The 72,089-nt window shown below is 40.1% G+C and overlaps 2 protein-coding genes across 6 annotated transcripts; both read right to left on the bottom strand.

Annotated features, from left to right (window-relative positions):
* Window positions 1-18,526: 18,526 nt before the first annotated feature.
* Window positions 18,527-50,245, bottom strand: LOC306884619 (NACHT, LRR and PYD domains-containing protein 3-like). Of its 5 annotated transcripts, none has more exons than XM_079440636.1 (10): window positions 49,982-50,207; window positions 47,021-47,102; window positions 46,829-46,930; window positions 46,448-46,540; window positions 44,455-46,260; window positions 35,979-36,149; window positions 29,281-29,451; window positions 26,412-26,582; window positions 21,088-21,266; window positions 18,527-20,743 (listed from the first exon to the last, which is right to left on the bottom strand). In XM_079440636.1, coding segments are annotated over exons 2-10 (2,736 nt in total). In that variant the 5' UTR covers window positions 47,062-47,102; window positions 49,982-50,207; the 3' UTR covers window positions 18,527-20,741. The 5 variants fall into 5 exon arrangements, with proteins under 5 accessions (XP_079296762.1, XP_079296764.1, XP_079296760.1 ...); XM_079440634.1 differs by having other exon boundaries at window positions 20,506-20,743; window positions 47,021-47,107; window positions 49,982-50,245; XM_079440638.1 differs by lacking the exon at window positions 46,448-46,540 and having other exon boundaries at window positions 49,982-50,241.
* Window positions 47,631-49,090, bottom strand: LOC306884776 (uncharacterized protein). Its single transcript, XM_079440966.1, has 2 exons — window positions 47,975-49,090; window positions 47,631-47,800 (listed from the first exon to the last, which is right to left on the bottom strand). Exon 1 carries the CDS (start codon window positions 48,586-48,588, stop codon window positions 48,031-48,033), a length of 558 nt encoding a protein of 185 aa, XP_079297092.1. The 5' UTR covers window positions 48,589-49,090; the 3' UTR covers window positions 47,631-47,800; window positions 47,975-48,030.
* Window positions 50,246-72,089: the final 21,844 nt, after the last annotated feature.

The following is a 72,089-nucleotide window of genomic DNA, read 5'->3' as shown; positions in this document are numbered from 1 at the left end:
ACGAAAAGAACTGACATAGTCTAGAACAGAGACTGATGCATCACTCTTACCTACTAACTGTTCTTTTAACAACTTTAAGGGGCCTCGAATAGTGTGAGCAAACACAAGCTCAGCAGGACTAAACCCTAGTGACTCTTGAACAGATTCCCTTGCAGCAAACATGAGGAGCGGTAAGCCATCTACCCAATCCCTTCCAGTTTCTACACAAAAGATACGGATCATAGACTTCAGGGTCTGGTGAAAGCGTTCTATCGCCCCCTGCGACTCGGGGTGATAAGCACTAGACATGTGATGCTTTATTCCCAACTCTTTCAACATCTGTCCAAAAACCTTTGAAGTGAAATTTGACCCCTGGTCAGTTTGAATTACTCTGGGCAAACCAAATGTGGTGCAAAACTTGACGACCTCCTTCAGCACCATCTGTGCTTTCAACGAACGCAACGGTACAGCTTCTGGGTCACGGGTTGCAGTACACATTATTGTCAAAATATACTGATGCCCATGTTTTGACTTCGGGAGAGGTCCTACACAGTCAATTAGACTGACTAGAACCATATCACACCAGTCCTCAGGTCCTTACGCTGGCTTCCAGTTACATTTAGGATTGATTTTAAAGTACTTTTACTTGTTTATAAGTCACTCAATGGCCTAGGACCTAAATATATTGCTGATATGATCACTGAATATAAACCGAACAGACAACTCAGATCATTACGATCGAAAAATAAAACACCACTATATAAGAAAAAAAAAAGTCAACAAATCCTTTAACTTTTATGGTATTCAGAACAGAGCAAAATATGAATCAGAAAATATAAGCAGCTGTAAAATTATTAGTTATAAAAAACAAACATCTAGAAAAACAAATTTATTTCAAGAGAAACATACATCTCTCTCATTCTGCATGAATACAAATGTTTGGGTCACATAAACTTAACCATTCCAATTTAATTAAATCCAATTTAACATTTTAATTTTGTCGGTTAATGGTCAATGATTGGTTAACGAGTGTTGGGAGTCTGTGATGATGAAGCAAGTACCACGACTCGCTTCAGGGGGAGGGGAAAAAGGGAACGTGAGTCAGTGAAAATACAAAACGATGGCTCACTCGCACAGCACTGTCATGCAGGGTGTAATTTATTTACAGTGCCAATAATCCAGACGGTCCATAGTGAAGAATATATACATATATACATATGTGCACAAAACTATACTAAAAAAGTAACAACAAATAGAAAAAAATAAAGATGAAAACTATATTTACAAACACACACACTGTAACCACAGTATACAAAAAATAAGGGTTTGCTTGAGCTAACCGACTTGGTTAACAAGCAACTATGTGTGAGTCTGGCCTCCCTTTTTATAGGCCAGACTCCGCCCCTTCTTTGGCATCACTCACCAACAGGTAAGTATTCAGGTATGTTTACACATTTGATATTCTCCACACTTCAAACATTAAATCATTAAGTCAATAAATCTTCACTTTTTACCGGTAATAATTCAAATGCACATATTCATCATCACTGAAACACATAAGCACATAAATAATTAACACATAATTTACACACAACCCTGTACAAACAGACGATGGTGACGGTGGAAACTGTGATGTGGAGAAATGTCCGTGGGCGATCGGTTCAGCGCGTGCACTCACTTCGCCGAACGCAGAAATAACAGGTGAGAGGGGGGGGGATGGAGAGTAAATTAAGTGTATGCGTGTGTGTGTGTGTGTAAGTGTGTGTTCAGGCCAGTGCCGCTCCCTCAGCGGTGACAAACAGGTGCTTTGTCACATTACCTTCCCCCTCTTCAAGCTGAGTACCGGCCGGGATCCTGGACAGGTAATCGGAAACTACATTCAGCCTGCCAGGTCTGTGCCGTACCTTAAAGTAGAAGGGCTGCAGTGACAGGTACCATCTCATGACTCTGGCGTTATGATCCTTCATTGAATGTAACCAGGTCAAGGCTCTGTGGTCCGTCTCCAGGCTGAACTCTCTTCCGAGGAGGTAATACCGTAAGCTTTCCAGGGACCACTTGATGGCGAGGCACTCCTTCTCCACTGCCGAATAACGAGTCTCCCTTGGCAACAGCTTGCGCCTGAGGTAAACGAGGGGCTTCTCATTCTCCTGGATTCCCTGGACCAAGACTGCCCTGAGTCCTGTAGCAGAGGCATCTACTTGTACCAGGAATCTTTGGGTAAAATCAGGACTTTGCAAGATCGGACTGGAGCAAATCTTCTCTTTCCGAGTCTTGAATGCTTCCTCACAGTCTTCGGTCCATGGGATAGGGTTTGCCACACCTTTATTCAGCAGGTTAGTCAGAGGTGCAGCTATCGAAGCGAAGTTCAGGACGAACCGTCTGTACCAGCCCACGAGTCCCAGGAATGACCTCACTTCCTTCTTGGTCTTCGGTCTGGGACTTTGACAGATTGCCTCCACCTTGTTGACTTGAGGATGTAGTTGTCCATTGCCCAGATGGTAACCCAGGTAATTAGCTTCTTGCTTTGCCCACTCACACTTTCCCACATTTAATGTTAATCCAGCCTTTGTGATCTTTTACAGAGTCTGTCTCAGATGCTGTAGGTGCTCTTGCCAGGAGTTGCTGTAGATAACAACGTCATCCAGATATGCTGCAAACCACTCCTCACATCCTTGCAGGACTCTGTCCATCAGTCTCTGGAACGTTGCTGGAGCTCCATGCAGCCCAAAAGGAAGGCCAGTAAACTGGTAGAGCCCTATCGGTGTCCGGAAAGCGGTGTAGGGTCTGGACGTTGGCTCTAGGGGTACCTGCCAGTACCCTTTGCAGAGGTCTAGTGTGGTGATGTATTTGGCCCGTCCTATCCTTTCCAACAGATCATCTACCCGCAGAATCGGGTAGGCATCGAACTGGGACTGGGCATTGAGATTGCGAAAGTCGATGCAGACACGTAGGGATCCATCTTTCTTTGGGACTATGACTACCGGACTGCACCACTCACTCATTGACGGCTCAATCACAACCAGCTCTCTCATCATCTCTATTTCTTTCTTTAAATTTTCCACCAGTCGCTCAGGTACCCGGTGAGGTCTCTGTCGTGATGGTGTAGTGTCGGTAAGGTGGATGGTGTGGTGAATTACCCCTGTTTGTCCAGGCCTCTGATGAAACAAAGCTGGGAACTGGTCTAGTAGGTGTTGTAACTCTTGGCGCTTGATGTCCTCTACAGAGGTGGGTAGTAACGAGTTACATTTACTTCGTTACATTTACTTGAGTAAATGTTTTGAGTAACTATACTTTTAGAGTATATTTAAAATTGGGTACTTTTACTCTTACTCAAGTACATTTTTTGTGAAAAAACGGTACCTTTACTTAGTTACTGTGGGCGACGCTCCTCTCGTTACTTTATCTTAATGCAATACGTAATAATAAAGACAAAAATGCTTCAATTTATTCCAAACGCGCCGTCTACCTTTCTCTGGGCAATGAGCGATGTCCGTTCGCGAATGATTCATTCTATTGAGTCAATTCTGTTCGAAGGCTCGATCAAACCAGTTGGCAAACCAGTGAATCGGTTCGCGAATCAGTTTGAATGATTCGTTCAGTTCCCTGCCGCACGCGCTCTGTCTCTCTCTGAAGCGGTTCTCACTCAGATAACAGAGAGTTTAAGAACATCAAGAGCGCTGAAGACGTGGCTTTGGATCTACAGTCAGTTGAAAGCAAATCTGCAAAGGCTATGGTTTGCTAGCTATGAAGATCTTCATTGGATGAACACCGCATGTGCTGTCGGTTCCACAGGTATAGATTTGTTTACAGTAGCTACACGAACCACTATGACATTACCATTTTGTAAATGTACCTTATATATTAAATACAATCCAGAATTTATTCATTAAATAAGCTGTCACAGAGTATGAAATGAACACCCGCCAAACCCCCGTTAGTTCCAGGAGGAATGCCTTTGCTTAGACACAATTAATATTGATATTTTCACAATATTTATGCTTGCAGAAATTAAAGCTACATTTGTTTACATTTTGCGGAACAGACGGAAGAAGATCCATCATATGCATTTATTTCGTTACGTTCAGATGTTCTGTAGCGGTCATGTGAGGAGATTTCTCTCTTCTCTGTGTCAGAGGTTATATACATATATAAATAATATATAATTAATAATTCATTAATAACAATTAATATACTTTAAAATATAATTTAATTCTGTGATGCAAATCTGAATTTTTATCAGCTGTTACTCCAGTTTTCAGAGTCATATGATCCTTCAGCAATCATTCTAATACTGGTTTATGCTGGTCCTTAGCTGGTCATGTGCTGGTCAGACCATTTTAGGACCAGCTTAAACCAGCCCAAACCAGCATCCCATGCTTCAAAACATACAGCATATGCTGTTTTTTTCAACAGGGTTTTGCTGCTTTTTTTGGAACCTGTGACATTTTGTTCACAATTCTTTTATGAATAGAAAGCTGAAAAGAACAGCATTGATAATAAATCAAGATATTGGAATGATTTCTGAAGGATTATGTGACACTGAAGACTGGTGTAAAGGCTGATAAAAATAAATTTGCATCACTGAAATAAATTACATTAAAAAAAACATATTTTGAACGGCAGTTGTGTGTGTGTGTGTGTGTGTGTGTATACATTTTATCTAAATATCTATACATCTAAATAAAAATAGACTATATTCAGTATATGATCCAAAGTAACTAGTAACTAACTACTTGAGTTGTTTTTTTATCCAATACTTTTTTACTCTTACTCAAGTAACTATTCAGACTATTACTTTTACTTTTACTTGAGTAAATATTTCTAGAAGTACTTTTACTTTTACTTGAGTACAGTTTTTGGCTACTCTACCCACCTCTGGTCCTCTAGGTGAGTCAGACTCACCACAGATGCGTGCCTTTCTGCAACCTCAGAACCATCTTCCTCCTCCACATCCTTCACCTTCCGTACCATCAATGCTGACTCCGGCTTCCTCTCTGGTGGTTCCTTCCACTCTTTTAGCAGATTGACGTGGTAAGTTTGCTTGTGGATCTTGTAAGTTACGGGTCCCATCTTCCGGACCACCGTATACGGACCTTGCCATTTTGCCAGGAGCTTGTTTGATGAGGTGGGTAGCAAGAGTAGCACTTTCTGTCCCAGTAGGAAGTCTTGCATGCTGGTCATACCATTGCTTCTGTGCTTGTTGTTTCATCTGCAGGTTTTCTCTTGCTTGTTCCCGGAACTGCTCTAGATGGTCTCTCATTTCCAGCACATACTGTACAATGCCTCTCTCCTCGGTTTTGGCTGCAGAACCTTCCTCCCAGCTCTTTCTTAGCAGGTCCAGCAGTCCTTGCACTTGCCACCCATAGAGGAGCTCAAATGGTGAGAAACCAGTTGAAGCTTGAGGCACTTCTATGTAAGCAAAGAGAACGAAAGGTAGCCACTTGTCCCAGTCTCGTCCCGTGTCTGCAACAAACTTTCGCAGTATATTCTTGAGGGTTTGATTGAACCTTTCCACCAGTCCGTCGGCCTGGGGGTAGTATGGGCTTGTCTTGATGGCTGTGATGCCCAACTGTCGGTTCAGTTGCCCCATGAGCCGCGACGTGAAGTTAGTTCCTTGGTCCGTCAAGATCTCCTCTGGTATTCCTACCGCAGTGGGAAAGCTTCTGGATACCGTGTTGCGTAGTCACTGATTACCAAGTTGTACCGATGACCTGCACTGCTTTTTTCCAGTGGCCCTACAACTACAATGTCCATGGCAATTCGCTTGAAAGGTTCAGAAATCACAGGGAGAGGTTGCAAGGGCGCTCTGCTCCGCTGGGGCACAGCACTGGTTTTCTGACATGTGGTGCATGTGTTGCAATGTGTCAGTACATCAGTGTATAATGTTGGCCAGTGAAAGCGTGAGCTAATGCGTGCATATGTCTTTTGCTGGCCCAAATGGCCAGCCCAAGGAACTGTGTGTGCTAGATGTAAGACAAGTGGACGACAACAAGTTGGCACAACAAGACGGGTCACTTCATTAGCTTGCACATACAACACATCATTCATTAGCACATATCTTTCATTACACAGGTTAGATGGATTAGCAAAAGCAGTTTTTTCAAACAATGGTTTCAAAGTCACATCATTTCTTTGCAGTTCAGCAATATTCCCTGGCACCTGCCAAACATTAACAGCAAGGCCCTCTACAGATGCCTCAGGGCCTGGTGTACCGAGGTACTTTTCAAGCCTTCTTTGTCGGCGTAACTTTCTTAGGCCCTTGGTTCCGCCCTGCAACAGACTACCATCAAGATCTGGCAGAGGCTGAAGACCTGCCCTGGCTTGTGACCGAGTAATGGCAGGACATGACAAATTCATAGGGGTTTCAGTGGCAGTGGCAACATTTACAGAATCTTTAGCTGTGGCTTGTAACAAGTCATTTAACACTGGTAAATCTTGTCCGAGAATAATGTCTGTAGGCAAACTGTCAACTATAGCAACATTCAGCAGGTACATTTGATCTTGTACTTCTACCGATACCTCAGCTCTGGGGTACCGCTTCACATCCCCGTGAACACATTGAACCGAGGCAGTATTCATATAGTCAACATTTGTCACATAACACGATTTTAACATTGACATAGAACAGCCAGTGTCCAACAATGTCTGAAGGGACTGTCCATTAACAGTTACATCACATGTAGTGAGGCTCTCCGTCACAGAGCCTAGTTCCAAGTCCCCCTCTCTTGGAAGCGGGACGAGCGGGACATACAGCTGCTTTGTGCCCTGGCTGCTGACAGTAAAAGCATAAGAGTTATTTTCCCCCTGTTGACTTTGGGCTTTGTCAAGTCAAGTCACCTTACTTATATAGCGCTTTTTACAATGCAAATTGTGTCAAAGCACTGCACAATATCAAAAAAAGGAAAATAAAGTGTCAATAAGTTTGAATAGTGTCTTTGCAATAAGGTCGGCGATATCGCTGGAAATGAAGCGTCCCCAACTAAGCAAGCCAGAGGCGACAGCGGCAAGGAACCAAAACTCCATCGGTGACAGAATAGAGAAAAAAACCTTGGGAGAAACCAGGCTCAGTCGGGGGGCCAATTCTCCTCTGGCCAAACAAACCAGCAGTTCAGTTCCAAACTGCAGCAAGTCAGGTTGAATGGGCTCAGCTGGTTCCAGTGGTCTTTTCCGATGGCTGTCTAAGTGGCGGGGTCCTCAATGGGGATCTGTCTCTGGCGTTCATCCAGGTGTTTGGCCTCTGCCTACGATCAGGGACACATACGTCATCTCCCGGCGCTGATCCTCCATCTCAGGTGTTCGGTCATCTCAGATCATGTAATGGTTAGATCCAGACGGAAGTTCTGTAATTCCTGGCTACCACGGGATGTTAATCCCGTGGCAGAAACGTAGAGACAAGCAGAGACATGATTAGCGTAGCTGCTGTTCCATCTAAGCAAAAATAAATTGTTCAACCCAAGCTAAAGAATAATAATAATGTACATTTGATCAGATATAACTGCAGTACAAGATTATAAAATGCATTATGTGTATGCTTGGCTAAAGAGATGTGTCTTTAATCTAGATTTAAACAGAGAGAGTGTGTCTGAACCCCGAATGTTATCAGGAAGGCTATTCCAGAGTTTGGGAGCCAAATGTGAAAAAGCTCTACCTCCTTTAGTGGACTTTGCTATCCTAGGTACTATCAAAAGTCCAGAGTTTTGCGACCTTAGAGAGCGGGTTGGATTATAGCGTGGTAGAAGACAAGTTAGATACGCAGGTGCTAAACCATTTAGGGCCTTATAGGCAAGTAATAATAATTTGTAAATGATACGGAATTTAATAGGTAGCCAATGCAGAGACTGTAAAATTGGAGTAATATGATCATATTATCTGGTAAGAACTCTAGCCGCTGCATTTTGGACTATCTGTAGCTTGTTTATTGAAGATGCAGGACAACCAGCTAACAGTGCATTACAATAGTCCAGTCTAGAGGTCATGAATGCATGAACTAGCTTTTCTGCATCAGAAACAGGTAGCATGCTTCGAAGCTTGGCGATGTTTCTAAGATGGAAGAATGCTGTTTTTGTAACATGGGAAATATGATTTTCAAAGGACAAGTTGCTGTCTAAAATAACACCCAGATTTTTGACTTTAGAGGACGTAACAGTACATCCGTCTAGTTGCAAATTATAATCCACGAGATTCTGTGTACGGTTTTTTGGTCCAATAAGTAATATCTCTGTCTTATCTGAATTTAGTAGGAGGAAATTATTGGTCATCCAATCTTTTACACTTTTTACACAATCTATTAGCTTAGATAGTTGAGAAGTTCCATCTGGTCTTGTTGAGATATATAATTGAGTATCATCAGCATAGCAATGAAAACTAATCCCGTGTTTTCTAATAATATTTCCAAGGGGCAACATGTAAATTGAAAATAGCAGAGGACCTAGGACAGATCCTTGTGGTACTCCATACTTTACTGGTGATAATTGAGATGACTCCCCATTTAAATGAACAAAGTGGTAGCGATCGGACAGGTAGGATCTAAACCATCTTAAAGCCTGTCCTTGAATACCAATATATTTTTGTAATCGATCTATGAGTATATTATGGTCTATAGTGTCAAACGCAGCACTAAGATCAAGTAATACTAGCAATGAGGTGCAGCCTTGATCTGAAGCAAGTAGTAAGTCATTCGTAATTTTAACAAGTGCAGTTTCTGTACTATGATTGGGCCTGAAACCTGATTGAAATTCTTCATAGAGATCATTTTTTTGCAAAAAGGAGCATAATTGAGTAGACAAAACTTTTTCTAAAATTTTTGACATAAACGGAAGATTTGAAATGGGTCTGTAATTTGCCAGTTCATTAGAATCTAGTTGTGGTTTCTTAATAAGAGGCTTAATAACCGCCACCTTGAATGGTTTTGGGACGTGGCCTAAACATAACGATGAGTTAATAATATTGAGAAGCGGTTTTTCTGCTACAGGTAACAACTCTTTCAGTAATTTAGTAGGTACAGGATCTAATAAACACGTTGTTGGTTTAGATGCACTGATAAGTTTATTTAGCTCTTCCTGTCCTATAGTTGTAAAGCACGGCAGTTTTTCTTTGGGTGCGATGAATGAAGCTGAAATACTAGACGCAGTAGAATCTACATTTGTTATTGTATTTCTGATGTTATCTATTTTATCAGTAAAGAAATTCATAAAGTCATTACTATTAAACTGTGAGGGAATGTTTAGATCGGGTGGCGTCTGTTTATTTGTTAATCTAGCCACTGTGCTAAATAATAACCTTGGATTGTTTTGGTTATTATCTATGAGTTTGCGGATATGCTCTACCCTGGCAGCTTTTAGAGCCTGTCTATAGCTGGACATACTGTTTTTCCACGCAATTCTAAAAACTTCTAATTTAGTTTTTCTCCATTTGCGCTCATGCTTTGTGCATGGTCTGACAGTTCAGCACGACCCCTCTCAGCCCCAAAGTGTGTGCGAACAGTACCTTTAGACGGTTGAGTGCGAGGACCTCCACGATGAGCGTTTAGGTATTGCTGAGCCACCTTAGCCGCCGCCAGTCCCGAAGTCGGCTCATGCTCTCGTGCCCAGGTGCGAGCATCATACAGTAACACCCTTAGTAGCTGCTGCAGAATTATGGCCTCGCCAATCTCCTCCTTGGAGTGCTCTCTTGGTCGAACCCATTGCTGATACAAGTTCTTAAGGCGATGGTAAGTCTCCGTTGGTGATTCTCCTGCTGGAACAGTAGGTGATAGGAACCGCTGATGGTAGGTTTCTGGTGAGATGTTGAATTTCTCCAGCAACGCCTCCTTCAGATCCTCGAACACCTCTGCCTGCTCCTCATCCATCGCCAGGTATGCCTCCAACACTTGCCCAGTCAGTACTGGAACCAGATGGTAGCCCCACTACTCCTCAGGCCACCTCCAGGTCCTGGCCAAACGCTCAAACCGCCTAAGATAGTTTTAGATGTCTTCACCCTATTGGAAGACCGGCATCTTTGGTTCAGTTCGCTGCATCAGCTCTCTCGGCACACTTGGGGATTCTCTGTCATGTGCTGATCTGCGTTGTGTAGAAACCCTCTTTACACGGTAGCTTCATTTGTGGACTTTCGCCATCAGACAACGTTTCAGCAGGTCAAGTCGACTGCAGGATGGAATCGCGTAGACCCCGGAGCTCTTGCAGACATCTCTCCTCTCTCTGCTGTTGTGCATCCAGGAACTGACGCATCAGTGAAACCATTCCCTCACCAGCTGTAGTGACTGGAGTGATTGGCTCGGTCCATGGTGATCTGGACTTTCTTGAGGTATCAGGAAGCCCTGCCGCCCCTTCCTCTTCCTCTGTAGTCTCTGCCGAACTCCAAGCCACATCCTCCATCGTAGCCTTCCTCATCTGTGACCGCAACCCAGGTCTGGGTTTTCTGCCTTTTGGCGCTGTTTTGCGAGTAGCCATCCCACCGCTGCCACCAAATGTGATGAAGCAAGTACCACGACTCGCTTCAGGGGGAGGGGGAAAAGGGAACGTGATGAATATAAAGTTTTGTTCATCTTTGATGCTCTGGATGAGTGTCGTCTGACTCACGGTTCCCCCACGGCGGCGGTGTCCGCTGATGTTTCCCACACTGATGTGCCCCCCGAAGCTGTGGAGCCCGCCATTGCCCGCTCCAAGGTGGCAGCTCCACACACACCGCTGTGGTGGATGCTGGTTCTGCCCTGGGTCTCCATCCCGCCGGCGCTGCCTCAGGCCCCAGGTCCCCCTCCAGCATACGGACCTGGTCCCCCCCATCCCACCATTTCCGCCCCCGCTCTGCCGTCCCTCTGGATAGGCGCTTGGGAATGTCTGGAAGCCGTTCCTTAGAGGAGGGGTCATGTCATGAGTCAGGGCCCGGCAGTTCTTCCTTTCTCCACCAGAGGTCACCATCTCCCTTCCTCCCGGACTCCATTCCGCTAACTCGACATACCTGTCACATTACACACACCTGTAACATATTACACTCCCAGCTGTTCCTCATTGGCATGGACTATTTATGCACCACACTCCCGCTACTCTGTCTGGTTAGATTAAATGTATATGTGTGTATAAGTGTTATGTTCATCTCCTGGGATACATGCACTGTGTTGCCGACAAGTATTCCATTCTTTTACTACTTTGTTTTTTGCCTTGTTGGCCTTTTTGTTTGTTTATTAAAGTAGTCCTTACCTGCACTTGGACCCAGACTTCGTCTTTCCACGGTGCTCCCTAAGTGTTCCGTGACACTGTTTCCTCTCCACCGGTAAGCTGGTGTGTGGTGGGCGTTCTGGCGCAATATGGCTGCCGTCGCATCATCCAGGCGGATGTATACACCTGCACACTGTTGGTGGATGAGAAGATACCCCCCTTACCATGTAAAGCGCTTTGAGTGCCTAGAAAAACGCTATATAAATGCAACGAATTATTATTATTATTAAGTGTAATACGGCTAAAAAAATGGAACTACCTGTTAGCGTTCACCAGAGCGACCTCGCACTGAACGCTCTTTGTTTGCATGTGTCATTGTTTTCTAATAGAATAAATGAAACGGGACAAAGTTAATCTTGTCAAACTATATATCATTCTGAGGGTCTAAGCCTCAAGCATCGACGACAGATCGCTGTTTTTCGATGGAAAGCTTATAAGGAATTAGTGGCACAAATTTGCTACATTTGTGTAAGCAGTACACATCCAAACACGCAGAGTAAAAAAGCCGTACGTACCTTTATCATTGTAATAACGAGCCACAAACGCGTCCACTGCTGAAATCCCAGTTTAGTTAGAGAGGTAAGGGTCCACAGAACAACATACCAGCGAGCACTTTTAGTCCAGCGAAACAATAACGTTGTAATAAGGATGAATATTCCTTTGTTTACGTTTCATTTCTTCAGAGAGTTATTGTTCGCGTCCGTTATGGAATAAATTACGCTCAAAAACAGCGTCTTGGTGGTAAAAAAACAAAACGATGTTACAGCATACGGTTTTACAAACATAATGAGACCGTCTACGGAAAAAAAAGTCTCAGAAAAGCGGAATATAGATTATTTGAATTTGGCGCTCCCTCCAGCCAGCCATGACGCACGCTGTGACACGCACGCTGTCATCTGAGCGGGGCGTAACTTAGCGATCTGCTTTATCCATAAAAAACTGTTTTTTTTTTCTTCTACATTTTTTATATGTGTGTGTGTGTATTGTGTGGGGAATGTGGCCGTGTCTGCATGATTATAATATGTATGGACGCACATCAGCGTGTTTATTAGCGACTCTATGACGGCTATCATTGTGATTCATTGATCAGCTATTATTGATTATATGGCCCATCTGTATGATCATCATCTGAATGGAAGCACATCAGCGTGTGTTTACTGACTCTATGACCATGTCTGGCAATATCACTTCACGTCTGGCAGTGATATTTATCATTGTAATAACGAATAACGAAGAATACTTCAGTATACATACTATATACAAAGCATTTTTTTTCTATTTTTTTTCCTTTTTATTACTCAAATAATTATTTTTGTATTTTTTAGTGCTCAAATAAATCTGTCTATTATTTTATAATTGAAAAACTATGCAGGAACATGTATAATGACTAAAATAGCTTGTATAATTCTGCAATCCATTTGGTGGTTATTTTTCCTCAAACAGGGGGGTGGGGGGACTATAAATAGTTTCAGAAAAAATATTGCAGGAATCTCATTTTTCATGGTATCTTCTTCAAATTTGAAATATGAACTCATGAGACACGTGGCTTTCGATCCATTACTTTTCTGGATTGCTCCAGGACTTATTTCATGTATTTGTATATGAAATAAAAAAAACATTCAGTGTGGAAAAATATTTGTCAAGGCACGTCAGTGCCTATAACATTTTATCTTTTTGAGCATTATCAACTCTGGATGATAGATAGTAAAGCCCAGAGTCTCTTCTTTCCAAAGATACCTAATTTGTTTGTGTAAGCACACTTTGTCACAAACTGTTACCGTTTTAATTTAGGTAGGTTATTTTCACCTGCGAGGCCACAAATGGCAGTGAAGGTTAACAGGTTTTAATATGCATGTGGTTATCAGAAAATAATACACATTCTAAATAGCACATCGCAATAGGAGATTTTTTACTAAGCAGTGATATAATTGAGAGTGTTGTCTCTGAAAGACTTTGTGACAGTAATAATAACCTAATCATAACTTGTTTTTGACAGTTGTGTTAGTCCATTTGGTAATGTTATATTTTGTTTTTGTTTCTAGAGCAGTGATGCTGTCCTGAGCTCTGACATTGACCCACCTGAAGTTGTCCTGGACCTACTGAATAAGCCTTCAGTACAATCATCTCCTGCCTTTGACCATGATGGAAATGTGCTGGTGTACATCGCTGGATACATCGCTGACAAGGTTGTGGGAAAATTTGCTGATCCTGAAGGTCCCTGTAAGGAGTGCACACTTCTTAGCACACATGTTCCTACTGATTGTAGATACAATTTCCTTAAAGACAAGCAGTACACTGACCTTGCTTTACGAGAGAAGGGCCTGATGTTACCCAGCACTGCACTGGTTGACTAAGTAATAGCCCTGGAGTCTAACTTCCGGAAACACATAAACTCTGTTGTTCACAGTGTTGGTCTGGGAAATAAATGATTTACCAGTGGCATGGAGGTTGTCAGTGAGTGCAGGGAAGCAGTGTGTAGCAAGGAAGAGTGCAAGAGATCACTTGTGTACTTGGTGAAATTATTTAACAGGATAAGAATTCATCATATATTGCACACCCAAAATCGGCGCATCTCTCAGCCTAATCAGAAAGGTAACAGGAAATTGTTAAAGATAACGCATCAGTAAAATCTTTGACCTTTTTTCTCACACACAAGTGTACCACAATCATTCTCTTCCACTTCCATTCTACTCCTTTCTAATGTCTTACAATCTCTTTTCAGATTTTTTTCTCTCTCACACGAACACACAATTACTGCTGATAGTTTTGATCTTTTACTACCACTTCATTCCTCTATTACTATTTACAGTTAATGTTAAATGTGTGCACTTGATACAGTACAGAAATATTATCTGTCTGACAGTGTGTTCACACCAGATGCGACTTGCGCGAATAAATCGCGGTATTCGCGCAAAGTTGGACGCTTGAACATTTTGAGTTTAGTCGCTTCATTCGCGCGTGAAATTCACTTTGCAACAGACGCGAATTCGCGTCATGGGTGGGGCTTCTGCCAGGCGGCTCCAGTCTCGTTGCAAAATGGCTGACATGGATTTTGTTGAGAGGGTAGTTGCACTTTATGTGCTATGGAAACACTGGACGCGTGTATTTCAGCCGAGAATGTAGTTGTTTAAAACTCAAATCTGCGGTTTATTTATAAGTGAAGTGACATACTGCCAAGTATGGTGACCCATACTCGGAATTCGTGCTCTGCATTTAACCCATCCAACGTGCACACACACAGCAGTGAACACACACACACACACAGCAGTGAACACACACACACACACAGCGTGATTCGGAGCCGTGAGCTCCGATCACCGGGCACTCAGTGCTCATGTATCCCGAAGAGAGGAGCATAACCTCGGCTAGTCCTTCTGACATTTGCCGCTGGCTCTGATGTCTCTGTAGTGGATAAACATAAGATATAATTAGTTTTGGGTAAATCTAACAGGTAATCTTTGGTCTATGTTACAGCTCCGGTTATCCACATACAGCAACCATGATTTGTCCTCTATTGTTTCGGATTTCTGCCTCCGCTCGTAATCACGTCACTACTAGAGCAAGTTCCTGATTGGTTAACGCGGCACGAATATCCGGCAAAGTTCAGATTTGCGCGATTCGACCGAATCACACGTTATGCGCGTCAAACGCCCGAAATGCTCAATTCGCGCGAATCACGCCACAGGATGTTTTATTCGCGTCTTTGCATTGACTAAACATGCAAATTACTCGCGCTTAATGCTTCATTCGCATCTGGTGTGAACACACCATTATAATCTCTTCTCTTTACACAACACAATTGCTGCTGGTGGTTTTGATCTTTATTGCTTATTTGACTTTGATCTATTACTATTTTCTGTTAAATGTGTGGACTTTATACATGACAGAAATTACAGAAAGCTCACAATAGTTGGTAGAGTCCTTGATACAATGTTTGTAAGTTGTTCATATTTTGTGATATTTGAACTGTATTTTATAAATGTTATGAAATGTCTACCGTTTATTTTAATTTATTTTTTATTTAAAAATACACAATGTGAATAAATATAGATGACTGTGTCTGCCTCTTTTAAATCACTACCAAACATCACATCTGGTAATTTCACGACCTTAAGTTTTTTATTTAACAAGGAAAATGTACGATAGAACATAGATATGGGTAAGTAAAGGGTTTGCAGTAATTTTATCTTTTTACTTGGCAAACAGTAAGCAGTATGAAGCAGTCTAGTCAATTGTTGGAGGGGACCTATCTATAATCTTTATATTTAAACATGATACAACTACAGTATATATATATATATATACTTTAAATGTGTTATTGTAAGTTGGTCAAGCGAGACTGGCTCCTATTATTCCACTGAGTTTTTGTGGAGTTTTCAGTTTTGATGCGCTGTTCACTTAAAATGGTACAAGTTTTGTATGGACATAATACAAGACAGAGCTCTTGATTCAAGTAATAGCAGTTTGCAAGAATTTTAGATTTACTTTGAAGCCATGTTTACATTAGTATTTATAAACATTAGAGCAAAACAAGCATTTTGAGTAGTGGTGCTTTTTTCCTTTTGTCCCGTCTATTTCTGTCCATTTTCTGCCTTCCTTACAGGGTCAGCGTGTCGCCATTGCCTTTCTGCTGCTGAGAGGTTAATTTACCTGTAATTAAATAACAGATTTGACAGATTTTGTACAAATTAATGAGAATTAAAAGATTCCGACTAAAGGAAGTGGCATCACTTGGTGCAAGTCACGTTTTTTCTATGAATGCTTTAAAGATTTTTATGCCTTTTTATAACTGAGCTAACAGAGTTGACCAGAACGTAGGGACAGACACAAAATGGACTTTTTTTTTTTTTTTACTAATGAAATTACAAATATGACAAAAATGTGATATTTTATGCATTTGTTTGTGTAACTTAGAGTAAACACAAAAATATGAAAATTAGACTTAATTTATGCTGAATGTATGAATCAGGAGGCGAAGACAGTCAATAATAGGTGTAGTGGAAGTCTTTCAGTTATTATTTTCAAGACAAATTGTCCTTCAATATACATAAAAGCATGATTTTGGTGATAGCTCAATATATTTTGTGTTATTCAAAACTGATTCAGTGAAGATTTTGTTTTGAAAAATAACAGAAGGTTTACATGGGAGTCGCGAAATGTACCCCATATATAACTTTTATATAACGATAAAGAGATTGTTGAGGCCTTTTTTGTCAACAAAAAAAATAAAAATGTAGGCGGCTACTTCATTCACAGAATAACGCTAACGTTAACCCACACAGCGACAGATCAAATATCACATTAACCATTAAATCAGTGTGCTCTTACCACAGCTTATTAAAAAGAGGTAAATAATATCATCATCATATTAATTTACCGTATAATCCTGCTTGCTGCGAGTTGCTTGACCGTCTGACGACGAGACAAGTGAAGAATCCAGAAAATTCGATGAAGAGGAACAATAAATAAACCGGTTTGGTCAAAATAATCCAACCCAGGTGTTCTGTGGTGAAAGAACCCCTTGCAATTAATTGCATAATGAGAAAATATCCTTCACATTGAGAGGGGTCAGCTGAGGTGGCTCGGGCATCTGTTCCGGATGCCTCCTGGACGCCTTCCCGGGAAGGTGTTCCGGGCGCGTCCCACTGGGAGGAGACCCCGGGGAAGACCTAGGACACGCTGGCGAGACTATGTCTCCCGGCTGGCCTGGGAACGCCTCGGTGTCCCCCCGGAAGAGCTGGAGGAAGTGTCTAGGGAGAGGGAAGTCTGGGCATCTCTGCTTAGACTGCTGCCCCCGCGACCCGGCCCCGGATAAGCGGAAGAAGATGGATGGATGGATGGATGGATGGATGGATGAGAAAATATGGTTTAAATGCATCTGGAATCAAGTCTGTTTCTAAAGTGGACATTCACTGCTTTTGGGAAATGAAATATTCAATAAATTGGCAGTGTTTATGTGAGTTTTGAATAAGTAATGACTCTTTTAAAGTCTCTATAAAGTTTGGCAACCCTTTTGAATCAGTTTGGCGATAAAAGGCTGTGATCTCATATCACACATCTTCAGTCTGTCATCTCTAGAATTCATCAGACGAGTCTTTGTCAACCTAAACTAAACTTATTTTCTGCTATCTGTATAAAACAATGAATTTGTCTTTTACAAATGGGAGAACAGCAAATTCATGACAAAGTTTTACACTAAGCTACCCATAAACATTATAGTGAAAAAGTTCTTAAAAAGCATCTAGTGAAGAAATGCCATAAATAATTTTTAATTCCTGAATTTGATTTAATGAACCGAAATGAACATCCCTAAAGTTTTTGTTGTCCTCGTGTCACGGTTGCCTACTGTGAGGAATGATGAGATCGTGGGAAGGAGAATACAACAGTCTTTATTTATCCAAACTTCTGGGAACACAGTACAGGCAGGAACACACACGTAGCACAACAAGAAGACATATGAGACCCGACAAGGAAACATGGGGCAGACTACACTTTAAATACTAAACTAAACAAGGGATACACAGGTGAGGGGAATCAACTAATAATGAGACAACGAGGACAGGAACAGGAATGACCAAAAAAGGGCACATGAGGGAGAAATGTCATGGGGAGCAAAACACAACAAAGACAGTCCAATCCTAACATTTGGCCCCCCTCCTCGAGCCATAGAAACAGAGGGAGGGATGGGTGGGAACTTGGGAGGAGGCTCAGGAGGAGGACGGACACCCGGGAGGGGGCCGACAGACAGAGTCCAGGGAAGTGACGAAGGAGGGAGGAGACAGGGTGGACTAAACCGAGACAGGAGGGGTTTGGAGCATTCGGCACCAGGTGGGATTCAGGCCACAGCCATGATGGCGATCCACGGTGGAGCCGATGGAGGGAGGAGCCATGGAGGAGGAATGGCTGCTGACTCCAGGGTCAAGTTCTTTCTTGCTGACTTTAACAAGAAAGAAGGATCACATTTCTCCAATCCTAGCATCTTTACGTTGGCTTCCTGTAAAGTTCAGAATCGATTTTAAAATAGCTGTTTATGTGTACAAGGCGCTAGCGGGCCTTGCACCAAAATATATCAGTGACCTTCTGATTGCTTATTCTCCTCAAAGAGCTCTTAGGTCCAGTAATCAGTTTCTTTTAACGGTCCCCCGTTGTCGCTGTAAAACCAAGGGTGGTGGGGCTTTTTCAGCTGCAGCCCCGAAACTTTGGAATAGTCTGCCTGTAAATGTGAGACTCGCTCCTTCACTAGCTAGTTTTAAGTCTGCTCTTAAATCTTATTTGTTCTCCCTGGCTTTTGAATAATGCCTGCTTAAGGCTCTGTTTTTCTTTTCTTTTTTTCTGTATTGTATTTGTTGTACAGCACTTTGGTGCAACTCTGTTGCTTTTAAACGTGCTATAGAAATAAACTTTGACAGGGGGCCGACTGACGGCAGCGGAGCAGGTGGTGGAGGAGCCCGAGGCGGAGACGGAGAGCCAACAAGCCAGGGGGATGCAGAGGATCCGGGGGGCCAGGGTGGAGCCAAGGGCTCTGGCAACCGAGGCAGAGATCCGGAGATCCGCAGCGGAGCCGGAGCAACTGAGGACCAAAGTGGAGCTGGTGGGAGGGAGGAGCCCAACGGAGCCGGTGGGACAGAGCGACGAGGTGAAACCAGAGGAGCGGAGTCCTGAGGCGATGGCGGGTCGACGCCCAACCAAGGCGGAGCCGGAGGGAAGAGGGAGCCCGGTGGAGCTGGTGGAACGATGGGTGACGTTGGAGGTGTGGGAGCTAGGAGCCAAGGTGGAGCCGCTGGGTCTATGGGCCGAGGCGGAGTCCGGGACTCGGAGACTGGAGGCGGAGGTGAGGGATGCTCCAGCCCCGGTGATGATGGAGACTGGCAGACTCACAGGGCTCGCACCGTACTGATGGTTGGGCTGAGGGCGGTCAGAGTCAAGTCAAGTCAAGTCAAGTCACCTTTATTTATATAGCGCTTTTAACAATACAAATTGTGTCAAAGCAACTGCACAATATCAAAATAGGAAAATACTGTGTCAATAATGTAAAATGACAAGATTAAACACTCAATTTTCAGTTAAAGGCATTTCATTATTAAATTCAGTGATGTCATCTTCCAGCTCAGTTCAGTTTAAATAGTATCTGTGCAATCAAGTCGACGATATCGCTGGAAATGAAGTGTCCCCAACTAAGCAAGCCAGAGTCGACAGCGGCAAGGAACCAAAACTCCATCGGTGGCAAAATGGAGAAAAAAAACTTGGGACAAACCAGGTTCAGTCAGGGGGCCTGTTCTCCTCTGGCCAGACGAACCAACAGTTTGTTCCAAATGCAGCAAATTTAGATTGTAAGGATTGTTCCCCAGTTCCCTGGCAGAGGGGCTGCCAGACGACAGCGGTTGAGTAGGGAAGGGCGGGTGGGTGGGAGGTGTGGGCATTCCTGAGCCTCTGGGCCCTCAGGGCTGCCCTCCGGGATCAGAGCCCACTCCTGGCTGGACTCTGGGACTGAGTCTCTCTCTCGGCTGGACTAGGAAACGGGAGCCCACTCTGGGCTGGACGTGGGGACAGGAGACGAAGGAGGGCTGGATGGGACCAGCAGGGACGAAGGAGAGAGGAGAGGGGGCAAGTCGGCCTCAAGATCTGTTTCCCAGTCTATTAGGTTCCCCTCTAAGTCCAGCAGCCCCAGATGCACAATTAGCTCACCCTCAGCTGCGGTGCAGTGGGCAGAGCTCCACTCCGCACTCTCACTGTCCACGGCTTGCTCCCTCGGGGCGGGCACTGTCGCTGGCTCTCGCACCTGGTCTGATGGGTTAGGCTCTGCCTCCGGAGCGATCCTCTGCTCAGTCAATGGGCATTGTGCCGGCTCGTCGATCGTGGAGGGAATGGGTTCTCCGTCATCGGTGGGTTCGGGCTTGGGCTCCGCACAGCGAGGAGATGGTGAGCTGAGCTCTGGGTCTGGCTGTGTTCTGGATCGGAGATAGACGCTCTGCAGACACCGGATGATAGCTTCTCTTAGTCCAGTGATGTCTGGAAGGTCGACGGGGCAGTGGTAATTAGCCCCGATCCAGAACAGTGAGTTCAGCACCATCGAATGCTGTTAGAACGGCAAGCTGGCTGAACTCAACCGCATACTCCAGGAGGGGAAAATCCTTACGGGCAAGGGAGGTAAACATTGTGGCGAGGGGGTCCATGGGGAAAACAGAAAACAAAACACTGAACAAACGTGGAAACAAAAATGGAGGGGAAACATGCACCTAAACTTTTTCTTGATGTCGGTCAGGTCTTCTGTTATGGTTGCCTACTGTGAGGAAGGAGGAGATCGTAGGAGAATACAATAATAACAGGTCTTTATTTATCCAAACTTCTGGGAACACAAGACAGGCAGGAACACACACGTAGCACAACGGGAAGACATATGAGACCCAACAAGGAAACATGAGGCAGTCCAATCCTGACACCCAATCACGCAGTCTCTGTTGATTGTGTGACTGTGACGTCTCTGTAGCTGCTCCTTATTCACCGTCAGCTGATCCTGAGGAAACTGCACTGACCGATAAATACTGAGAGTCCTACAATAAAACACACAGACAGTCAGATATGAGTCTGAGACATTAATGCTGTCACATCACATCAGCAGATCCAGCTCAGAAAACACACAGTATATTCATATTACAGCCAGAGATATGAATGAACAACTGATCATAGATTATTAACAGTAAATGATGAACAACTCACTTAGAGACTCTGTAAGAGATTAAAATATTCATTTATTCATAGATCAGTCACATCACAGAATTAATCACATTTTAAAGTACAGAGACTAAAGTGATGCTTTATTATTATTTTATATTCACCAATTACACACACGAGGTCTGTTTCTCAATTTAGAAACTTTAAATAAGCAAACACTTACAACAGTATAATGTCTCCAGCTTATAATGTGGATCCATCCTCAGATCAGAGAGCAACTTCCTACTAGAATCTCCTAGTTTATTCAATGACAGACTCAGTTCTCTCAGGTGTGAGGGGTTTGATCTCAGAGCTGAAGCCAGAGCAGCACAACCTTCGTCTGTGACGCTACTATTCCTCAACCTGTAGAGAACAATGACAGAATGTGAATTGTAGTTGAAGTGTGTGTAGTTTGTTATTGACTCTGGTCTCAGAGCAGGAGAGGAGATATAATGACAAGCATTGCCACATACTGCTGCTGATAGAATGAGATTTATGCATGTTGATGCTCAATGCTGCTGTTTGAAACTGTCATGTGCTTCAGGACTGAACAGACACACAGAGCTGAATGTGAGATATTGTTTCATAGTGATATAAGGACGGATCTGTCTGGAGAAACAGTAACTTGCTCCTCTAATAAACACCTACAGGAGGACATCTGCTTCACAGGAGTCACGTGTTCCCCATTACATCTCATTTATTAACTCTTGTGATCAAACACTTGATCATTGTCATGTTTGGTCTCATCTGGCAGCTTAAAACTAATTAGAAATGTGTTGAACTCAATAGAGATTATGAATTAGTTGTGTACTCTGCTTTAAAAGTGTGCTAAATGTGTTTTTGTGATAACTTTTTCAACTGTTTATGTGACTTTGATTCAAGAATATGGAATAAATGGATGGGATTTGTAATGGCAAAATTGCCTGTTCATAATTCTAGAAAATCTCACATAATACAAACATATTCAAGTCTGTGAATATGTATAGAATAACTTTTGCTGCTGAATTATCCACTAACCTAGTTTATATTATATTTTTTTCAGATTATGAATATATATATATCTCTTTGCTTGGCTCTCAACGAAGGCAGACGCATTTTTCTCTCCCTCTCCTCCCCTTACCTTCCCTGCTTTGCTCTCTCGTCTCGTCTCGTCTATTGTCTAATACTTGAGAGACTCTCTCTGCACTGCTCTCCAAACTGAAAAATCATGGATTTGATCAACTGGTCTCTCAACGCAATTGACACCATCTTCTCGATGAGAAGTTTGGGTTCGGGCAAACCTGATTGCCCTGGCGGAACGTTCGCAGCTGGCTACACGATGGACGCATGGGAAAGGTGGTGGGTCGTGTGTCTGGCAGCTATTTCCGTGGAGAACATTGAAAATATCTACCTATTCGGAACCATGATAACAGGTCTTCTGCTGATTGGATTAGGCTTTGCCCTGGGTTATCGAAAAATTCAGGAAACGGGAACAGCTGTCAAAAGCCTCACAAGGCTGCCCGTCATGATTGAAGCAGTGGGCAGAGCGGTCAGCACCGAGACTGAGACTATTAACCGCAATATGGATTCTATCACGGACAAGCTCACGGCTTTGCAAAGGAAAATTGATGGACTATTTTTCTTTCGTTCCCCGGGTTATGCTGACTCTGACGATGTCTCATTTGTCATTTTCCAACATGTTGTCTGTCCAGCATGTTGAAGCAAATGAAAAATAGTGTTTTTGCTACTCTTCCTACATATTTAGTTACATTTTGTCCAAAAATCTGATCATACGATCGTTGGACCGAGCTGCGTGGAAATTACTTAACAGATTTTTGATATTCACTACAGTTCCCGAGAAATACCTCTCGGAAGTTGACCTTGTCTGTGTTTGTTGGCTTATACTAATAATCTTAGCATTCTTCTAAGTTACAGGCTAAACAATTACCATTCTGTTTAATGTGACTCTTCAGCTATCAAATTAACCATAATCTGCTTTACAATTAACTTTACTTTGCGTGTTACGCTGGTTAAAATGCTAAAGAACTTTTTGTCAGCTCATTTTCACACCTAAACCTCTCTTCGGCAGCCTGTCAAATGTGCAGCGATTGAGTGGCACAATTTGCTAAGCCAATGTCACTGAATCTTACAGGTTGTGGGTTCGAATCTTGTTTGGCACATGCCCAGACTGCAACTTTTTAAAAATTGCATGTAATGTTGTGTCACTTGGAGCCAGTTGCTTAAGTTCTACCTTCAACAGCTAAAGTGTCTAAAAACCTAAACAAACCACAGTCAATGAGCAGCATATAGATTGTATTCCAGGATTACCTCGACAAAATGATCTCGTGGCCACGACATATCACGCTCCCGCGAGTTAATGTGTCATGGCCAGGACAAAACTAGCCTAACTGAACTGAACATGTCCCCTCCCGCTCGCAGCAAATGCTTCGTTCGACTTTTCGGAGATCATCTACTCTTCCCTGTGGATGACCTCTGACCCAAGGTTATTATAGTTTTTAATTTTTAAATTTGTTTTATTTTAATATCGTTTTCAAATTTGCAAATTTTGCGCTTAATGTCATATATAATGGTGTGTTGAAATATTTAATATGAAATTAAATGTAGCCTAATTTGGTTATATTAGATGTCTTTTTTCTTATTTAACCATAATCATGATATTGTAACTATCGTGTCTTGCTTACTTTTCTGTGAACAGCCGCACATAGATCATAACTGGGTCTAATAAAATTCAATAATAACAGCAATCATATTTAACAGTAAAGGCTCATATTTGAATATGTTCTTTTCTTTACTTATGAAGCATTATTAGCGTGTGCATGATGTGATTTAGCTTATGCATATTTGTTCGAAAGCCTGGCAGAGTGATCACAAGATGCTAGAAGTTTTGTATTGTTTACAGAAAGGATGTGCGTTACAATCTTTTTTTTCTGTTCAAGGATTCAAGGAACTTTTATTGTCATACCAACTCACATTTCCATGTTATGGTACGAAATTAGAACTCAGGTCCCGGTTTAAAAGCAAGAAGAAATTGTCCAAGGGAGATAATCCATAGTATTTCGCCTATAATAAATATTGCATTTAAGGTGGATAAAGTGTTTGTAATGCAGATCAGTGTGTGTATGTATGTGTGTGTGTGTATGTGTATGTGCGCATGCATGTATGCGCATGTTCAAAAGGAGAGATGGAGTGCCTACAGAGCATGGCTAGAGTTCAACAGTCTAACAGCTTCAGGAAAGAAGCTATTTCTGAGCCTGGTGGTCCTACTCCGGATGCTCCTCAGCCGTCTGCCTGAGGGGAGGGGTTCGAAGAGTCCGTGTGCAGGGTGAGTGGAGTCCTTCATGATGCAGAGGGCCCTCCCCCTACATCATGCTGTGTAGAGGTCTGTGATGGTGGGAAGCCTGCTCCCCATAGTCCTCTGTGCAGCCCTTACAACCCTCTGCAGAGCCCTCCTCTCAGCAACAGTACAGCTGCCATGCCACACCGTAATACAGGTGCAGAGGACACTCTCCACCGCACAGTGATAGAAGCTCCTCAGAACTGAGCTCCCAAGTCCAGCTCGCCGCAACTTCCTGAGGAAATAGAGACGCTGATGGGCCTTCCTGACCAGCCGGATGGTATTGGTGCTCCAGGTAAGGTCCTCGGTTATATACACACCCAGGTACCTGAAGCTAGAGACCACTTCCACAGCTACTCCTCCAATGTACAAAGGAGGAGGAGGGCGCCTGTCTCTTCTAAAATCCACCACCATCTCCTTGGCCTTCTTCACGTTGATGCAGAGGTTGTTTCCTCTGCACCAGATGTTCCACCTCCTCTCTGTATTCCGACTCATCATTGTCAATGATGCGTCCCACTACTGCTGTGTCGTCCGCAAACTTCACTATATGGCAGCTAGGATGTCTTGCCAAGCAGTCATACGTCAGCAGAGTGAACAGGAGGGGGCTCAGCACACAGCCCTGTGGCGAGCCAGTGCTGAGAGTGATGGAGGAGGAGATGGTGTTGTGGATCCTGACAGTCTGAGGTCTATTGGTCAGGAAGTCCAGAACCCAGTTCCCCAGTGTAGGACTCAGACCAAGGGAGGAGAGCTTCTGTACCAGGGTCTGTGGGATGATGGTATTAAAAGCCGAGGAGAAGTCCAGGAAGAGCAGACGAACATAGGAGTTTCTACTCTCCAGGTGGGTGAGGGCTGTATGAACCACTGATGAAATGGCGTCATCCTATCTATCCATCCTAACTATCATGTTGCGCTGCGTGTCTGTTTTTCTTCAAAGCACTGACTTAGAATGCCTAATGTTGGTTTGATTGCTTGTGTTACATGAGAAAATAATGTTGCCCACCTGATGTTGTAGATTAATGCGGGTGCGGTTCGGTTCGGCTCACGGTCTTTATGTCAAACGGTTCTGGGGTGCATTTCCCAAAAGCAACTATGGTCGCAAGTTACATCGTTACCAACAAAGTTCATTTACCACCTAACAATGCTTTTGGAAAACGCACCCCTGGTCTGGTACAGCATTAAATTAGTTCTGCTGTAGGATAACGGGTCAGGTGTTCTGTTAAGTACTGCTGGTGCACGTTTACCAAACAGGACCCGTGCTTTAAACTGCTTTGTGTTTCTCCATCAGATAACCTCATGTGCGTGATGCACCATTTACAGGTGTTTCCCTAAACCACCACACAGCTCTGTATATTTTTCCACCAAGGGGAGAGAACGTAATAATTACGAAAACGATTCTTTATTTTTGTTAATTACTATTTTATTTCAGTTAGTTTTTCAATAACTGTTGTTGGTTTCGTTTTAGTTTTTCAAATATTTTGACATTTTTATTATTTCAGTTTACGAAATTATTTTTCATCAATCATTTTCATCTTAGTTTTAGTTTTCGTTTACTAAAATAACCTTGCTCTGACCTACTTTCTGTACGATCTGAATTTCTGCGCTTTGAATTTTAAATATTGAATTTAATGTTCTGAATTTCTTAATCATCTTGAAAACTATAATTATTATAATAATTATAAAAATATAATTCATTTGTCTGTATTTAGTTGATTGTGAAAGAGTGATTATCAGTTCCACACAGTGAAATTCTACATGGATTTAAAGAAAAACTGTTATAACTGGTATCGGATCGGGATCTGTATCAGATAATACTGAACCCCATGTGTCAGAATCAGTATCGGAGGCAAAAAAGACAGATTGGAGCATCACTAGTTTATTGTGCAATGAATGAAGTTGACAGAAATGCATACAGACAGTTTCTGTTTGTGAGAACTTGAAACTGTTCTGTTTTGAGCAAGACTGTATATTGTTTATCTTTAGTTGGATTTTTCACTTGATGGTATTCATGTACTTGCTTCTGTAACAAATGCAGATATCATCTACATATAAACTACAGTGAACATCAGAACCAATGACTTTTGCAATACTTTTTTATTTTAATACTAAAAAGCTATAACTGAACACTTCATATTTACTTTAAATGTGCTTTATGTGAGAGTCATATATGATCTTACCACAGTTTCTCCAGTTTACAGTGAGGATCCTGTAGTACATCAGAAAGCAGCTTTACTGAATCTCCTAGATTATTCCCAGACAGTTCCAGTTCTCTCAGGTGTGAGGGGTTTGATCTCAGAGCTGAAGCCAGAGCAGCACAACCTTCATCTGTGACGCCACAATCTCTCAACCTGTAGAGAACAATGACAGAATGTGAATTGTAGTTGAAGTGTGTGTAGTTTGTTATTGACTCTGGTCTCAGAGCAGGAGAGGAGATATAATGACAAGCATTGCCACATACTGCTGCTGATAGAATGAGATTTATGCATGTTGATGCTCAATGCTGCTGTTTGAAACTGTCATGTGCTTCAGGACTGAACAGACACAAAAGAGCTGAATGTGAGATATTGTTTGTTAGTGATATAAGGACAGATCTGTCTGACTTACGCAAGGATCTTATTTGTGGACTTCAGCTCGGTCTTCAATACTATCATGCCTGACCTTCTCTCAGACAAACTCACACAGCTCTCTGTGCCCTCCTCCATCTATCAGTGGATCACCAGCTTCCTGACAGACAGACAGCAGTTAGTGAGGCTGGGCAAACTCACATCCAGGACTCTCACCATCAGTACTGACGCCCCTCAGGGATGTGTTACCGAGTCTGTCATCGGCCTCATCTAGGATGGTGACGAGTCTGCTTACAGACAGGAGGTTGAGCAGCTTGGAGCTCAACATGCTCAAAACAGTGGAGATGATAGTAGACTTCAGAAGGAACCACTCTGCTCTCCCCCCCACTCACCATCATGAACAGCACTGTGGCTGCAGTAGAGTCATTCAGGTTCCTGGGCACCACCATCTCCCAGGACCTGAAGTGTGGACATTCACATTGACTCTATTGTGAAAAAGGCCCAGCAAAGGCTGTATTTCCTTCACCAGCTAAGGAAGTTCAACCTGCCACAGAAGCTGCTGAAACAGTTCTACTCTGCCATCATCGAGTCTGTCCTGTGTTCATCTATAATGATTTGGTGTGACTCAGTGACCAAAACAGACATCAGAAGACTACAACAGACAGTCAGGACTGCCGAGAGGCTTATCGGTGCCCCTCTACCCAACCTCCAAGATCTTTATATCTCCAAAGTGAGGAAAAGGGCTAAGAAAGTCACTCTGGACCCCTCATACCCAGCTCACTCTCTCTTTGAACTGTTGCCCTCTGGCCGGCACTACAGATCACTGAGCACCAAAACAGCCAGACACAAGAACAGTTTTTTTTTTCCCCCAGGCCATATCCCACCTGAACAACACATAACACACCCCAGCACTGTACATCTGTAAATAACTCATCAAACCTTCATCAATACATAGGAAATATGCACATTCACAGTTCTGTCTATAGACATTTTCTCTTTTCTGTATATTTTTTATTTTTATAACTGTTGTAATTTATAATTTATTGTCTGTTCTCTTCATTATTAGTGTTTTTTATTACCTTAATTATATGTTGTCTGCACTATGTTTGTACTTCTGTACTGGAAGCTCCTAACACCAAGACAAATTCCGGTAACACTTTAGAATACTGTTCCATTATTAATGAATAACTACACAAGAACGCATGAGTAATGCAATATTAGCACTCTAGTAACTATTAGTAACTAACAAGAAACTCTGATTAATGAATTAGTAAGTAATAGTGCTTAGTCGAATGTGGTAGTTCACTATTAGCTAATCAGTAACTATTATTTTTTCATACCTCCCTAAGAACTACTGTATACAGGTTCATAATTAATATGAATAATACATAATGAATAATTAATACTAAAGTAAAGGTCATGGTAACCCACTAGTAATGACTCAAGTATTACCAAATTCTTCAAAAGGAAATACTAATTATTTGGATCAGTATTCTAAAGTGAAGATCATGATATCTCCCTAGTAATGACTGAAATCACTGTAAGCTTTTGAGAGTATTGTAAAGCATTGGATAGTAATTATTCAGGTGTTACTACATCCTTCTAAAGGAATTACTAATTGTTCGGATCAGTATTCTAAAGTGAAGATTGTGATAACTCCCTAGTAATTACTGAAGTCAGTGTAAACTTTTAAGGTTTTTGTAAGGTTTTGGTTAGTAATTCATTTTGCTAGATTTGGTAACACTTAAATCATTACTAGTGGGTTACCATGATCTTCACTTTAGAATACTGATCCACATAATTAGTAGTTTCTTCAGAAGGATGTAGTAACACTTGAGTCATTACTATCCAAAACCTTACATACATCTCAAAAGCTTTAAATCACGTCAGTCAGTATTAGGGAGTTATGATGCTTTTCACTTTAGAATGCATCAGTAACTACTATTAGTTACAAGTAGTTAGTAGTTCCTTTAAAATAATTAGATCATTCTTGAGTTATTACTAGTGGGTTACCATCATATTCATTTTAGAATTAATTATACATTATGCATAATTCACATTAATTATGAACCTGTATACAGTAGTTCTTAGTAGTTCTTCAGGATATATAAAACAAATAGTATTTATTGATTAGCTAATAGTGAACTACCAGTTTCAACTGAGCGCTATTACTTACTAAATCACTAATCATAGTTTCTTGTTAGGTAATAGTAGTTACTACAATGTTAATAGTGCATTAGTGACTTGTTCCTGTGTAGTTATTCATTAACAAAGGATCAGTATTCTAAAGTGTTACCCAAATTCCTTGTGTGTGTAAACGCACTTGGCAATAAAGCTCTTTCTGATTCTGAAATGAAATTAACTTAATCAGAGTCAATTGAATTTTGAGCGTTTACTGAACATTGCTGATTTTATTCTCAGAATTGCCATTAAAGTATGTTTTACTGAGGACAAAGACGTGTGACTATCAGAGAGATCTTACCTCAGTGTCTCCAGTTTACAGTGAGGATCCTGTAGTACATCAGAAAGCAGCTTCACTGAATCTCCTAGTTTATTCCACGACAGACTCAGATCTCTCATGTGTGAGGGGTTTGATTTCAAAGCTGAAGCCAGAGCAGCACAACCTTCATCTGTGACGCCACAACCATACAACCTGTAGAGAACAATGACACACTCTCTCAGATCAGATCAGTTTAGCTGTGAATCCATTATTAATTTAAGTCGAAAAAAACATGATCATAAATCAACTAAATTTAACATGCAGTATTTAAAGACCCCGGTGTTGAAAATATTTTGACATTTACAGTAGGGAAGCACCAGTTTTCGATACTCATACTCTATCGGCTCAGATACTGCCATTTTCTGCCGGATCAGGTATCGGTCAGACAGGGCCTATGCAAGTCCGATATTGTGTGTATACTATTCTGTGTTACTGTTAAGCCGCACAAAAACATTTTAAAGCACAATAAAGTTTTCTGTGCACTATATTCCAAGTCTTCTGAAGCCATATAACTTAATGTGAGGTGCACATGAATATTCAAGTCCTTAAAGTTCACATTAATCCAGGTGATATGTGCAAAATGTGAGGTGAAATGTTCACTTTTTCATAAAAGCATGAAACTTGGTACACTTGTATAGTTTGTGGCCTGAACATTTTCAGAAATGGAGCCATTGCAAAAACACTTTGTGATAGCCATGGCAATCATTTTACTTTTACACATACAACAGCATAAACTGTTTAGGTGAACAGTTAATGGTGAAATCAACAATGTGAGAAGGAAATCACAGTATCTGAGTATCACGCTATCACAGCATATTTACAGTGGTCTATATTATGGCTATTAATATAGTAAGTGTATTTCTCTTACCTCTCAGGCAGAGTCAGGTAGGCGGCAGTGTGTTTTCAATACATTCTTGTTCTCTATCAACAAAGCTATAACATCAAACACAGATGGCAATGCTATCTGCACCTCTCTCATTTTCTGTGGGTCTCTGGAATTGTCATTCAGCTGTCAACAAACAAGCTTCATTCTGGCCATTGCTTCTCAGTCTACTCTTAGTATCTTGGGCTTGACTGAGACCTGGATTCGTTCAGAAGACTCAGCAACCCCTTCAGTTCTCTCTAACAACTTCCCTTTCTCTATTTATTGCCTTCGTGGTCAACTGGGCACCTTTATAGAGGAGCTGGATGGGCTGCTGTCCTCATTCTCTGGGGATGGCAGTCCACTTGTAGTCTTTGGTGACTTCAACATCCATCTGGAGAAGCCTTACACTGCAGACTTCCACTCACACACACAATTTTATCACATACATTTCGGGAAAACCTCTAGACATCTCTGATCATTTCTTTATTACATTTAACCTACATCTTACTACCTGTGTGCCACTGAGTCCTCTACCAGTTAATTTTAGTGTCATTCTGCCTTCCACCACCCACCCATTTCTCATCTCTGGATGTTGTGGCGGGAGGAGCAAACGACAGACACAGTGGGCGTGGCGTCAAGCCTCCGAGAGGTTTTTATTAAACAATAAGGGATAAAATAAAGTGTCCAAAGGGGAAAAAGTGTCCAAATAAACGGGGAATCTGGTGTCCTCGTTGTGCCGCGGGGCTTGTGCAGGAAGGTAGTGTTCAGAAGGGAAGGGTCCAGGGAAGGGGCGGAGTCCGGTGGCCGCACGCGCTCCCCTCTCGGGGCCGGGAGCGAGTGGCGGCGGCGTCTCGTGCGCGGCTCCTTCCATCTCCTTGGTTCCCGGCGCTTCTGGGGGATTCGACGGCCCGGCATCCTGGCCCGTCAGCCGCCTAACGGGTGCGGCAGTCCTCCTCGACGCTCCCTTCCTGGACCCACGAGGACACCAGCGTGCATGCACGGGGAAGAGACCGGTCTCCCGAGGAGAGGCGCGCTCGGCGTTTAAACGGCGGCGGTGATGAGGCTCTATTCACGTCAGGTGCGCCTCATCACACGCCGCCAGCCCTGCGTGTTCAGCGCCCCTCCTCTCTCACACACCCACTCCCGTCGGGAGCCTGGTGAAGGGCGGCGAATACGGGACGGGGTGGTGATGATGGACAGGGGGGAGGCAGCCGACTCGTCACAATGTGAATACAACAACTGACACTTTATGATCCACTTTAACTTCTTATTGAGACAATATCTGTCTAGACAGGCCAGTGCATACTACCCCTTTTAACCTTGGCTCACCAATGTACTAGATTTCTCTAATACAAAGTACTAAGTAGGCTTGACCAACATTTTTGTGGGAAGAAGAATTTATTGAAGATCATATAGCAGTTCTTCAATAGCAATATTACCATGTCATCCTTCAAACAATCTTAACCCTTGTAAGATTCTTAGCTTCTACTAAAGTTCTGTCTGTGGGATAGAAGACAAACCGAAGATAAATAGGCTACAAACAACAGATACTGGTAGGCTTTCCACTGGAGATCCTGCAATCTACAAGACGTTACTGAGGAATGCTGTTCCTTCATTATTCTAATGGAAGGGGTAATTTGGTTCACACCTTTATAGACACAGTTATATTAATTTTCACAGAATGGCCAACTGAACATTAACCAAACAGGTTTCAGAAGCGGCCATTCAACTGAGACTGCTTTGCTGTCGGTCTCTATATCCCTGCAGATAGCGAACGCTGATTCCAGATAATCAGTTCTCGTTCTGCTGGATCTATCTGCCACTTTTGACACTGTAAATAATCAGATTCTCCTGTCTACCATCACAGGATCCGCACTCACCTAGTTTGAATCTTATCTTGCAGGTAGTTCTTTCAGGGTTTCCTGGGGAGGAGAGGTTCCTCAGGAATCAGTTGTTGGACCTCTCCTCTTCACCATAAACACTACATTACTGGGACCCATTATACAAGCATCTGGTTTCTCCTACCATTGCTATGCTGATGACACACAGCTCTATCTTTCATTTCAACCAGACAATCCAACAGTAGCTGTATCGATCTCAGACTGAGAACCACTCGGCATGGATGAAGGAACATCTCCTGCAGCTCAACCTGGCAAGGACTGAGCTTCTCGTCTGCCCTGGCATTCCCACTGTACAGCATGATTTCACCATCCAGTTAGGTTCATCAAAAATTATTCTTTGATGACCAGCTGACTTTCAAGGACCACATTGTAAAGACAGCTTGATCATGCAGGTTTGCATTGCACTACATCAGGAGGATCAGTCCCTTCCAAACAAAGCATGCTGCACAACTTCTTGTCCAGGCCCTTGTCATTTCTAGGCTGGACTATTACAATGCTCTTCTGGCTCAACTTCCATCATGCACAAATAAAACCTCTATAAATGTTTCAGAACGTAGTAACACGACTGGTCTTCAATGAGCATCCACAGAACATCCACAGGTTCAGCACCCTCCCACTTCCACTTATTCATAGGAGTCTCTAGAAGCCTGAGATCTATAAACAACGCCTCGTGGTACCATCACTGAGAGGCACAAAATCACCTTGCAGAACATTTTCGTTAACAGTTCCTGGCTGGTGGAATGATTTTCCCAAACCTGCAGTAATTAACAGAACACCCAACACATTATCCGACAGCAATACTAATTTAATCCCAAAGCCGACCCCTTTGACACAAAAACTGCGACCCAAACTGCACCTGCATTAACACTAGAAATCCCAGAGTTTTTTACCCCTCCTTTAGCCAAGTGGATGCTAACTGGCTAGTCTTTTGGCTATCATTAGCATCAATTCATGTGTAAATGTGGTCATTACCTGAGCAATCTGCAGGGGGGTTGGGGGTGTGTGTGTGAATGGTTGCTGGTAGCTTGTTTGTATGTGTGGGGGAGGGAGGGCTGCTAAAAGCAGAGAACTTCATTGACCATGTCTCACATTGGCATAGCCAAGTCAGCAGTCTTCTCCATTATTGTTGTTTCAGCGAAGAGATACCCAGAATTTATACTGTAGGGATGGTCATTATTTGAAACTCAAATGTAAATATTCTAATATTTTGAGATACTGATTTTTGACTTTCATCAGCTGTAAGCTATAATCAAACAAAAAACAAAAAAAAAAACTTTTGAAATGTTTTACTTTACATGCAATGAATCTAAAACATATGAAAGTTTAACTTTTTGAAATAACTTACAAGAAAAAATGAACTTTTTCACAACATTCTAATTTATTGAGATGCACCTGTATATTTAACCGTGGTAATATTTTAATCCCGGTTTGTACTAAACTCATCTGGTGGGTTTGCTGCCAAAAAGCTCTTTTTTCAGTTTCTTCTGACCATAGAAGCCAGTGCCATTTGAAGTTCCAATCGTGTCTGACAACTGAATTTGTTGGAGTTTGTTTTTGGATGAGTGAGGAGAATTTTCCTTGAAACCCTCCCGAACATGTAGGTGATGTAGGGGATGTTTAAATGTTGTTTTTAGGTTTCTGACCCAAAGACTCAACTAATCTTTACAATTTTACAGCTGTGTCCTCTTCCAGGCAGATTTTTAACATCTTTAGTTGATTGGAAAGAATTTTTCAATGCTTTAACTAATTTCTTATTCTGCACATCAGAATTATATTCTTAGGTTTTACTCCTTGTGATGGATGATTAAGGGAATTTGGCCTTTGTGTTCCTCATATTTATAATCCTGTGGAACAGGAAGTCATGGCTGGACAATATCATACTCTTAGTCACCCTCGTGTGCTAAAAAATATAAATATGAATGGGAATATATGCACATACACGTACATATATAGCTACATATACGCGTGTGTGTGTTATATTACACAATTCAAGATAAGGGGGCAGGGAGGGCTGCTAAAAGCAGAGAACTTGATTGACCATGTCTCACATCGCTGTCACTTGCGCATAAACTCCTTAGCCGGAAAACCACCATCCTCGGCACAGTCAACAAGATTCGCCGGGAAATCCCTCAATCCGCTAGACACACAGATCGCAATGAATTCACCACTCAGGTATGTTGCAGGTCTTTTGTGGTTCTATGTTTATGTGTTTCTAATTTTTAGAATCAACACCGCCAAGTGTGTCATTGTGTGTAAAAGTGCTATGAAAATAACAATTTATCTTATTTATTAGGTGTTTTCAACCACTGCTGCTACGCTGACGGCGTATGCGCCCAAACGGAAGAAGACCGTCTACATTCTTAGCAGCATGCACAGCGTGATTCAGACTGATAATACCACCAAAAGGAAGCCAAACACTGTCACCCTTTACAACACCACAAAGTGGGGCGTGTACTCACTCACTTTTTAATATCATTTGTAAATGTGTACAAATGGTTGGTTTCTTTTTTATTTTATTTTGTACTGTTTTTATCAATAAATCTCAGCAACAAAGGAAAAAAAAAACATGTGTGTTGATTTCTCCCTAAGATGGCAAAGTGAAACACCAGTTTCCTTGAAGTGGCTCAGCATGGCCCCACATTGTTTACATAACAAAAGCAACTGTTCACAGCCAATTAAGGATATTAGCCTAAAGCCTTCCAGCCCATCGGCTGTCCTGCGGGTTTTATAGGTAGAAAAGCCAAATGGCTGCTCTCTGGGACTTCTAGTGTTAAGTCTCCTACATGAAGTAGACAAAACAAATTTATTCAAACTTTTATTCAAATTGTGAATAGATTAAAAAAAAGAGCAAAAAGCGCTCCCTTTAATATAATCACTACAGCTGTTAATCAGTGGCAGCGCAAATGGCTACCTGTCAACGTCCACCCAGCACCGCACCCGACACATAAATATTATTCCACTGGTTACATCAAATATTAGCGGTTTACCTGCCAGTGATTTAGGCTTCCCCCTTGTGGACACTAACATAATAGATAACTCTGGCTCCAGAGAGTGATTGTAAATTAAGTTTACATGAAATATGTTTGAAATTTCAATCTGTATCCTCTGAGATACTGTGATTTAATTGTAATCCTTCTCATAAAGTCACTAAATTCACCATTACCTGTTCACCTTTTAGCTTTGCTGTCTGTGTTCGATGTTAGAAAGTTGTTGAGAGATAACAAGAGATAATATGTTGAGAGATATTATGGCTATTAAAAATTAATAGCCATAATATGGACCATTGTAAATGCTGTGATACTGTGATACTCAGATACTGTGATTTCCTTCTCACATTGCTGATTTCATCATTAACTGTTCACCTAACCCTGGTCACGTTCGGTTACTACAGTCAGTTTGTTAAAACTCTCTCAAAGATCATTCAGTATTCCCATTATCATACTTGATTTGTAGATAAACGTCTATGGTTTTTGCATAAAATCACTTTATCTCGCTGGAGTTTATTGTTGTTTCTAAATCATGTTACTTGCTAGCGGATGTCTGTTAGAACAAAACATGGGAGAAGAAAAGACTATAAATTGATTTTAAGGTGCACATAACTGAAATTTAAATCTGTTAAAAGAAAATAAACTGAAAGTCGAAAAAGTCGTCGTCGTCATGACGTATTGTCAAGTATGGTGACCCATACTCGAAATTGGTGCTCTGAAATCCAAGTGCACACACACAGACACACACACACACCCGGAGCAGTGGGCAGTCATTTATGCTGCGGCGCCCGGGGAGCAGTTGGGGGTTCGGTGCCTTGCTCAAGGGCACCTCAGTCGTGGTATTGAGGGTGGAGAGAGCGATGGACCTTCACTCCCTCCACCTACAATCTTTAAATGTGCTTCATGTGAGAGTCATATGATTATTACCTCAGTGTCTCCAGTTTACAGTGAGGATCCTGTAGTACATCAGAAAGCAGCTTCACTGAATCTCCTAGTTTATTCCCAGACAGTCTCAGTTCTCTCAGGTGTGAGGGGTTTGATCTCAGAGCTGAAGCCAGAGCAGCACAACCTTCATCTGTGACGCCACAATAACCCAACCTGTAGAGAGATGAAAACCATACATGTGAAACACTATCAAACAGCTATCAAAAAAGCAATCAAACAACTTAATATAAATAAATATAAATAATTGTTAACACTTTCTATTAAGTCCGTATTTATAATACATCATGAAGGTATTATAATGAATGCATAAGGCATTATAAATAATTTTATTAAATGATGTATCTTCTCATGAATATTCATAAGAACAGTTTTAATGTATTATAACAGTTACTTATTTGTGTTTATAGCTTTTAAGAGTATGATGATTTATAGCACACAATGAACACGATCCATCCGCTTAAGTTATAATGTATTACAAGTCTCATATCTTGCCACGTTACTTATGTTACTTTACTTAAAGCAGATAAAGACCACTTATAATAATAATAATAACAATAATATATATGTTTTCTCTCAAACAGCCATAAGATCAGATATCAGATCAGATGAATGTGTAATATGACATTTGCTTTGAACATTTTTGTTTATAATATCAGTTTGATTATTTTGATGGCACCCTTTAGACAGCTGTTGATAAGTAACTCTGCAACTACATGTCATCTAGCAGTTATGAGAGTATTAGCAGTGTGTCTGCTGAATATACTGTATGCCAACACTTTATTTTGATTCTACCTACACTACCTAAGCCTACTAATACAATTAGTTATATATATATATATATATATATATATATATATATATATATATATATATATAACATTGCACTCAAGAGATGTAGTAAGAGATGTAGTTAATCTGTGCAGATCTTAAACAATGTCAAGCTATGATATATGATATAAGTAGATTTAATATGGTTCATTGTGTGTTATAAATATTCATACTCTTAAAAGTTTTTAGTTTTTGTGTTATGCATTCATTATAATGCCTTAAGAACACCCTTATAATGCATTATAAATACGGGCTTCATAGAAAGTGTTACCAATTAAATTAATTCATACCATGAGAAAAAAAGTGCAAATTTACACATACAAAAAAAAAAAAATGCTAAAACTGGATTATATCAACATTTATCTATTAATTGTGTAAATTGTAATTGGATGTAATTGAGTAAAAATGAAATTAATGTAAAGTCATGGCCAAAAATATTGGCACCCTTGGTAAATATGATCAAAGGCCCCTGTGAAAATTAATCTGCATTATTAATCCTTTTCATATTTTATTTTAAAAATTCACAAAAAAATCTAACCTTTCATTGGAGAATAAGAATTTAAAATGGGGGGAAATATCATTATGAAATAAAAAAAAAATTCTCAAATACACGTTGGACACAATTATTGGCACCCCTAGAAATTCTTATGAGTAAAATATCTCTGAAATATATTCCCATTCATATTCACAATTTTGAGCACTCATACATTATGAACATGAAATTATCCAGCCATGGCTTTCTGTTTCACAGAAACATAAATAGGAGGGAAAACAAAGCCCAAATTCCCTTAATCATCCATCACAATGAGAAAAATCAAAGAATATATTTCTGATGTGCGGCAAAAGATAATTGAGCTTCACAAATTAGTGAAGTGGCTTTAAGAAAAGAGCTAGAGCAGTGACAATTCCCATTTCCGCTATCAGGGCAATAATTAAGAATTTTCAATCAACATAAAATGTTATGAAGCTGTCTGGAAGAGGACATGTGTCTATATCGTCCTAATGCATTTACATTTATTCATTTAGCTGACGCTTTTATCCAAAGCGACTTACAATTGCTATATATGTCAGAGTTCGCACGCCTCTGGAGCAACTAGGGGTTAAGTGTCTTGCTCAGGGACACATTGGTGTCTCACAGTGGATTCGAACCCGGGTCTCTCACACCAAAGGCATGCGTCTTATCCACTGCGCCATCACCACCATAATGCACGGTGAGAAGGAGAGTTTGAGTGGCTAAAGACTCTCCAAGGACCACAGCTGGAGAACTGCTGAAAATAATTGAGTATTGGGTCAGAAAACCTTAAAAAAAAAAAATTGTCAAACAGCACCTACATCACCACATGTTGTTTGGGAGGGTTTCAAGAAACATTCTCCTAGCTCATCCAAAAACAAACTCCAGCATATTCAGTTATCAGACACGACTGGAACTTCAAATGGGACTGGCTTGCCACCAGAGGACGCTTCCGCTTCCGGCACACACCCAGACTGAGATCACACACACACACACACACACACACAGGGCCTTGCCCTTTTCGCCTTTTTATTCCGTGATATTTGGTTCGATCTCGCTCGACTTTCAATGCAATAACATTATGCCATACGGAACCGTTTGCCACTGAACCTGCTTTAACGACGACAGTGGGGCTTTGACAGCCTTAGTCAAACGGGTTGGTGCGTATGGTCGGGTTGTTAGATAATACGCCATACGGAACCTTTTGCCACTGAACCTGCTTTAACGACGACAGTGGGGCTTCGACTGCCTAATTCAAACGGCTTTCTATAACGTGTGAATATATCCACTATAGCGTTCTAGAACAAAACCAATCAGAGCGCCTTGTTATCACTAGTTTTATTCTGATTCTCGAGTCTGCTATTAGCTTATAGCCCGTTAGCATCGGCAGCGTGGCTGCCGCTAATCTCGCTTACATTGCAAATCCTGTATTCACACACATTACTATCATTTCACTGTTACTTGCTTAAATGGCGGATTTGTGTCTACCTTTGAGTGCAGGTGAGGACACGTTCGAGCTGCATTCGGTGCAGCTGGAGCTGGAAGCCGTGGAGAAGCAGATCCGCGACCTGGTGGAGAAGCAGGCCCAGCTGAGAGAGCGGAGAGCCGCGCTGGAAACATTCCGGGCTGACGCTCACAAATCCGGGGTAGGTATACAGCATGCTGCTAACACTCCCAACACCTCTACTCCGTGTGTTTCTCTGCACAGACCCTGTGCACCCAGGACGCGATCTTCCCAGATGTCCTTCACTCCGGCGCCGGGACACCACGGACCCTGGGTGCTGCAGCAGAGGAGGACGCGAGCTAGGCCTCGGGTGACGACCTTCTCTCCCCCCCGTCTTCGAGATCTCCACAAGGAACCAATTCGCCCCCCTCCGCGAAACAGAACGCGACGTTGTGATCGTCGGAGTCTCCATTGTCCGGCACGTCTGTGCTACGCTAGCTGAAGGTAAAGTACACGCTTCTAACATCCCCACCACCTCTACTCCGTGTTTCTCTGCACAGACCCTGTGCACCCAGAACGCAATCTTCCCAGATGTCCTTCATCTCCACCCGGAACCGCTTCGCCCCCCTCCGCGAGAAGGAACGCGATGCTGTGGTCGTGGGAAGCTCCATCGTCCGGCACGTCCGTGCTATGTCAGCTGAAGGTAAAGTGCACACTCACTGTTTCCCCGGTGCTCGTGTTCTCAATGTTTCTGCGCAGATACCCGCTATCCTGAAGGGCAACGAGAACATCGGTGCTGTCGTGCTGCACGCGGGGGCCAACGACATCAAGCTGCGGCAGATGGAGACACTGAAGAGGGACTACAGGAGCCTGATCGAGACGGTACGCAGCACATCGCCCGCGGCGAAAATAATCGTGTCAGGACCGCTTCCCACGTATCGACAAGGAAAAGAAAGGTTCAGTAGACTGTTTGCTTTAAACGAATGGTTATCGTCATGGTGTAAAGAACAGAAACTGCTCTTTGTTAATAATTTGAATATTTTCTGGGAGCGTCCTAGGCTTTTCCGTGCTGATGGCCTGCACCCCAGCAGAGTCGGAGCGGAACTCCTGTCGGACAACATCTCCAGGACGCTACGCTCCATCTGACTAGTAAGCCAATTCTCAAATAACTGCTATGATGACTTTTGTTCTACACACTTAAAAGATAGAAGCACTTGCGTTGTCCAATCTATACAGACTGTGTCTGTTCCCCGAATAGCGAGGTCAAAATATAAATTTAATGCAGGATCTAGAAAAAATCTGACCGTGATTAAACCAGAAAAACGCAAAATAAATGAACAAAAACAATTTTTTAAACTTGGGCTCCTAAAAATTAGATCACTCGCACCCAAAGCAGTTATTGTAAATGAAATGATCACAGATAATAATTTTGATGTACTCTGCCTGACTGAAACCTGGTTGAAACCAAATGAATATTTTTGTCTAAATGAGTCTACTCCACCAAGCTACTGTTATAAACATGAGCCCCGTCAGACTGGTCGTGGCAGCGGTGTGGCAACAATATATAGTGATATTCTCAATGTTACTCAGAAAACAGGATACAGGAGGTTTAACTCATTCAAACTACTTCTGCTTAATGTTACACTGTTAGATATGCAAAAGAAATCTCTCCTATCTCTTGCTCTGGCTACTGTGTATAGACCGCCAGGGCCATATACAGATTTCCTAAAAGAATTTGCAGATTTCCTCTCAGATCTACTAGTTAATGTTGATAAACTGCTAATTGTCGGAGATTTTAACATTCACGTTGATAATACAAATGATGCGTTAGGACTTGCGTTTACTGACCTAATAAACTCTCTTGGAGTCAAGCAAAACGTCACCGGCCCCACTCATCGTTTTAATCATACGCTAGACTTAATTATATCGCATGGACTTGATCTTACCGATATAGATATCGTACCTCAAAGTGATGATGTTACTGATCATTTCCTTGTATCGTGCATGCTGCGTATTACTGATATTAATTATATGGCTCCGCGTTATCGTCCGGGCAGAACTATTGTTCCAGCCACCAAAGACAGATTCACAAATAACCTGCCTGATTTATCTCAACTGCTCTGTGTACCCATAAATACGCATGAACTAGACAAAATGACTAGCAACATGGGCACTATCTTCTCTAATACATTAGAAGCTGTTGCCCCCCTCAAATTGAAAAAGGTTAGAGAAAAACGTACTGCGCCATGGTACAACAGTTATACCCATTCTCTCAAGAAAGAAACTTGCATTCTTGAGCGCAAATGGAGAAAAACTAAATTAGAAGTTTTTAGAATTGCGTGGAAAAACAGTATGTCCATCTATAGACAGGCTCTAAAAGCTGCCAGGGTAGAGCATATCCGCAAACTCATAGATAATAACTAAAACAATCCAAGGTTCTTATTTAGCACAGTGGCTAGATTAACAAATAAACAGACACCACCCGATCTAAATATTCCCCCACAGTTTAATAGTAATGATTTTATGAATTTCTTTACTGATAAAATAGATAACATCAGAAATACAATATCAAATGTAGATTCTACTGCGTCTAGTATTTCAGCTTCATTCATCGCACCCAAAGAAAAACTGCAGTGCTTTACAACTATAAGACAGGAAGAGCTAAATAAACTTATCAGTGCATCTAAACCAACAACGTGTTTATTAGATCCTGTACCTACTAAATTACTGAAAGAGTTGTTACCCGTAGCAGAAAAACCACTTCTCAATATTATTAACTCATCGTTATATTTAGGTCACGTCCCAAAAGCATTCAAGGTGGCGGTTATTAAGCCTCTTATTAAGAAACCACAACTAGATTCAAATGAACTGGCAAATTACAGACCCATTTCAAATCTTCCGTTTATGTTAAAAAATTTAGAAAAAGTTGTCTCTACTCAATTATGCTCCTTTTTGCAAAAAAATGATCTCTATGAAGAATTCCAATCAGGTTTCAGGCCAAATCATAGCACAGAAACTGCACTTGTTAAAATTACGAATGACTTACTACTTGCTTCAGATCAAGGCTGCATCTCATTGCTAGTATTACTTGATCTTAGTGCTGCGTTTGACACTATAGACCATAATATACTCATAGATCGATTACAAAACTATATTGGTATTCAAGGACAGGCTTTAAGATGGTTTAGATCCTACCTGTCCGCTCGCTACCACTTTGTTCATTTAAATGGGGAGTCATCTCAATTATCACCAGTAAAGTATGGAGTACCACAAGGATCTGTCCTAGGTCCTCTGCTATTTTCAATTTACATGTTGCCCCTTGGAAATATTATTAGAAAACACGGGATAAGTTTTCATTGCTATGCTGATGATACTCAACTATATATCTCAACAAGACCAGATGAAACTTCTCAACTATCTAAGCTAATAGATTGTGTAAAAAGTGTAAAAGATTGGATGACCAATAATTTCCTCCTATTAAATTCAGATAAGACAGAGATATTACTTATTGGACCAAAAAACAGTACACAGAATCTCGTGGATTATAATTTGCAACTAGACGGATGCACTGTTACGTCCTCTAAAGTCAAAAATCTGGGTGTTATTTTAGACAGCAACTTGTCCTTGGAAAATCATATTTCCCATGTTACAAAAACAGCATTCTTCCATCTCAGGAACATTGCTAAGCTTCGAAGCATGCTACCTGTTTCTGATGCAGAAAAGCTAGTTCATGCATTCATGACCTCTAGACTGGACTATTGTAATGCACTGCTAGGTGGTTGTCCTGCATCTTCAATAAACAAGCTACAGATAGTCCAAAATGCAGCGGCTAGAGTTCTTACCAGATCAAGAAAATATGATCATATTACTCCAATTTTACAGTCTCTGCACTGGCTACCTATTAAGTTCCGTATCATTTACAAATTATTATTACTTGCCTATAAGGCCCTTAATGGTTTAGCTCCTGCGTACCTAACTCGTCTTCTACCACGCTATAATCCAACCCGCTCTCTAAGGTCGCAAAACTCTGGACTTTTGGTAGTACCTATGATAGCAAAGTCCACTAAAGGAGGTAGAGCTTTTTCACACTTGGCTCCCAAACTCTGGAATAGCCTTCCTGATAACATTCGGGGTTCAGATACACTCTCTCTGTTTAAATCTAGATTAAAGACATCTCTTTAGCCAAGCATTCACATAATGCATCTTATAATCTTGTACTGCAGTTATAGCTGATCAGACGTACATTATTATTATTCTTTAGCTTGGGTTGAACAATTCATTTTTGCTTAGATGGAACAGCAGCTACACTAATCATGTCTCTGCTTGTCTCTCCGTTTCTGCCACGGGATTAACATCCCGTGGTAGCTAGGAATTACAGAACTTCAGTCTGGATCCAACCATTACATGATCTGAGATGACCGAACACCTGAGATGGAGGATCAGCGCCGGGAGATGACGTATGTGGCCCTGATCGTAGGCGGAGGCCAGACACCTGGATGAGCGCCAGAGACAGATCCCCATTGAGGACCCCGCCACTTAGACAGCCATCGGAAAAGACCACTGGAACCAGCTGAGCCCTTACAATCTGACTTTCTGCAGTTTGGAATTGAACTGCTGGTTTGTTTGGCCAGAGGAGAATTGGCCCCCCAACTGAGCCTGGTTTCTCCCAAGGTTTTTTTCTCCATTCTGTCACCGATGGAGTTTTGGTTCCTTGCCGCTGTCGCCTCTGGCTTGCTTAGTTGCGGACGCTTCATTTCCAGCGATATCGTCGACCTGATTGCAAAGACACTATTTAAACTTATTGACACATTATTTTCCTTTTTTGATATTGTGCAGTGCTTTGACACAATTTGCACTGTAAAAAGCGCTATATAAATAAAGGTGACTTGACTTGACTTGACTGGCTTCTATGGTCAGATGAAACTAAAAAATGAGCTTTTTAGCAGCAAACACTCAAGATGGGTTTGGTGAACACAGGGATAAAAAGTACCCCATGTGTACAATTAAATATACTGCTGTATTTTTGATGTTGTGGGCCTATATTTCTGCTGGAGGTCCTGGACATCTTGTTTAGATACATGGCATCATGGACTATCAAATACCAACAGATTAAAAAAAATCAATAAGTGACTGGATCTTCCAACTGTACAATAATCGAAACATAACCCTCAAAAACAGCACAAAAATGGGTCACTGATCATAAAACCAAGCTTCTGCTATGGCCATTTCAGTCCTCTGACCTGAACCCTGTAGAAAAGGAGGGAGGTGAACTGAAGAGAAGCACTACCATCATGGTGCTGGGAATCTAAAGGGTTTGGAGTGATTCTGGATGAAGGAATGGTATCTGATCTCTTGTCAGGTGTTCTCTAACCTCATCAGGCATTATAGGAGAAAATTTAGAGCTCTTAAACTGGCAAATGAAGGTTTCAAAAAGTATTGAATAAAAGGGTGCCATTAATTGTGGCCAATGTGTATTAGAGAAAAAACATTTCAGAATTATATTCCCAAATTTGAATTCGAATGCCCAAAGAAATCTTTTACAGTGTCTCTGTATTGAAAACACATAAAAATGCAGACCACTAAAATAATAGCTACAGCACTGAAGATTTATGAGCTTTTGACTCTGATTTTCTTAATATTTTAACAGTGAAGTGATTGTTTTCATTGATACTTACTGAACTGATCTAGATTCTTTAATCACAGGCAGCAGCTTCTGAAGAACTCTCATATTTTCAGGATTATTCTTTCCTTTAACAAATTTATTAAGACGAAACTCATTCAGTTCCTCTTCTGATGTCAACAACACAAAAACTACAGCTGACCACTGAGATGAAGAGAGTCCGGCTTCACTTAAATTTCCAGATTTCAGATACTGTTGTATTTGCTCCACTAGTGAACGATCACCCAGTTCATTCAGACAGTGGAACAGATTGATGGATTTCTCTGGAGAGTCAATGGTCCTGATCTTCTTCTTGATGTACTCAACTGTTTTCTCATTGCTGTCAGAGCTGCTTCTTTTCAGCATCATTATTCGTTGTAGGAGAATCTGATGAGACTCCACTGACAAACCCAGAAGGAACCGCAGGAAAAGATCCAGATGTCCATTTTTACTCCGTAGAGCCTCATCCACAGCTCTCTGATGCAGCTCAGATAATGAAACATGTTCTGATGAACTGAGTTGAAACAAGACCTTCACTTTAGACCACAAACTCTGTTTGGTGATTGGCTCAATCACATTTATGTCGTGGTTTGTCCAGGAGAGGTGCACATATAGAGCTGCTAGATGTTCCTGAATGCTCAGATGAACAAAGCAGAAGACTTTCCCCTGATACAAGCCCAACTCCTCTCTGAAGATCTGAGTGCACAATCCTGAGTACACTGATGCTTCTCTCACATCAATGCCACACTCTCTCAAGTCTTCCTCATAGAAGATCAGGTTTCCTTTCACAAGCTGCTGGAAAGCCACTTTCCCCAGTTTGAAGATCATGTCTACATCTGTCACCTTCTCATAGTCCTTCTCACGTTTGATGTTGGTCTGAAGGATCAGGAAGTGTGTGTACATTTGAGTGAGAGTCTTGGGAATCTCTCCACTCTCTGCTGGACTCAACATCTTCTCCAGAACAGCGGCTGAGATCCAGCAGAACACTGGGATGTGGCACATGATGTAGAGACTCCTTGATGACTTCAGGTGTGAGATGATTGTATTGGCCAGACTCTGATCACTGATTCTCTTCCTGAAGTATTCCTGCTTCTGTGGCTCATTGAAGCCTCGTACCTCTGTCACTCGATGGACACACTCAGAGGGGACGAGATCAGCTGCTGCTGGTCTGGAGGTGATCCAGATGAGAGCAGAGGGAAGCAGATTCCCCTCAATCAGGTTCATCAGCAGCACATCCACTGAGGCTGATTCAGATATATTACACAGTTTCACTTTACTCTTAAAGTCCAGAGACAGACGACACTCATCCAGACCATCAAAGATGAACAACACTTTATATTCATCACTGGATATTTCCATTTCTTTAGTTTCAGGGAAAAACACATGAAGAAGATCTGAAAGACTGAGTGTTTTGTCCTTCATCAGATTGATTTCTCTGAAAGGAAGTGGAAATATGAGCTGGACGTCCTGATTCTCTTTCCCTTCAGCCCAGTCCAGGATGAACTTCTGCACAGAGACTGTTTTTCCAATGCCAGCGACTCCCTTTGTCAGCACAGTTCTGATGGCTTTGTCTTGTCCAGGTAAAGGTGTAAAGATGTGATTGCATTTGATGGCTGTGTCCTCTGTTGCTGCTCTCCTGGATTGTGTCTCAATCTGTCTCACCTCATGCTCATTACTGATCTCTCCACTCTCACTCTCTGTGATGTAGAGCTCTGTGTAGATCTCATTCAGGAGTGTTGGGTTTCCCTGCGTCGCTGTTCCCTCATACAGACGCTCAAACTTCTTCAGCAGATTTGATCTGAACCTGTTGAGGACTTCATGGCTGGAAAATTAAAATACTACATTATTACATGAGCTACAGAGGTAAATGTACAGAGCAAAACGTCTTTTTTGTTTTCTGTGTTATGAGACACTGAACATATCATAGGGTTTATGAAATGTGTCAGTTATTAATGATGTATTTGAGTAATGTGTGATGATGCACTGCATTAATAAATCCCACAGTTTACCTTACACCAGGATACGTGTCTTGTGGTTGATTCATAGGCTGGTCATATTTCTTACAGACAAGTTTTGTTACTGATTTGTGTTGCTGGATTGACCTTGAATCATGAATCAAACATTCTGACATTGGTGACATTTTTCTCATTACCATAATAACAGTTGTGACTGTAAAAAATAAATACCATTTAAATAAATGTAAATAAATAAATAAATCTACTTCTACTCTGTGCTCTATATCTGCTCATTGTCATTAGATTTATTGCATTTCCTAACCAGACTTCTGTTCATATTTATTTATTATAATGCTGTATAATAATGACAGTTTATTTTAAAATATCTTACTATAAATCACATCTTTAATAAAACAGTTTAATACTTGGTTATACCTTGTGTCATCACTCTTAAAATCAATTAGATGATCCATAGAAGCATCACTCCTCATAGACACACAGCTGGGCTCTGCTTCTGATTTCTTCTGATCAACTGAACTATACAAATATTAAAATATTAGATGAAATAATCACATGATACAATGCCATAAAAACACTTCAATTTTGTCTGTTAATGAAATATTGTACCTGAGATTTGGTGGATGTCCTATAGACTCGTCACTCCTCATAGACACACAGCTGGGCTCTGCTTCTGATCTCTTCTGATCAACTGAACTATAACAGACAATCCTTTCAATTACTGGATTCATATTAACTTTTGATTAAAAAAAGAAGATATTTTCCTCTTTACTATGTTGATACAGAAACCATAAACTAGTTATATAAATTAAAGTTATTTCATAGACTCTCTGCCATAATAACTAATACAAATATCACAATAACATAAATACCTGTAAAACAAAATATAAATGTGACACACATCTGGCTCTGATCTCTTCTGCTGAACAGATTTAATGAGGACATTCATTTTAATAAAGGACCTTTAAAAATAAAACATTAAAAAGTCACTTTATGAGGAGGCTGTATGGTCTTATTGTTTTAAATAAAATTCAATTTTTTCACTTAAAAAACACTGAAAGGGTGTTTGGTATGAATATTTAGACCTGGTGACTTTGTTCACACATTCTTTGTTTCGCTCACAGACAGCATTTAAAATCAGGCTGCCTGTTGTGGAAAAATACTCACCCTCATATAAAAGTTTATTTAGTTCACATATATACAATATTTGTAGGGGACTTTTTAAAAAGTTGATGTTAAAATGTTATGAATTTAATTTTTAGATTTTTCAAAATCTACCTGTAAATGACTTGTAGCTTTAAGTCAAGTTCAAGTTGAGCTTTATTGTCATTCTGCTACATGTGGGGACATACAGTGGAACGAAATGTCGTGTCTCGCAGGACCACGGTGCTACATAAATATAGACATACAACAATGAAGTAAAAAACACTATAAACCTATACACTACTAACCTACTGACAGATTTAACTATAAGTATACTATATATTAATATTTACCCTATACAAACTAAAAATAAGAGATAAAAAATACAAACTATACGAATGCTTCACATAAATACTGTACATGCAAGGAGAGGTAGGGGTTTCCATGTTTCAGGAGGTAGGGGTTTGCATGGGGTTTCAGAGGGGGGCGGGGTGATTTGAGTTCAGGGCTCTCACAGCCTGGGGGAAAAAGCTGTTGAGCAGTCTGGCGGAGCGGGCTCTGATGCTCCGGTGCCGTCTTCCTGATGGTAGGAGCTGGAAGAGACTGTGGGAGGGATGGATGGAGTCCTTCACAATGCTGTTGGTTTTTCTGGAGCATCGTGTAAGGAAGATGTCCAGGATGGAGGGGAGAGGGGCACCGATGATCTTTGCAGCTGTGTTCACTGTCCGCTGGAGGGTCTTGCGGTCAGCAGCACTGCAGTTCCCGTACCAGACAGTGATGCAGCTGGTCAGCACACTCTCAATGGTGCCTCTGTAGAATGTGGTGAGGATGGGTGGAGGGAGACTTGCTCTTTTCAGCCGGTGGAGAAAGTGTAGGCGCTGTTGTGCCTTTCTGGAGAGTGACATGGTGTTGGTGGTCCAGGTGAGATCCTCTGAGATGTGCACCCCCAGGAATTTAGTGCTGCTGACTCTCTCCACAGTCGAGCTGTCGATGGTCAGTGGGGGGTGGTCAACGGAGTTTCTTCTGAAGTCCATCACAACCTCCTTTGTCTTCTCCACTTTGAGGGACAGATTGTTTGTGCCACACCATTCAGCCAGCTGTGCCACTTCCTCTCTGTAGTGCGTTTCATCGTTGTTGCTGATGAGACCGACCACTGTTGTGTCATCAGCAAACTTGATGATGTGGTTGGAGCTGAACTTGGCAGTGCAGTTTGGGCTCCCGCGCGGGAACGGTGAAATTTGGTTTGGTCAACATTAAATTGAGAAGAATATTAAAGCGGCTGTTTACTTGACAAAAGCAAAGCAAGGCAAGTCAGACATCTGGAAACAATTCTCAATTGTCAATGAAAAAAATGGGAAAGAGTTAAACTTAAGTTGTGTGCACAAGGACATAAATCTGGCACCTCTGTCCTGAGATGGCATACCTATTTTCTAAGTTTTATGTACTTAAGTTAAAGTACTTTAATATTTTGCTTTGGCTTATTTAGCTTATTTAAACTGTTTGTTAACAGCTGGTCATTGCACACTGAGTCCGACATTTTCGTGTGCGTTTTTCCGGGGTTTTTTTTTTTCGTATTCCTCATCCTATCAAAATGCATGCTACGGATGAGAAAACGCAGAAATCGAAGCTGATGCGATTTTTTTTTTTTTTTTTTTTTTTTTTATGATGGACGAAAGTTTTGGAGGCAGTGTGTAAACCTGATTGACATAACCTAATGTGAGGTGGTATTTATTTTTTAACTTGCGAAAATTTCGGACTGGGTGTGCAGTGACGTTTAAACGGTTTAGTAAATCGTTTGGTGCTTATCAGTAGGCTATATAAAAAACGGAGGTGCTGCTATTTGTGCTTTTGTTTTAATATTTTATAATTCTAATAAAAAATACCCAATGTTTTTGTCAGGTGTGGTGCTTTGATTTTAACATTACTTCATCTTATTTAAACGCAATCGTGTTTAAAGTCTGCTATTCTGGATGTTAAGTTGAACGAATATATTTGAGTAGGCTATTTGTGTAGCTGACATTTTTTACAAGCTCTGAGAGAAAGTCCGTGGGCAGGAGTGGAACACGCAGATAGCGGGAGCGGGCGGGTGCGGGTTTAAGAAAACAGTCCCGCACAGGGCTCTACAGCACCTAAGCATCGCGCACCTGTGTAGCGCTAACAGGTGCACGAGGCAAGCGCATTCAGCGCAGCTGCCCCTGCCACGCAAAGATTTCACACGCATTGCCAAACAAGCTTTCTGTTTTCAACCAGTTTCTGGGGATACACACATTAAAATAATAATAAAAAAAGTCAAAATAATAACAAAAATAAAAATCACTAATTTGTATTATGTGTTCTAATAACATCAAATTATCAATAAATTATTTTTCTGATGTCTCTTTATGGTCTTGCTGTTATTAGTGTTAAAATAGTAAGCGTGTAAAGTACCTGCATCCTGGAGAAAGCTCTTGATCTCGGGGTGTTTGTGTGTGATTCATGATGAAGAGAGAGATCTCAAACACTTACTCAAACTAATCATTCAGCTGAACACATCCTGAGAGTTCACTCAAATACACAATCTTACTCTCATGTTAACACAAATGATGAAATCAACCACAGACAACACGGAACAACAACTAAACCACTTCATCTGCTGAAAAATAAAGATATCAAAGAACACACGTCCTGCAGGAGAAAATGAAAGCGGAACTCACTTGCGCTTCCTCTGCCAGCATGACCACTGCAGTCACGCCATCTACGCCCAAAAATTGGTTGTGCCTCTACAGGGCGTTGCGTGGCAGTGATATATAGACATGAAGCTTCGAAACCTTTGCCATTTATTTTTCTTTGATTTGATTTTTATTTTTTATTTTTTAAAGAGTGGGTCGGATCGTGTATCAAACTGAAACCACGCACTGTCTGGATAATATTAACCTGATTAAAAACACATTTTACAGACACTTCTTATTTAATGGTATTTTATTGTTTAATTGTTTTAATGATGTATTACATTTTCAATAACACACTTGAAATGGGTTTGTAAAAGGTTTTTTGTTTTTAAAAAAAAATCATAAAAAATAAAAGTGCCTAAGTACCACAGTGGTAATTTTTAATTATTTTAATCTTTTATTTTATTTTATTTTATTATTTTTTAAATAATTTTATACCAAAGTCATGACAAATGCTATTTACATTGCTATGTATTTTAAAAATTCATAAAAATATAAAATTGTTTTCTGCAAACTCCACCAGATTCTTGTTCTGCATCTCCCCATGTACCACTGAGGTGATTTTCATGTTGTTTTACTGCATCATCTTTTAAAAATTGCATACCAAAGTCATAACAAATGCTATTTACATTGCTGTATAAACATTTAAAAAATTCATAAAAATATATTTAAAACAAATTTCCACATATTCCACCAGATTCTTGTTCTGCATCTGCCCAAGTACCACTGAGGTGATTTTCATGTTGTTTTACTGTATCATCTTAATTAATAATTGCATACCAAAGTCATAACAAATGCTATTTTCATTGCTATGAAGACATATTTTAAACATTCATAAAAAAGGTCAAATCAAATTGTTGTTGAAACTCCACCATATTAGTTTGCAGAAAACATTTTGATTTTTGATTTTTATGATTTTTTTTTTAAATGTCTATACAGCAATGCAAATAGCATTTGTCATGATTTTGGTATGCAATTATTAAAAAATGATAAAACATGAAAATCACCACAGTGGTACTTGGAGAGATGCAGAACAAGAATCTGGTGGAATTTGCAGAAAACAATTTGATTTTATAGTTTTATGAATTTTTAAAATGTCTATATAACAATGTAAATAGCATTTGTCATGACTATGGTATGCAATTATAAAAAAAAATTAAAAAAGATTTAAAAATGACCACTGTAGTACTTGGAAGATGCATAACAAGAATTTGCAGTAATCTATTCAGTAAATATAATTTTATTTTTTCTTTATGAATTTTTTTTAAAACAAAAAAACATTTTACAAAGCCATTTCAAGTGTTTTATTGAAAATTTAATGCATTAGTAATACAATTAAACAATAGAATACAATTAAATAAGAAGTGTCTGTATAATGTGTTTTTAATCATTTTATTATCCCGTTTACATTTGTGTAGTATCTTCAGATACTATCAAAAGAAAACTCAGATGAGCCAAAAGTTCTCGATGGTCACTTTATTGAGGACCCATAGCAGTGTTCAGACATACACACCAGCATGGCCATAGAGCAGACATTATAGAAAAGTGAAGCGAAAACATTTCAGTATGGCCGCTGCCATTATGAGTAAATGACGTCATTTGGAGCCAGAGTCTGCGCAGTAGAGTTGTGGGGCGGAGCCGCGGAACCAAACTCCCACCCAAACTCCTGCAGACCCAATCAACCATAACGACACGCCCCGTTTTTATAGCATCAAATTATTAGCCAAAATCACACTTACCACAAAAACAAACAATTGAACATATATCAGCGTGATAACAACTACCTTAAATGACCAAAATCATATTTTGGAAAATTGTATTGGAAGTGTAATAATTTTTTTTGTTATGACTCAAGTCCCATTCGTTTACATGGAGAGGGCGGGGTTTATGACCTGCACTGCAGCCAGCCACCAGGGGGCGATCAAAGAGTCAAAAGTCTCGGTGCCTGTGTTACGGTGGACTTTGACTCAGACTCAGACTCAGGTGCACTCGTTCCTCTACCTGAAACTCAGTTGAAGGAACCAAAGCACAAAAAAGGCAGGAATGATGATGGCGATCTGCAGTCTCCTTTAGCCACGTTAATTATAACGTCCCTCAAGTCCGTCATTAATGAAAGAGCCGACATCCTTGATAAAGGCATCTAGGAAGTGAAAATGTCAGTTGAATTTCTGACAGAAGAAATAAAGGATGTGAAAGGGAAAGTGGAGCGAGTTGACAAACGGGTGACTACTGTGGAAAAAAGAATCGGGTAGCTGGAAAACAAAGTACAGGATCTCTCCAGATATCAGAGGTGGTGGAATCTGCGCCTTTACGGTTTGCCCGAACAACCAGGAGAAAACGTCAGACAGAAAGTTCTGGATATTTGTGAGGCTGTCATCCCAGCATCTGCTGGCAAAGCTCATGAGTTCATGGATGTTGTTCACCATTTGGGGAAAGTGAGGAGCGAGAATGCTTTGTCCTCTGGTCAAAAACCTCGAGGGATTATTCTAAATTAAATCTAAATATCCTAATTTGCTTATTGTTTTGGGTGGAGACTTTAATCAAACTATTAATACTAATTTGGACAGATCACCACCTAGACATGTCTCCTTTGCAATACTCATCTCTTGGAAGTAGTCAGTATAATCTGAGAGATGCCAACAAAGAAGACATAGGCCAATCAGTGTTTTGTCAGTCCGTGGGTGACAATAAACTTGCTCCTTTTGTAGAAGATATCAAGTTTCTCAGGACCATGGAGAATTAATTCTTCCAAGATTCTACAAACAGCTGGGTAGCCCCACTACCTTTTCGAAAGCCACGGCAGTGTTTGCCTAATAATAGGGCCTATGCCATGAGTAGGTTCAAGGCTCTGAGCCTCACACTTGAGAAACGTCCAGAAATGAAAGCTCACTTCATTGGATTGGATTGGATTCAATTTATTGTCATTGCACATGTAGGTACAAGGCAACGAAATGCAATAGAGAAGAAAAATACAGCACAACATGAGGAAAGGAAGGAGAAAAAATAATCCTCACACTATGCTCCTGAACGGGAGTACAGTGTGAGAACAGACAAAAAAAACCTCAGCATAGAGCACAGTCAATACAGGAACTTGCAGAGAGTAATCCAGTTCAGACGAACAGCCATCCGGTCTGCAGCCATTACAGCGCTAACACAGACCCGTTATCAGACTGACAGGAAGAAGCGGCAAAGGCGTTGGATGGGGGTAATGGGAGGTGAATAAATATCTGTATGTATGAGCGTATGAGTGTGTGTATGTGTAAGTTTGTGTGCCTAGAGATCCGCCGCGCTGGCACTCCAAACAAGTTGTCTCAGTCCGCAGATTGTGGTGCGACACAGCAATTGCCATTGAAACGACCTTGGCCGGAGCCCAAACGCTCGACAATCACAAGGTGTTTGTTGAGGGGGGAGGGAAGAAAGAGCGTCTCCCTGCAGCATTCATCCGGGGAGTTAGATTCCAGAGCAATCTTGCCAAGCTGTTCTGTTGTTTTGGAAAGCCGAAAAGAGATAAGATTGTTTAGTCTTTGGGCGAACAGCTGCCTAATTTCCCAGCTATTCTCATTGTCCATTCTGATCTCCTTGTCCATCGAGAAGATTGTGTCAATTGCGTTAAGAGACCAGTTGATCAGATCCATAATTTCGGTTTTGTAGAATAGTGCAGAGAGAGTCTCTTCAGTGTTAGACAAGGACAAGACGAGAGAGCAAGCAGGGGAGGTAAGGGTAGGGAGGGAAGAAAATGCGACAGCCTTAGCTGAGAGCCAAACGAGAAAATCATGGAATTCATGCAGAAAATATTAGACAGCCACCACGCGGAGCTTGCTCCTCCAGTGCAAGAAGGTAAAGAATACTGGTATCTGCCGTTCTTTGGAGTGTACCACCCGCATAAACACAATCAGATATGTGTGGTTTTCGACTCTAGTGCCAAGTTTAATGGTGTTTCACTTAATGACGTGCTACTTACTGGGCCGGACATGGACAACAGTCTGCTAGGTGTTCTTTTGAGATTTAGAAAGGAGCCAGTAGCAATTACAGCGGATATCCAGCAGATGTTCCACTGCTTCCTCGTGCGTGAGGACTGTAGAGATGTTCTTCGTTTCATCTGGTATAAAGACAATGATCCAGCGAAAGAGGTTGTTGATTACCGGATGAGGGTTCACGTGTTCGGAAACAGCCCTTCACTTGCAGTGGCCATTTATGGGCTACGTAAATTGGCACAAGAGGCAAAAGATGAATTCGGCACAGATGTGAAAGACCGTGAACAGATATTATTTGATAAGTTAATATCATATTTTTGAAAATATAGTGAATTCATTGGTTGAGTTGAGTAGTCACTGTAAGCACTGGTTATGCTCGTACATAATATAGAAAATTGTTATAGAATATGCAATTTATGAGTGTATGTATTTGTATTTTCAGTTTCACACCATTCATGTGATAAAGTTACACTCTCAACATCACCTCGTGGTTCCGGGAGTTATTGCATGAAGGTGTTTAACTCGCTGGACAATTGAATGTGGGTTCAACAAGGCCAGTACACAAAGATTAATTAAAATCTGCTCTCTCAACTTATAAATAAACTTTTACCTTCAAATACAGTGCCGGTTTAACTCTTTTTCCCTTTCCACAACAACACACTTCAATGGTTAAACGTTTACACAAATATCAAAATAGAGGTTTTCACTGAAACACTCTTCCAAATTAAACTTCAGTTCTTTCCCTTCAGAAGAACAAATTTGCAAATTTTTCATCTATAAAATGCATATTAAGAATTTTTAGATATTTGTACTTGAAATAAGACAAAAATACTCAGTAACAAAAGCATTTTTGCAGCGTGAATGAATAAGGTATTTAAACATCGCTTACACTTTAAAAAAGGGGAGGAGACGGAAATAAACTCTGGGTTTACCGAAGAAAACCTGCTCCTGACCAGGTTAGGTTCACAGAGTAAGTTACCACGGTAAATGACTCTGAACATAAGTTACCTCTCTTTCAGAAACTGGCTTGACTTACCCTGCTTTCTCGGGTTTGATAAACCTCCCATTTTGAAACAGAAAACCCAGAATTTCCCTGATTTCAGGGTTAACATACTTAGAGTTTTCACTTAACCTCCTTCTGAAACGGGCCCCCTGAACTAGCTAATCAAGGTCTTGCAAGGAATACTAGAAACTTCCCGGCCGGTGTATTGAGGCAACTTGGAATTAAACCCTGCAGGACACCGGCCCTCCAGGACTGAGTGACCCCTGTTCTAATGAGTGATATTGTTTCAAATCATGAAACTTAGTGCTTTCAAACGATTAATCGCATTCAAAATAAAAGTCTTTGTTCACATAATACCGTATTGACCTGAATATAAGACGACCCTGATTATATGATGTCTCTTTGCGCACAGTGTTTCCCCTGTTTGTCAGCGCCCTTTCATCTGTTTAAATCACCGATTCATTTGTTTTTTGCTGATTTCAAACCTTCACTATGGATGCCACAGCGCTGTTTAGTGCCCGCTATGAACGCATCTGCTCTTGTAAACTTGAGCTCCGTCGCTATTTGAACTTGATCTGAGCGGATAAACTATTTGAAGAAAAAAAAAAAAACAGAAAAAACAAACAAAAACAGTACAAACACTGAAGAGCAACGCACAATAGCTGCCATCAGCGGCACCATCTTGGTCAAGCAACATAACCAGCCAGTGTTCAAAACTCTCTCTTCACAACAGTTAGTTTATAATAATGTTTTATAATTTGAGTGGTATGGGTAGGTTTCCGCGGGAAATTTGAGCATGGCACTGCGTCATTACGTCACGTCTGTAAACATGAAGAAGTTTTCCCGGCTAGTAGGTTTAGTATCGCATGTGAGGATCCTGCAGATCGTTTATAGCCTTTTCTCACAGCAGCTGGAATAATTAAAGGTTTCATGTTGATGGCGGATTGTAATCCAGAAAGGATTATGTGTTTATGAAACACATGTGAATGAAATTAAATTATATTCCAGTTTTAAATGTGCTTCTGATTACAGATAGCCAATGTGGGATTACACAAGTTTTTGTATTTTAAATAGAACCAGTTTAAAGGAAGATTTATTTGCTTTTTGGATTAAAAGAATTTCTTAATATGAAATTTGAATGGTATGACAATTAGATATTAGACTGTACAGAAATTGAAATCTACACGCATATACTATACTCATAGTCACGCAATGCTGATGTTGTTAACATTAATAATTTGAGAACAAAGTATAACAATGATAATACTTTGCAGAGTTAGATGTGATAAGAGCTAACTGATCTTTAGATTTAATCGCCATTGGTAGCGCGATTTATTGTAATGCTTTTTTCCTCAGTTGGTCAGAACAAACGGGGCTGACTTGTTACTTGTTCAGATGGCAATATACGGTGAAAATTCTGATTTGGGTCATATATTCCAAGACATAGGCTAGAATCTGTGATTGTGAAGTACGGTAAATATCCACACCGGTGCGGTGACTGACAGCCACACATTCACCTCAAAACATTAGATTAATCCGTGTTGGAGCCGTGCCGGATCACAACCCCACGCACGGAAGATAATTCTGCAAGAAACTGCAATTACAGGTTTTCAAACATAGAGGACGACAAAGAGGTACAACTTACGGACTGCAGCTTTAAAAAAAATAATAAATAAATAAATAAAAATGAAAAAAAGGGCCTACTTCAATTGTGGACCTTTTCTGGACCAATTCTGGACCTTTTTAATTCTATGGGGTGGGTTGTTCGATAAAACAAAACAAAAATGCTAAAAATAAACAAATATGTTTAAAATAACAATAACAACATACATACAGTGCATACATGCTTGGACTGACCAAGAGCAATTGGCCCAAACTGCATTTCTTTCAAGCTCAATATTGTGGTAGTTGAAAGCATATTAATCACACTGACACAACTTAATTTTATTGAGCTTGTCTCTTGATTCTTCAATATCCTGTAATTACAGAGCAGTAATGAGTTTGTCGATGATGGAGCGAAGCTTCACTGAGCTTGTATTCATCAGCGTTACAGACACACTTTGGCAAACTGGATGACAAGCTGGACTGTGAATCTGCTATTCAGTTTACTCTGATCATTATGAGCACTTTATGATTGATTATTCAGAAACACAGCTATTTGAGTTCAACATCTTGTCGTCTAACTTCTGTCTTCATCTCAGCAGCAGATTCACAGAGTTCGAGAAATACAGTACAGTGTTATTCATTCATGACCGGCCACTGACCCGACACCCTCCTACAGCCGTCTGAGGACCGACTTCAATAATCTGCTTCCTGGATTTCCTTCATCTTCCTCACAGCTTCTTTTGACCTGAATAATTATGTGTGACCGAACATCACTTCTGACCAGCCCAAGTCAAGCTGGATCCACAGCGTCCACAAAAGCACAACAAACATGTGTTTTCTTCAGATAAACAGCTAAACTGTCCAACTCAATCACATAAGCTTTGCAAAATGTCAGCTTGTTTGATTGGATTGACAAATGCTGAAAATCTACGGAAGTAAAGGTGTTGCAGAATCTGATAACATGTAATATAATCATTTGTACTTGTACAACGAATGTACATGCCTATTGTGAAAACTTGACAAATAAAACCTTCAATTAAACAATCTATTTTAAAACTGACATTCACAGATGTGCAGTGACGGGCCAGGGTTATCATAATTAACTGAAATAAAAATTGTTACTTAAAATGAATTAATTTAACAGAAATAAAAATAAAATATCACTTAAAACACTGTTAAAATATTTCATATGAAATAAATATAATATGATACCTTTATATATCTTTATATATGTAAAATAATAAAAAAAAACTAAAACTTAAAATAAAAAATAAAAAAGTAAATATAAGCTAAAAAATGACTATTATATCAATGGTACTAAAATAAATCACAAATCTAGTTCTTATATATATATATATATATATAGCTCCATTTTGACTTTCCATCTCTCATTGCTTCTAAAATCCACATTTTTTTCCTGTCCCTTATTTTCAGAATTGTTTGCTTGAACTTCCTGTCTGTCTCTCATGGGACAGGAAGTACATGTTTACTGCCGCTAAAATGCCAGAGTTCTGAGCAAATGTTGCCTTTTTTCTCATGTGCTACATGCAAACAAAAATCTACATGACAAAACCGAGGATCTCAGACGAGATCTAATACACAACTAAGGCCTAAACCTCAACAAAGTATTTCAAATAATTACGTAATGATCAGCTGCAGATGCACTGTATGTTGCTTGCAGAAATATCAAATCTAAACACATTAATATTTTTGAATGGCCATCAGTGGAAGAAGATTGGTGTTTTTTACAGCCAGATTATGTAATTATAGCATTTATCAGTAAGGACTTATTTATCCACTCAACCTAGCCAAACCACAAGCTCTTGGTTTGATCTGTAGGCTTTTCCATGATGGTAGAGCTATAGATGTAGATGGATCAACCAAATTCTTCATGAAGGTGTTTCTATCTGTGAGCACAGATTGATTGACTGATGCCTGTTTGGAGCTGTTCTCCTGTGCTCGATTCACTGCCATAAACATTCACACAGTTCAAGCTTTTGGCTTTGGCTACAGTGGCAGTCATGTTGGAGGCGTGGCTTCACACCCACCTGACCAAGTAAAGGTAGGCATGAAGCCACGCCTCCATTGAAACAGCCATGTTTGTTTTTGGTCTGTAATGCTAATTAATCAAAGAAATAATAACTAAACATGTTCCACATTTTGGGCTGCATTGGCTCACAAACATTTTTAATAAAGACAGGGAACATAAAATCAGTGATTTTTTAAAATAATTTTTTTATAATATTTCAAATAAATAAATAAAATGTGCATTTAATTAAATTAAATCTCCAACCAATGTAATGATTTCCTAGTTCCTTCTTTATATTTATATATGTATGCGCGTGTGTGTGTGTGTGTATGTGTGTGTGTGTATGTGTGTGTGTGTGTGTGTGTGTGTGTGTGTGTGTGTGTGTGTGGAGATATACATTTATGTATTTGTATATCTCCAATGTGATGATTTCCTAGTTCTTTATTAATAAATATGAATAGTTAATAATTATAAACAAAAATGTATAATTCAATATTCTAAATTTTGTATATTTCATATAATTTATGCAATTTAAACTATGATATTTAACAAATTAATACTTGACTTTTTTGCATTTAATTGCATATCTTCAATGCAATTATTTTGTTATTATTATTAAATTATCTTTTAATAATTATATATATATATATGATTAAATTATATGTTTCATATTTAATATGCACGTGTGTCACTAAGTGAGCATCTCAGGACTGTAATGTTGCTTTCACAGCGGGTCTCAGGGGTGTTTCTGATGTAAATAATTGAGTGTGTGTGTGTTTGGTCAGAGCCGCTCTGCAGCTTGTGGAGGAGATAAATGCACTGAAAGGGATCAAAAGCCAATGGATGGTGAGCGTCTCTCGCTGATAAGCAGCAGGGCATTATGGGACAGTCAGCGGCTCTCCAGAGTATGAATCAATGCTCTTCTGCTGAGTCACTGTTCATAAATGAATGGAGGTTTATTAAAGGAACAATGAAAAATCTGTCATCATTTACTCAGCCTCATGTTTCTTCACATCCTTTATGATTTTCTTTCTTATGTGAAAGGAAAAATGAGATGTTAGACAAAAGTTTTTCATACGACAAAAGCTGGTGCTGATTTACACCTCTAAGATCCAAAAACTAAAGGCTAATCTTAACGGTCTATAGAGTATAAGTAAGATAATGTTATAGAGTTTATTAAAATTTTTAATTTGTTTTTATTTTTATATTTTTTTAGTTTTAGGATTTTTTTTTGTCTTGTCTTGTCTTGTCTTTTTTTTGTTTTTGTTTTGTGCGTGTGTGTGTGTGTGTGTGTGTGTTTATATACATGTGCATGTTAACCATCATATAACGTGAAAATATGTGTTTTTGTTTTGTTTGTTTTTTTAACATTTACATTTCGCAGCTGCTTTTATTTAAAAAAGTTATTTGTTTCTGATTTATTGTTAAATGAAACTAAAACTAAAACCATTTTTTTTTTTTACTTGGAATTAAATTAAACATAAAAAAATATATAAATTTTAATTAATTATTAATTTAGCTAGCTCCCAAGGAAACATTTCACATTTTCATTTAGTAACTTCATGTAAAATAATGAAAACTAAAACAAAAAATAAATAAATAAAATCTGTATAAACATAAATAAATAAATAAAAAATCTATCATCCATTTATACACTATATCATTCAACTATTCATGTAATATCTCATTGATACCAAAATAACACTGTTGGGTTTGGATCAAAATGAGGCTGAATGAAAGTGACCCTGGACCACAAAACCAGTCATAAGGGTCAATTTTCTTTTTTAATTAAGATTTATACATTATCTGAAAGCAGAATAAATAAGCTTTCCATCGATGTATGGTTTGCTAGGATAATACAATATTTGGCTGAAAAATCTAAATCAAAATATTGAGAAAATCTCCTTTAAAGTTGTTCAAATGAAGTTCTTAGCAATGCATATTACTAATCAAAAATTAAGTTTTGATATATTTATGGTAGGAAATTCACTAAATATCTTCATGGAACAAGATCTTTACTTAATATCCTAATGATTTTTGTCATAAAAGAGAAATGTATAATTTTGATCCATACAATGTATTGTTGGCTATTGCTACAAATATACCTGTGCTACTGATGACTGCTTTTGTGCTGCAGGGACACAAATTAATATCAGTTTCATTTTTGGATAAACTGTTCTTTCCAGCTAGATTTGTTTCTTCTTTGCTCTCTTGCTCTTCTCCTCCTCTCTGTGTGTCTCTCTCAGCCCCGTCATGCTGTTTTACATGCTTTCTGTTGCTTTTCCATCTTTTGAAATGGACCCTGAGTTATCTGGGAGCAAAGAAAGCAATTATCCCACACCGAATGTCAGCTGCCTGCTGCAGCTTCATCTCTCTGACTAATTAGGAGGGTGAAGCTCACGCCCTGCTGACAGCATCCGACCACATCAAAGAAGAGTTCACCTAACGGTCACTTTATCAAAGCTAATTTATGGGCCTTACTTGCTCCTTTCTTCTTCATTTTCTTTTGTTCCACAAGATACAAGATTATCATGATTCCTTCAGGTGCCAAATCTGTCAAATCTGTCCATCCATCCATCATCAATCCATCATCTTCTCTCCATCATCCATCCATCATCTGTCTATTATCTATCCATCCATCCATCATCTATCCATCTCTCCAACATCCATCCCTCATCTATCTATTATCTGTCCGTCCGTCCATCCATCCATCCATCCATCATCATCTCTCATCATCCATCCATCATCTATCCACCTATGCATGCATACATCCATCATCTATCCATCTCTCCAACACCCATCCCTCATATATCCATTATCTATCCATCCATCCATCTATCATCATCCATCCATTCATCCATCCATCCACCATCATCATTTCAACATCCATCCATCATCTATCCACCTATGCATACATCCATCCATCCATGTATCCATCATCAATCCAACCATCCCTTCAGTCCATCCACCCAATTATCCATTCTTCCATCCATCCATCCATCCATCCAACTTCATCTCTCTGTTATCATCCGTCTGTCCATCCATGCATACATCCTTAGATCCTTTCATCCATCCATCTTCATCTCTCTATTATCCATCCATCCATCCATGCATCCATCATCGATCTATCCGTCCATTCAATCCATCCATCTATCCATTCATCCATCATCTATCCATCATCAATCCATCATCTATCCATTCATCATCTGTCCATCCATCCTTACATCCTTTTATCCATCCATCTTCATCTCTCTATTATCCATCCATTCATCCATCCATGCATCCATCATCGATCTATCCATCCATCTATCCATTCATCCATCATCTATCCATACATCCTTACATCCTTTCATCCATCCATCCATCCACCCATCCATCAATCTATTCATTATTTATCCATCCATGCATGCATGCATCCATCCCTCCATTCATCCATCTATTTAACATCTATCTATCTATCTGTATTGTTCAAAAAGTGCTATATAAATAAAGATGACTATCCATCCATCCATCCGATTCATCTATCCACCTACAATCTATATTCATCTATCCATTCTTTCATCCCCTATCCATCCATCCATCCATCCAGCCATCTGTCCTTCAATTACACACGGCTTGCGTGGCATCATCAAACTTCAGTTCAATTTGCACATATATGCTTTCATTAGTCATATTCAGTGTATTCAGTGATTAGCATGTCATGATCTCCACTCTCATAAGATCAAGAGGTATTGCATTAGATGAATTTGGTAACTTGCATTACTCAAACGTTTAAAGTTGTAAGTCAGATCAAACAGTGAAGCATTACATCAAGCGCCGCTACCTCATTTAATCACAACTGATAAATAAGTGATTACATTTATACCTGTGAATCAGCACTGATGTACTGATGGATGGATGAATGGATGGATGCATAGATGGATGTATGAATGGATGAAGGATGTACGGATGGATGGATAGACAGACAGATATGAATGTGAATGTGTCCTGACGGAGCAGTGGAGATCGTGTTGTATGTCAGAGCGACTCTGGCTGTTTCACGGTTCACATCTCCTCCACCTCTGGCTCTTTCTCTGGACTAAGTGTGACAGATTACACAATTTTTTCCCATTTGTAACCCCACTTGAGAAAAACACTTTATGTAAGGCCGCAGATGGGCCACTCCAGGCCTGAAATCCTCCTCTGCCGAAGCAAGAACTCATATCAGTGTCAGCTATCTTTCCCCCTCTTCTCTCTCTCGGCTCGCTGTCACTCCTGCTCTTTATTCTCGCTGCCTTGAGCGCCGTCTCTTTTTCTTCTTTTGTTCTTCATCACCTTGAGACCATTTCCTCCCCTCATTTATTTCTCCTGCTCCTCAGCATCATACATTTTCTCTTTCTATTTAGTATCAGTTTCAGACAGTCCCTGACCATCTGATGCATGGAAATCCCAGCCACACTGACAGACTGCAATGCAATTATAAGTCAAGAAGCACAGGTTTATTTCAGGAACAAGGCAAGGCAATGCAAGTTTATTTATATAGCACTTTTCATACACAACGGTAATTCAAAGTGCTTTACATAAAAGGAATTAAAATAATCATAAAAAATAATCACAACAATAAAAACAAGGAATTTGACTTTTTTTTAAATGCTTAAAAAAACAAAAAATTTGCATCAGGTTGAATTTATGACCGCTTTTGACTAACTATTCACTGAATTTGCTTATTGGGTATTAAAGACTTGCTCTGGTAAATGCCGTAAAATATGATTTTTCAAAGTTGTACATAAAACAAAGATTACTTGAATATGTTTTACAAGAAAATACAACTTCAATCTTTCTACTTCATTTACACTGTAAATATGCTTTTTCAAAGATGTATATAAAACAAAGATTACTGGAATTTGACAAAAATACAATTTCAGTTTTTCATGATTCATTTTGACATGAACGTGCCTGTTTTAAGCAAATTACACTGTAAAGCAAATGTTTTTCTACTTTAAATTTCATATTTAAATAAACGTGTTTCGTGTTGCTTCTTTGTAATTGTGAAATTTACTTGCCATTTCTGAGTAAAAATAGTTTCTACAACAGTTATATTTTTCAAGGCAAGTCACTGTTATTTATATAGCACTTTTTACGATGCAGATTGTGTCAAAGAAGCTTTACAGTATTAAAAAAGGGAAATAGTGTGAAAACAGTGTGTTTGTTAGTGTATTGCATCTTATTAACTAAAGTCACCGCTATTCTCCTGACATGACATTGCACCTCTGCTGTTAAGCTAAATTTGAATGGTTGTCACATTATTGTAGTTTTCTTTATTGGCTGATAACAGTACCTGATCATTCTTGGTGAAAATAAGCTAAAGTGTGGCACCAATCAAAGCTCAGGCTCTGTTTCTGCATCTTTCCTCTCGTTCACCATGTGATCTGTTTGTCTTCTCATTGACTTGTTTAGAGGTCGGATGTGCTATGTTGCGCTGATCGTCTCCTCAGGTCTCAGGCTTCGGCTCTTCACCCTGACAGTGAGTCAGAGTCAGTCTTTACTCCAGATCTGAGCGTCTGTGTTAAACTCGAGCCTCTGAACTCTCACTTCAGCAGATGGTTTGATTCACAGCGCTGTCAGAGTGTAGAGACGTCCAGCAGATGCTTCAGAAGCCAGGTCTCAAGTCAGTGTGGAGCGATCAGGGTTCAGATCGGATGTTCACACAGGGGGCAGAGATAAGAAGTGCTGACAGCACCATAATGGACATTTGCAGAGTTACTGGCCATTTGGAATTGAAACTTAAGCCTAATACAAGTTACATTTAGTGAAAAAATAATTTATGCAAAATGAAATCATATGCATATGTGTATATATATATATATATATATATATATATATGTATTCAAAGTATGATTTGATCACATTACATTATTTCTGTTTTTAATCTTTTTCTTCTTGGCAATGTGAATATAGAGACAGCATTAATGGCTTGTTTTATGATTTTCCAAACATTATGGGAACGTTACTTTTGAATGTTCTCGGAACAGTCTGAAAAAAGTAGTTAATGTTGAAAAAACATCCAACTAAAACATTTCAGAAAAACATGTTCACATTTTCATAATGTTACTAAAGACAAGGGGCGAGTTGCAGAATTTAAAGTTGCAGATTTAGACTCGTCTTACAATTTAGTCATCTCATTATTTTTCTTTTAGATTGGTCATAATTTTTTTAATGTGGTTACAAAAAAATAAGACTGATTACCCCTGACTAACTGCTAGTTGGTCAGACTAGTTTTTAAGGCACTGTTTTAACAGGTAGGTTAAGTTTATGCAACTGACCCCGGATAACGTTGAACAAACGTTCTATCGATGTTACTGGAAGACCTCTGTTCATAACGTTGAGAGAACCTTGTTTCCTGTTAGTACGCAAATGGCAGACCTTATGTGACATATTGTAATCAAAACTATGAGCACGATGTCAGAATTACCTATATTTTTCCACTAAAACAATTAAAATAATTAATAATAATAATAAAAAAAATATATATATTTTTTTTTATATTTTATTATAACTATTTAATATGTATAAATACATATTTCTGTAAAAGTTATGTATAATTATGTCTGAAATAATTATATTATAATTGTTAAATATTTACTTGCATTGATATCGTACTATGTTGTTCTTTCAGACATATTGGTGATCATTTATTTAGTGTGTTTTGTGTTGGAAAGGCAGCTTAATTCAAAGTATTGCTGATATGCATATTGTGAGTGTGATATTGCATTTTTATCTGCTTAAAAGAGGAAAATAAGTAACCGTGAACATTGTGTCTTTTGTTGTTTCTCAACTCTAATTGCTTGTTTCTCGCTGATTACGTCACAGCTTTAAAGAACAACCCGAAGGCTGAATTCTGAAGTGATTATTCTGCATAGCACTCATTAACCATTCTCACCTTAGAAACACAAGTGCACTAACTAACTAACAGCAGCTATACTGATCAAGTGCAAACAGAAGCGGCAGATATGGTGTGTGCGACATGACAAACTGTGTCTCCATGTATGTGAGGCGACTCATACACGTGTTTTACAGTCTTTTCTCTCTCAAAACATTGAAGCAGAAGGAGTTTAATACTCTATAGCGGAGTTTCCAGCACTCTAGTGATTGAAGCTGTGTGTATTTTTATTGATGTCAAATCACATGCAATAAACCTCAGGGCTCAACATGCAACAAGCCTGGTATAACAGAGCGAAAGGACTTGGCCGTCGGCTAAATAAAGCATGCAAGCTGCATCCAATTGGCTTAAGTGACCCAGGTCACACGGCTACATAAAAACGCCAGTTTGTTTGCATGTTGGCAAAGTAAATCATGTTGGTGTGCCGTGATCATGATGCCGTCTGTGCAGCATGACGAGTCTTTCATGTGCAGATGCTCAGAAACATCCCATCTATTGTTTTAAAGGTTGGAGTTGCTAAGATTTTTTTTTTTTTTTTTGCTCACCAAGGCTGCATTTCTTTGATTGAAAATAGAGAAAATACACACAAAATATGACATATTTTCACAATTTGAAACAGCTGATTTCTCTGTTGAATTTTTTTAATTGTCTTCAGTGTCACATGATCCTTCAGAAATCATTCTAATATACTGATCTGCTGCTCAAAAAACATTTCTGATTATTAATGTTGAAAACATTAATGTTCTGGCCAATATTTTTGCGGAAACTGTGATACATTTATTTTTCAGGATTCACAGATGAATAGAAAGTTCAAAAGAACAGCATTTATTTGAAACAGAGATCTTTTGTTACATTATAAATGTCTTTACTGTCACTTTTGAACAATTTAATTCTTGTTCTTCTTCTTCTTCAAAAAAAACCCTCACTGACCTCAAACTTTTAAACAGTAGTGCATGTATCAATTTCACGTGTTGCTGCTTCTGCAATATGTCTAAAAGGCAATTCTGAAAGGTTTCTCTGTCAGATCAACTATACTGTAGTTTGAAGACAGTCTTATTGAGCAAGTTATTTAAAATGCTGGCATTATAGTATCTACATATGTTTGATTTTTTTTGGCTGATAACAGTATAATCATCTCTCTTTCACATTATTATTGTCTGAATCTTGTGACCTGTGACTCCTCTATCTCACATCTCCTTCTATAGTCTCACAGGGAACTGAACAGCTCCGGTCATAATGCTAATCATGCAGATATGGAAAGTTTTAGGCAGATACGATCAAGTATTCTTTTAAAACTTGAGGGGGCCGAGACCTTTCAGACAACATATAGAATAGATAATGAAGACTGAAGAGAAGAGAGAAGGAAAGTTCATCAAGACCCACTTTGACAAAGACCCGAGTGAAAGCAGAAGAAGGCCTTGAAGTCTGAAGGTTATTTGGGTCTTATAGTTTGAGCACATGGATATTTTAAAGAGATGTTTCAAACCTTAAAAGTTTGAGGTCAGTAAGATTTTTATTTTTAAGAAATTAACACTTTTAGTCATCAAGGATGCATTAAACTGATCAATAGGGACAGTAAAGACATTTATAATGATACAAAAGTATCAAATTCAAATAAATACTGTTTTTTTTCTATTCATTTGTGAATCCTGAAAAATAAAATGTATCACAGTTTCCACAAAAATCTTATGCAGCACAACTGTTTTCAACATTGATAATAATCAGAAATGTTTGTTGATCATAAATCAGTATATTATAATGATTTCTGAAGATTGTGTGACACTGAAGACTGGAGTAATGATGCTGATAATACAGATTTGATCACAGGAATAAATTACAGTTTAACACATATTCACATAGAAAACAGCTATTTTATATTGTAAAAATATGTTACTGTATTATTGATTAAATAAATGCAGCCTTAGTGAGAATTCTACTGAGTGTTGAACGGTTTAGTGCAAACATGAACGTATAACCAATGTTTTGATGTCACAACAGTTAAAGCTTTAAAGTTCTTAGCCAGAAACTCATAACTCTGGTAATCCCAACATGACGTAAAAGTAGCATAACTCTTCTGAGTTATGAAAGAGCAAAATCTGAGCAATTAAATGTTCCCGTAGGCCTTCAGGAAGAGATGCGTGAGGGGAAAAGACTAAAGATGAAACAAACAGCAAGAGAAAGAAAGATGATGGTGAAGCATTAAGAAAAGACCCATTTCATGCCCCGCAGGCAGGTAATAAAGTGACAAACAGCCCGTGCATGTGTGTGTGTGTGTGTGTGTGTGTGTGTGTGCGTGCGTGCGTGCGTGCGTGTCTGTAACGGGACGCTTTCCCCGGCAGACAGGCGGACACAGGATACAAAACAAAACTCCAACTTTATTAAAAGAAACAGAAGAAAACTCCAAGTAATCTGCATACTCGTAACTTCAAGACTAGACGAAGACTTAAGGGAAACTGAGGACTTTTAAAGTGAGTGGAACAAACGAGGAAACAAGGTAATTAATAGAACACAGGTGATGAATATAACTAATTAACAAAACTGGGTCATGAACTAAAACAGGAAGAACCAAATATGGGCAGAAAGGAAACTAAACAGAAACAGATATATTACAGTATCTCCCCCTCCCGGAAGGTGCGTCCCGCACCGTAACAGTAACATCGGGGAGGGGGGGGGCGGGCGTCCTGGAGGCTGGAGCAGGACCAGGATAGGACAGGGGAGCCTCCAGGACGGATCAGGAGCCTTGGGAGACCATGGCAGGACTGGAGATTCGGGAGGCCATGGCGGATCTGGAGCCTTGGGAGGCCATGGCAGGACTGGGGATTCGGGAGACCATGGCGGATCCGGAGCCTTGGGAGGCCATGGCAGAACTGGAGATTCGGGAGACCATGGCAGGACTGGAGATTCGGGAGGCCATGGCGGATCTGGAGCCTTGGGAGGCCATGGCAGGACTGGGGATTCGGGAGACCATGGCGGATCCGGAGCCTTGGGAGGCCATGGCAGAACTGGAGATTCGGGAGACCATGGCGGATCCGGAGCCTTGGGAGGCCATGGCAGGACTGGAGATTCGGGAGGCCATGGCGGATCTGGGGACTCAGGAGTCCATTGTGGCCTTGGCATTCATACCGGCACCTGTTCCATTGTGGCCTTGACATTCATACCGGCACCTGTTTTTCCTTCCTCGGTGGTTCAGGGTGAACCGTTATAGGCGGCGGGATCCTCTCCAGCGCGGACGGCGCAACGTTCATCGCCCCTTGCGGCGGAATCCTCCTCGCCGTGGGCGGAACATTCATCGCCGTGTACGGCGGAATCCTCTTCGTCGCGGACGGCGCAACGTTCATCGCCCTTCGCGGCGGAATCCTCTTCGCCGCGGGCGGAACATTCATCGCCGTCTCAGGCGGAGCGAATTTCTCTTGGGCGGGGGGTAAGGGCGAGCGGCGAATGGCGACCCGTTCTCCCCAAAACGGGTGGCCTGGGTAAGCCGCGACAGGCAGCCCAATATCCCACGCACGACGGGTAGGGGCGAGCCGCGAACGGCGGCGTGATCCCCCGTGACCGACGGCGACTAACTCGATCATAGCTGGCGTCGATCACGTCTTCGGTATAGGTCTAGTCTTCTGTAACGGGACGCTTTCCCCGGCAGACAGGCGGACACAGGATACAAAACAAAACTCCAACTTTATTAAAAGAAACAGAAGAAAACTCCAAGTAATCTGCATACTCGTAACTTCAAGACTAGACGAAGACTTAAGGGAAACTGAGGACTTTTAAAGTGAGTGGAACAAACGAGGAAACAAGGTAATTAATAGAACACAGGTGATGAATATAACTAATTAACAAAACTGGGTCATGAACTAAAACAGGAAGAACCAAATATGGGCAGAAAGGAAACTAAACAGAAACAGATATATTACAGTGTCATGCTCCCAAACACAGCTCACAGAGACGTGAGATTCACTGTTTCCTGCAAATTAAAGAGATTCTGCCATCATTTATTTATCCTCATGTCCTTCCAAACCCATATGACTTTCTCTCTGTGAAACACAAAAGGAGAAAATAATAACACAATAACAATGGAAGTCGACATGAGACATTCTGATGCGTTTACAATCAAAAAATGTCCAGCTCATATTTCAGTTATAAATATTTAAGTACTTAAATGAATTATTCAGTCCAAAATAAATATATATTGATCTGTTGTCTTTTTTTGTTACGAAACTGCTTTTCTAGGTGGATGAACTCCAGTTTAGGTGTTTCTGATATTCTTGTATGTAAAAATTCCTGGAAAAAGTATTATTACTATTATTTTCAAGGTTTTAATCCATTTTATCAATGTTTCAAAACACAAAGAGTGAAATTGAATGGGGCTCCAAAATGACTAAAAACACCATAACCTTTGCTATCAGTGAAATATTAGTGTAGTTTTTATTAAGAGTTTGATTTACTTTTTATTTTTATATATTTTCATTTTCATTCATTCATTTTATCGTTTGAATTAGTTATGTCTATATCATATTTATTCATTTTACTTAGCTTTAGTTTTTTTTTAGTACATTAAGTTAAACTAAATGAAAATGAGAAATATTCCCTTGGCATCTTGCTGAAAATAAGTTTCTAAAATTGATATATTATATATTTTATTATACAATATTAGTGCTGTCAAACTATTAATCACATACAAAATAAACGTTTTTGTTTGCATAATATATGTTCTGTGCATATTTATTATGTAAATACACACACATGCAGCATATATTTTGAAAATATTTACATGTATATATTTATATTCATATCAATTATAAATAAATATATATAATATATAAACATAACATATTTTTCTGAAATATATACATGCCTTTGTGTGTATTTATATATATATACATAATAAATATACAAAGCGCACATATATATATATTATGCAAACAAAAACTTTATTTTGGATGTGATTAATTGCGATTAATCGTTTGACAGCACTATTATACATTTAAATGAAAATATATAATTTTTTAGTTCTTCCAATCATGAAAACAATGCTTTCTGTGAACAGTCTGTGTGGCGTCTCTTCATTAACTTCTCAGTTTGCTCACAGCTGATCTCAGACCAGTGTGAACGCGCTTGATTACTCTCTCTTATTCTCGCTCTCTCTGTTCACAGTGTGGTCGCCGGCATCTTGCACTCTTTTCCTCTCATCTTCATGTGTTTCTCCAGGATGGAAGAAGTGAAATAGTGTTGCTTATAAAATCATGCATATTTTAAGCAAATGCCTCTGTGTTGTTAGTTCTTCACATAGTCACAGCAGCCGATACTACTGAAACCGCTGGTGCATGTAAATCAACACATACTGCATTTATTCAGCAGGAAATCTTGTTCTTACAGAGAAAATGCTGTGGCATTAGCTATTCAGAGCAGATGCGGCACATATTTGCATGTGCTGCAGTTCCTTTTGTAAGTTTCTAAATATATGTGCATTTATGTAAATACTGAGTTATATTTGATTATTTTTACTTTTCTTTCCTTTGTGGGTATAAATGGACAGAAAACAAACTGATATTGTTGACACACCATTATTTTAGTAGGTTTCAGGAACTGCTCAGGGACTCAAAGGTTGAGGATCCAAGTGAAGGGAATTTATTGAAGGGTAATAACCATAAACAGAGTCAAGAGCCCTATTCCAGACCTCCAGTCATTTGTAATAATTGCAGAGGATGTCTGTGATCTTAATCCCGTGCGAAACAACCATATCTGTAATGGACCAGGACCAGGACCAGGACCAGGACCAGGACCAGGACCAGGACCAGGACCCACTGCTTAGAAGTGCAGTATGACAAACGCACAACTTCACAAAGCGTGGCTAAAATCAGCAGGCTTATATAGGCAGAGGAATAATGAAAAACAGCTCTGGCCAATCAGTGATGAGATGTGGCAAAGGATTATGGGACATGTAGTTTGTGAGGCAGAAACAGTTTGGGATGGAGTGCCCTCTATTGGACAACCAGGGCACTTCAGCCGGTGATCGTAATAGTAGGCATTAGTTTTTTTTACATTTTGAATACGTATTTTTAGTCATTTTTATTATCTATTTTAAATATGTCTATATCGTTTTATTATGTTTTAGTTTTTAGTTTCAGTTTATTTAGTTATTTTAGTGTATCAACTTAAAGTGAATATTTCAATATTTGATTTTATTTTATTTCAGTTAATGTTTGTTTTATTTCAAGTAATGATTTTTTATGCTTTTAATTTTAGTTAATAATAACATAGTGATCGACAACTTAGTTTCTCAACAAAAATATATTCATT

This window comes from Barbus barbus, assembly GCF_936440315.1.
Source record: "Barbus barbus genome assembly, chromosome: 18".
NCBI classification, from domain to species: domain Eukaryota; kingdom Metazoa; phylum Chordata; class Actinopteri; order Cypriniformes; family Cyprinidae; genus Barbus; species Barbus barbus.
This window is presented reverse-complemented; position numbering and strand designations above follow the sequence as displayed.

Coding starts and splice junctions, on each gene's coding strand:
- LOC306884776 (XM_079440966.1), bottom strand. CDS start 48,588: ATGGACTTCAGAAGAAACTCCGTTGACCACCCCCCACTGACCATCGAC.
- LOC306884619 (XM_079440634.1), bottom strand. CDS start 50,031: ATGAATCACACACAAACACCCCGAGATCAAGAGCTTTCTCCAGGATGC. Junction 46,261..46,447: donor GACACGTATCCTGGTGTAAG/GTAAACTGTGGG, acceptor TTAATTTTCCAG/CCATGAAGTCCTCAACAGGT. Junction 26,583..29,280: donor TGTAAACTGGAGACACTGAG/GTAAGATCTCTC, acceptor TGTTCTCTACAG/GTTGAGAGATTGTGGCGTCA.